Here is a 72,089-nt window from a genome sequence, read left to right as displayed (position 1 = left end):
CCTATTCAACGGATATTTTATTTATTTTATTTAACCAGGTAGGCTAGTTGAGAACAAGTTCTCATTTACAACTGCGACCTGGCCAAGATAAAGCATAGCAGTGTGAACAGACAACACAGAGTTACACATGGAGTAAACAATTAACAAGTCAATAACACAGTAGAAAATATATAGTCTATATACATTGTGTGCAAAAGGCATGAGGTAGGCGAATAATTACAATTTTGCAGATTAACACTGGAGTGATAAATGATCAGAAGGTCAAGTACAGGTAGAGATACTGGCGTGCAAAAGAGCAGAAAAGTAAATAAATATAAACAGTATGGAGATGAGGTAGGTCAATTGGGTGGGCTATTTACCGATAGACTATGTACAGCTGCAGCGATCGGTTAGCTGCTCAGATAGCAGATGTTTGAAGTTGGTGAGGGAGATAAGTCTCCAACTTCAGCGATTTTTGCAATTCGTTCCAGTCACAGGCAGCAGAGAACTGGAACGAAAGGTAGCCAAATGAGGTGTTGGCTTTAGGGATGATCAGTGAGATACACCTGCTGGAGCAGGTTGATCAATATGATTTTATCATCACGAGCCATAAACTACAGGTCTACATTCTTCTCCAGAGAAGTGAGACTCAAGACAATCGGTTTAGGCTACTTTATTTCCCACAAAATGTAGACAAAGATAATCTGATCAAAGAACACCTTTATTTCCATCCTAAACAGCATTCAGTATTGTACAGTTCAGTAACTTTCATCACCCTTAGCCAATTCATATTTACAACTCAGTCATCAGAATATACTCTTACAGCAAGGGGAATATACAGACAGGGGATCAAATTTTGCATGTGATGAACAAGCATTTTCTGGTTCTCAGAGAAGCATGGCAGATGGCTTTGTTACTTTACCACCTTCTGATCAACACAATCATGTTAATTTTCTAAAGCTATGTCAAAATAACACATTGATATAAGTAAGAAGGAAATATGACATGGTGGAAAAGGGGGAAAAGAAACAACCTCTAAAAAGAGACCTAATAACATTCTTTAATATAGACTTTCCAGCTACCAAAATATGATAAAGCAAAATCTTGTCATTGTTGTATTTACAGTATGGATTTCATAGCAGAAGTTAGTTGCATCTCCATATCAAATCTTCCTGAAAAGATAGTATAAAATGGCATTTAAATATATTCCATTGTACTCATGTCTTACTGCATACTATAGTAGTAGGTCTATAGTTAAGTCCTATAACAGCAACGTGTCTCAGTACCAATATCTATCACTTTAAATCACCACTACCTCTGAATAACACACACAGAAAGAAAAGCATTTGCTCCTCCCATCTGTATGAATGGAAATAGTAAATTGTTTATATTTTGAAGAGTGGCATGACCATTATTGCATAGTAAACATTTTCATTTTGGATTCCATCCCTCTGCAGCACAGCAATACATTACTCAACAGAACTTACAAAAGGCATAGGAAATCACACTATTGAAAGAAGCATACGCTGATAGTACTGAATGTGCTGTTATAGTTTACTACGTGGCTCATCACTTTAGTAACATTATATGGGAAGATAATGCAACAGAGCCTAAATGACGTAGTTCAGTAGTTTCTAAAAGAGAAGAGACAGCATATTTGCTTGCCGTAAAGGAAAAACATTCAGGCAAAGAGGTCAGGAAACTGTTCAAAGTGCTTCATGGCTGGTAAGACAAAGGGCAAGGGAACACCCCATCTTTGTTTATAAAAGTACAGTAACTATGGTAGCCTGAGTACCAGTCTGTTTGTGCTATCATGCCAACTCTCGGTCACTGATTGTCATGCCGAACCGGTTTGACTTGACAATGACAGCAATGGAGAAGGCAAGAGCAGAAACAGATCTGGGACATGGCTATAACTACAGTGCTCTTGGCCTCAAAGAAAAGATTTTACTTGTATACTGTATGTGGCCCATCAAATACAGCTTTTGCCATTACTGGTATTGTAACAGTTTAAACTACTGTAGTCGTATCTAGACCTGACTTGAAAACAAACAACAAAAAATGACCATATGTTGAGGCAAATTAAAACATGGACCCAAACCTCAGATTTAAATGTCTCCATTCATATTAAAGATTCTCTTTTATAGCAACATAAAGTAACACTACAATGGGAATCTCAGAGAAAGCCAGTAAGGGCAAATGTTCCCTTTGTAGCCACCAGAATGTTGTGCACTTCCTTTGTTGTTCTGTGGGAGAGTGAGTGTGAACTAGCCTCGTACTACCATCCTGAACTCGCAAGCTTACATAAATATGTTTGCCTTCACTGACATATTTATGTAGGCTCACAAGATGAGGATGGTAGTACGAGGCTAAGCATGAACCATAAATCAGGCACTTCAAAATATCAACACTGTTTGATGGATTATACCAACTCTGTTTACAGTTTATCAATGGATGTTTGATGGATTATATATCAACTCTTGTTTGGCGAGTTATGTGAACTCTATTGGGGTTTTGGTTAGCCCACAAGCCATTTAATCCAGTCATCTTATTATATCAAGACTAGGCAATGGGGTCATTTCTTCAACCTAACGTAAGGAGTTTTGTTGCAGTTATCACCAATGTGACCAATATGCTAAAATATTTGTACAATAATTATGTAGTCCTTTATTTCTGACATAGCCTCTATCTATGAAGGTGCCAACTATAGTGGTAGGTTTTGTAGAAGCATCTGATAAATATACACCAAATAGAGGAAGCTAATAAATACCAGTGATTTCAGTTTTGGGGATCGGTCCAAATTAATGCAACCATAATGAGCACATACCAGCTCAGACAGTAGTCTAGTACTCCCTCATAGTCTAACCCCAGCTCAGACAGTAGTATAGTACTCCCTCATAGTCTAACCCCTTTGCCTATGACAGTGTAAGACTTTTCCTTACTTACCTGGCTTTCTTGAGAACATTTCCCCAAAGTTAGCGTATGCTGTATACACATAGCCAGTGCAGGGCAGGGTAGAAGGGACATCTGTGCAAAAATAATAGTAGACTACCATAGAGTTAAAAGGATAAGTCAGTCTGGGTTTATCTGTCCTTGGTGGTCAGTTTATCAATCAGCTCCTGGAGTGGCACCAGCTCTTTCCTGTCAATCAAGTTAAACTCCTGAAAGAGACAGGAAGACCTGGATTAAAGCAGGCGATTGCTACAGATTGGCGATGGATACACTGTAGATTGTAAAGCACTTTGAACATCTGGAAAAGCGCTACATAAACCCAATCAAGTGCTACCATCTTTATGTCTCAGTCCTGCTGTAAAAAGGGTCATTGCCTCTAGTTCTTGGTCGCATACACTGAGGATAGCCTGGCTGCCACTGTTTGAGTCAACATCAAATGAGCTAGCTGAAGCAGATATAAAAAGACTGGTAACCAGGTATTTCCATCTTTAACTTTTAAATGTAGCCTTGCCAGAACTACACCATTACCAATGTAGCCTACTGCTGAAATAATAGCCTTGGGAACCAGACTACATTGATAGTGGGCTCCGGTCCAGTACCTGAACAAAGAAGATGAAGTGTTTGAAGGAGGTGTTGAGGTGGGCCTCCTCCTGCAGCTGCATTACAGAGTCAAAGTGTTGGTGGTAGATGTGGGCGTAGACCCTGAACAGGCGTTTCAGGATTGTCTTGGCCACAGACATAAAGTTCCGTCTGAACGGGACACCTTGAGTGCAAAGGTACAAAGTATATAGATTTACAGTGCCTTGCGAAAGTATTCGGCCCCCTTGAACTTTGCGACCTTTTGCCACATTTCAGGCTTCAAACATAAAGATATAAAACTGTATTTTTTTGTGAAGAATCAACAACAAGTGGGACACAATCATGAAGTGGAACGACATTTATTGGATATTCCAAACTTTTTTAACAAATCAAAAACTGAAAAATTGGGCGTGCAAAATTATTCAGCCCCCTTAAATTAATACTTTGTAGCGCCACCTTTTGCTGCGATTACAGCTGTAAGTCGCTTGGGGTATGTCTCTATCAGTTTTGCACATCGAGAGACTGAAATTTTTTCCCATTCCTCCTTGCAAAACAGCTCGAGCTCAGTGAGGTTGGATGGAGAGCATTTGTGAACAGCAGTTTTCAGTTCTTTCCACAGACTCTCGATTGGATTCAGGTCTGGACTTTGACTTTGGCCATTCTAACACCTGGATATGTTTATTTTTGAACCATTCCATTGTAGATTTTGCTTTATGTTTTGGATCATTGTCTTGTTGGAAGACAAATCTCCGTCCCAGTCTCAGGTCTTTTGCAGACTCCATCAGGTTTTCTTCCAGAATGGTCCTGTATTTGGCTCCATCCATCTTCCCATCAATTTTAACCATCTTCCCTGTCCCTGCTGAAGAAAAGCAGGCCCAAACCATGATGCTGCCACCACCATGTTTGACAGTGGGGATGGTGTGTTCAGGGTGATAAACTGTGTTGCTTTTACACCAAACATAACATTTTGCATTGTTGCCAAAAAGTTCAATTTTGGTTTCATCTGACCAGAGCACCTTCTTCCACATGTTTGGTGTGTCTCCCAGGTGGCTTGTTGCAAACTTTAAACAACACTTTTTATGGATATCTTTAAGAAATGTCTTTCTTCTTGCCACTTCCATAAAAGGCCAGATTTGTGCAATATACGACTGATTGTTGTCCTATGGACAGAGTCTCCCACCTCAGCTGTAGATCTCTGCAGTTAATCTAGAGTGATCATGGGCCTCTTGGCTGCATCTCTGATCAGTCTTCTCCTTGTATGAGCTGAAAGTTTAGAGGGACGGCCAGGTCTTGGTAGATTTGCAGTGGTCTGATACTCCTTCCATTTCAATATTATCGCTTGCACAGTGCTCCTTGGGATGTTTAAAGCTTGGGAAATCTTTTTGTATCCAAATCCGGCTTTAAACTTCTTCACAACAGTATCTCGGACCTGCCTGGTGTGTTCCTTGTTCTTCATGATGCTCTCTGCGCTTTTAACGGACCTCTGAGACTATCACAGTGCAGGTGCATTTATACGTAGACTTGATTGTATTTATCATTAGTCATTTAGGTCAACATTGGATCATTCAGAGATCCTCACTGAACTTCTGGAGAGAGTTTGCTGCACTGAAAGTAAAGGGGCTGAATAATTTTGCACGCCCAATTTTTCCATTTTTGACTTGTTAAAAAAGTTTGAAATATCCAATAAATGTCGTTCCACTTCATGATTGTGTCCCACTTGTTGTTGATTCTTCACAAAAAAATACAGTTTTATATCTTAATGTTTGAAGCCTGAAATGTGGCAAAAGGTCGCAAAGTTCAAGGGGGCCGAATACTTTCGCAAGGCACTGTATCAGGGTATAAAACAACTAAAGATAAATGGTGTCGCTTCACTGGAAATGCAATAAAGACATGGTTATGGCGAAACATGATGGACATGAACTCATACCTATCTTAGATGGAAAGAGTGTCTCATCATCGAGCTGGTCCTGCACCCAGGTCATTAGGTAATCAATGTACTTGGGAGCTGAGCATTTGATCGGTTTCTTGATGTTGGTTCCATCTGCCCAATGATACTCATATCTACACACAAAAAAAGTTACATGAATGGCAATGTATTATTATGACATAGGCAGAAAGGCAAGCAAGTCCACACACCCACACTTACTTAGGCCCAGCAGACATGACAGGACAGCTCTCTTCAGTGCAGAAGTCTGTTATGGTGCCATAAAGCATGTTGATCTGGTTGAAGAAATCTACAGCTGTGGACGTAAAGAAATAACAAGGATATGTGGCATTTTGAGGAGCATGTGAGCTGAGATCCAGAGCATTTATATCCTCCAGACAACATTCATATAGAAGAAAATAAAAGTTAGTGTTGGATCTCAGATCTAGTGTATTGGCAGACATAGGGGACACAATAGCCCTCTCACACAATCATTCAGCCCTCCAGAGTCGCCTCTCCGATAAGCAGACTACTAGAAATTAAATCTTGCTCAGTGCCCCTGATTAGCTTGAGACGACCATGCATCCCTCTCTCAAACACATATGACCTACGATGCACATTGAAGTCAGTAGAAGAGCAAAGCTCTGAAAGTTCCACCTGTCAAACCATCATTGCCTACTATACTGAGACATGAGAAATAGCAAATTGGACGTCCTTTTGCTAATCTCACAGCAGAAACTCAGACAGCTTGTCCGCTGAATGACTGGGTTAGGTCATCAGTGTGTGCCAGAGGAAGTGAGACATCCGCTGGATGAGTCATCCGTCTTGGTGGAAAACCAGAGACAGCAAAGAAAGCACCGACAGGGGTGGACAATCATCTCTGTTCAACATTCAATGTAGTTTCTGGTCTGGAGTTTGTTAAAATTCTTCCCAGATACTAGGCCCAATTCTTCACTGGAAATTAACTCCTCAGCCTTGCAGACTGCTATTGAAAATGAGTAGAGACTTAGAAGGGGATCAAGATTTGACACTATGTTAGTGGTGTTAAGGGGATAGAGAAGTGGATGTGTTCCTTACTGTTAACTGCCACCCACTCGTTTAAGTCTTCCCCATCGGGTAGCATGACAGCCATGCGCAAGTTCCCACTGCCCAGTGTCGCCTCGGCATGTTTCAGCAGCTCATACTGATGAGATCCCTCCGGGATGTTCTTCTTGGGCTTGAAGGTCTTGGACGACCGATTGCCACTGTGGGAGAAATTAGAATGGAAAGACAATGAACTGGACTAAGTGTGTGTTTCAAGTTATAAATGTCACATGCACACAAGCACAGTGAAATGCCTTTCTTGCTAGCTCCAACCCCAACAATACAGTAGTCAATAACAATGTAATACTAAAATTAACATAAGGTAGAACAAAAATATAACACAATATATAAAAAATAAGAACAAGATATAGTAAGCAAGCATTCTATATACAGGGTCAGTTCAAATACCATATTTAAAATGTCTAGGGATACTGAATCGATAGAGGTAGATATATATATAGGGATAAGGTGACTAGGCATCAGGATATGATGTTTGTATGTGAGTGGGTGTGCATGTGTGTAAAGTCAGTATAAATGTATGTGCATATTATGTATGTATGAGCAAATGGTTGAGTTGGTGTTTGTATGTGTGTTGGTGTGTCAGTGTGCAGCCCTGTGAGTGTTCATAGAGACTGCAAAATAAGAATAAAATACAAGGGTCAACTCAGATAGTCCGTGTAGCTATTTTGTTAGCTAACGTTACTTGTGTGTGTCAGGCAGGGAGATAAGGGAAGTGAAGTAGGGAGTGATACAGTAGGCTACTCATTTCTTTAAAATAAAGAAATTGTTACACAATAGAAGAGCATATAATATGTTGTTCAACAAAAGCTGACCTCACACACCCTCTGATTTTTTTTTTTACCGCCAAAGTACTCTTTGATAGTCAGCTAGTAACGTTAACAATTTGATTAAGAATTGAACTTACTCCAGTGTTTGACAATGTTATGTCAAAGAAAAAGCACTGATTGCAAAACGTATCTTTTCAGTCATAGCAAACTAGATAAGCTACGTAGCTGGCTAACAACTAAGGCCCATTTGCTTACATGTACTGTATGTAACGTTAGTTCGCCGGTTACCGTGATGATGTCACACATTTGCTAATTATTTAGAGAGACAGTCATAGCAAATTTAGCCAACTTTATTGCAATATACAATAATAGCTAGCTATTTGTTATAACGTTAGCTAGCTAGCTGAACTAGTTAGATATCGTGGCATTTAACAGTACAATTCAGCGTTCGGCTACAGACCTAGCTAAGTAGATAACTACCTAGCTAGCTAACTATCTATCCAACTAACTAACGTTACTGTACACTCCACATACACTCAGCTAGCTAGCATTTCCATGTTGTAGTTAGCCTAGCTATATGTGTTAGCCTATAACATTTTCACGGCTGGCTATGTTAATGTTAACACGTTAACCTGAAAAGGTAGGCACATTGAACAAAATAATACGTGGGAGACGAATACTCACAATAGAAAGCTCATGTTTCTCTTCTTTATAACGTTAAAGTAAAGCCTTCGTAAGACCGCGGTGTAGAGAGAGTGAAGTCAAAACAAATGCTTCCAGTGCAGTGTCAGGCTTGTCAAACTGGTCCAAATTACGGACTGTTTAAGCGGACCCTGAACTAAAACTTCGTCCTACGACTAAAATGTAGCTTTGTATCAGCGAGCTCTGCAACATCTAGCTACCTAGCCAAGCTATAAAGTCGACCGCCCAAAACGTTTGCTTATCTGGATGACTGACTAGCATTACTATGAGATCTGCTAAACTGCACAGCACATTTGATTACAGCAAACTTCAACGATCCCTACTTGGAAATTAATTCTCGCGATAGAATCCCATTCACGTTTCATAGTACTCTACTGTCACCAGCAGAGAGCAGTGTGGAATCATTTTTCTCTGGACATGATAGCGCCAACAGACACAGTTGCTCTGTTTCTTGCCATATACTTTGCAGTATTTAATTTTTTTGTACTTTTTACCCTCAATTGGTAGTTACAGTCTAATCCCATCACTGCAACTCCTGTACGGACTCAGGAGAAGCAAAGGTCGAGAGCCATGAATCCTCCGAAACACAACCCTGCCAAGCCACACTGCTACTAGATACAGTGCTCACTTAACCTGGAAGCCAGCAGCACCAATGTATGGGAGGAAACACGACTGAAGTCATCATGCATGCGCCCAACCCGCCACAAGGAGTCACTAGCACAATGGGACAAGGATATCCCGGCTGGCCAAACCCTCCCCTAACCCAGATGACGCTTGGCCAATTGTGCACCGATTGTGCTGGTCGCAAACCCAGGTCTGTAGTGACGCCTCAAGCACTGCGATGCATTGCCTTAGACTGCTGCGCCACTCGGGAAGCGTTACAATTTTTTCTTGTTCTAGACTTTTTTCTGTCATCGACATGAGGACCTTTTGAATGTTGCGTGCACGCACCACTCGGATCAACCAATCTGCGCTTCGCAGCTGTTCTGAAACCAAGAAATCCCGGACTCCCTCATCTTGTTAAGAGAAGCCGGATATATTGTCCCTGTCCATTCAGCCAGCAGGGTGTTCCGTCCATCGCACAGGAAGAAAGAACTCCCCGGGAGTTAAGCTAGTGGGTGTAGGTAGCCTAGTGATTAAGAGCATTAGGTCAGTAACTGAAAGGTCGCTGGTTTGAGTCCCCAAGCTGACTAGATGAAAATCTGTTGATGTTCCCTTGAGCAAGGCACTCTGGATAAGAGTGTCTCTGCTAAATGACAAAAATGTCAAAAGAAAGGGAGAAGGGTTTGTTTCATGATTAACAAAACATGGTGTGATAACATACATGAACTCAGGTCCTTTTGTTCTGGAATTCCTCTCCATCAAATGCCCAACCGCATTACCTCCAGAGAGAATTTTCTTCAGTCATCATCACTGCCGTGTATATCTCCCCAAAGCCGACACCACACAGAGCTCAAGGTACTACACTGGACTATGTGCAAACTGGAAACCGCATATTCTGAGGCCACATTTATTGTAGCTGGGGACTTTAATAAAGGAAATCGGAGGAAAACTCTACCAAAATTCTATCAACACATTTCCTGTGCTACATGCACATCAATAACTTTGGATCATTGCTACTCTCCCTTCCGGAATGGCTACAATGCCCTCCCCCGCCCTCCCTTTGGCAAGTCAGATCACACTTCAATTCTGCTCCTCCCCACCTATAGGCAGAAAATTAAGAAGGAAGCTCTTGTGGTAAGGACTGTTCAATGTTAGTCTGACCAATCAGAATATATGCTTCAAGATTGTTTTGATCACACGGACTCTGAAATGTTCCGTGCCGCCTCTGAGAAAAGTGTCGACGTTTACACTGACTCAGTGACTGGGTTCATCGGGAAGTACATAGAGGATGTTGTTCCTACTGTGATGGTAAGAACTTATCCAAACCCAAAAACGTAGATAGATCGCAGCATTCGCAACCACCGCATTTAACCATGGCAAGGCGACTGGGAACATGGACATGTACAAACTGACCAGCTATGACCTCCATAAGGCAATCACAGGTAAAACGACAGTACAAGGTGGAGTCACAATTCAACAGCTCAGACACGAGACGCACACTGAATAAAAATATAAAAGCAACATGCAACAATTTCAGTTCATATAAAGACATCAGTCAATTGAAATCAATGCATTAGGCCCTAATCTATGGATTTCACATAGGCCCACCCACTTGGGAGCCAGATCCACCCATTGGGGAGCCAGGCCCAGCCAATCAGAATTAGTTCTTCCCCCACAAAACGTGTTTATTACAGACAGAAATACTCCTCAGCAACCCCATCCCCCTCCTCAGACGATCCCATAGGTGAAGAAGCCGGATGTGGAGGTACTGGGCTGGTGTGGTTACACGTGGTCATTGGTTGTGAGGCCAGTTGGATGTACTGCCAAATTCTCTAAAAATACATCGGAGGCGGCTTATGGTAGAGAAATTAACATTCAATTCTCCTGCAACAGCTCTGGTGGACATGCCTGCAGTCAGCATGCCAATTGCATGCTCCCTGTAAACTTGAGACATCTGTGGTATTGTGTTGTGTGACAAAACTGCACATTTTAGTGTTGCCTTATATTGTCCTCAGCACAAGGTGCACCTGTGTAAAGATCATGCTGTTTAATCAGCTTCTTGATATACCACACCTGTCCGGTGGATGAATTATCTTGGCAAAAGAGAAATGCTCGCTAACAGGGATGTAAACATTTTAGAGAAATAAGCTTTTTGTGCAGATGGAATGTTTCTGGGAACTTTTATTTCAGCACATGAAAAATAGGACCAACACTTACTTGTTGCATTTATATTGTTGTTCAGTTTATGTGGCAGGGAACCCAGACAATCACAGATGATAAATGGAAAGTCAGTCACTTCGCGGACACCGAAGCCTCTCTCCCGGTCAAGCTAAACACCTTCTTTGACCGCTTTGAGGAAAACAATATAGAACCGCCAACGCAGGCCTCCGCCGTTCACAAGAACAGTGTGCTCTCATTTTCCATGGCTGACCTGAGTAACCCTCAGGTAACCCTTGCAAGGCTGCCGGCCCAGACGGCATCCCAAGCTGCATCCTCAGAGCATGTGCAGACCAGCTCGCTGGAGTGTTTACAGACATATTCAATCTCTACATATCCCAGTCTGTTGTCCCCACTTACTTCAAGATGTCTACCATTGTTCCTGTAACTAGAAAAACGAAGGTATCTGAACTAAATGACGATTGCCCCGTAGCACTAACTTCTGTCATGAAGTGCTTGAGAGGCAAGTTAAGGACCATGACACCTCCTTATTAACTGGCACCCTAGACCCACTAGAATTTGCCAATCTGGTCTCAGAGCATTTGGTATTGTTCTGTACGTAAATCCGAAATATTCCATTTAGTATGATGTGTTTAGTTTTGTATGGTATGTTTTAATTTCTGTGTGACCATCACCAATTTCGTATGATATGTTTCGAATTACAATTTGTTTTATATGTTATGAAATTTCAAAATGTACAATATGTTATGAATTTGCAAATGTACAATGTTACGAATTTGCTGGACATATGATACATAGCTATTTTGCAAAACGTTTGATATGTTACGAATTCTAACTAGGTGGCTAACTCTAGCTAGGCTAGGGGTTAGGAGTAAGATTAGGAGTTAGGTTAAGGTTAGGGGAAGGGTAAGCTAACATGTTAAGTAGTTGTAAAGTAGCTAAAAAAAGTTGAAAAGTTACTAAAATGCTATAGTTGTCCATGATGAGATTTGAACTCGCTTACACATCCAACCCGACCAACCACCCTACTTTAATTTTTTAGTAACAATCTCTCTCATGTAACCATTCAAAATGTAACATATCATACTAAATGGAGTAACTCAGATTCACGTACAGAATAATACGAAATGCTCTGAGACCAGGTTGAATTTGCATATCGGCCCCAACTGATCCACGGACGATGCAATCGCCATTGCACTGCACGCTGCCCTATCCTACCTGAACAAGGAATACCTATGTAAGAATGCTGTTTATCGATTACAGCTCAGCCTTGAACACCAGAATGCCCTCCAAGCTCATCACTAAGCTCAGGGTCTGTATCCGTCCCTGCGCAACTGGTTACTTGAGTTCCTGGCGGGCTGACCCCAAGGGGTGAAGGTAGGCAACAACACATCCACCATGCTGATCCTCAACATGGGGGACCCACAGGGGTGCGTGCACAGCCCCCTCCAGTACTTCTTGTTCTCCCATGACTTTGTGGCCAAGCAGGTCTTCAACTCAATCATCCAATTTGCTGATGACACAACAGTGGTATGCCTGATTACCAACAACGAGACAGTGTAACGGTTTTCTTGAGTTGATGGAGAGGCGGACCAATACGCAGCGTGGTTACTATTCATGGTTCTTTAATAAAGCAACTACACATGAACAAACTAACAAAACAAGAACCGTGAAAAACCAAAACAGCCTTATCTGGTGCAAACACAGAGACAGGAACAATCACCCACAAACACACAGTGAAACCCAGGCTACCTAAGTATGATTCTCAATCAGAGACAACTAATGACACCTGCCTCTGATTGAGAACCATACTAGGCCGAAACATAGAAATACCCAAATCATAGACTGCCCAACCCAACTCACGCCCTGACCATACTAAATAATGACAAAACAAAGGAAATAAAGGTCAGAACGTGACAGACAGCCTACAGGTAGGAGGTGAGAGCCCTGGTGGAGTGGTGCCAGGAAAAAACCTCTCCCTCAAGGTCAACTAAACAAAGGATCTGATCGTAGACAACAGGAGACAGCAGAGAGAGCATGCCCCCATCCACATTGATGGGGCTACAGTGGAGAGAGTCAAAAAGTGATGACGTGCAGGAGCTTGCAGGGATTTTTAGTCTTGCATGATGTCTACTTTGATGCCAATTAGCATTTTTAAATCTGTGAGTAAATAGAGCCGAATGTATTTATAAAAGTCACTTTGTCCGAGAGAGATTTACATGGTTATCAAAATATCATGCCGATGTAAGTCTACACGAAACACAGCCCTTATTTGAAGTGGGGAAAATGAATGGTGGAAAAACCATTGGAACCATTTCCCTGTTTGATCGGTAGGTTTTATGGATATTATGACACCTCCAATGTGGGGCTCTATAAGGGATCATAGCTATCACCTGGATTCACATGGGCTGCATTCCAAACACTTAAAAGACACCCTATCCCCTTTTTAAATGGACCCTTGCCCGGAAATTCGTCACTCGTTCATCCCGCGATGATTGTGTTTTCAGCCACCAGTGACTTGTGGGTGCTTTATATGCGCTACAGTCAATTATGATTGCATGTCTAATTATACTAACTATATAATTATTAATAGACGCCTACTGTATGATAGCTAGCAAATTCATTAGCTAACTAACGTTAGCCTGCCTAGCTACTTCTGAAGAAGGAAAATGTTTTCTTTCAACAATTTCCAAAAGCTAACCCAACAAAAACATAATTACTTTAAGGAGACGTGTTTGTGCATTGGTAACACAATTTTTTACTTTTTACATTTTTTTTTAACTTACACTTGTATGTTGACTCCATATTGAGGTTTTTAGTTTTGGCGGACTTTTCTTAGCGGATGTACAATCATTGCGTATTGAGTTATGGGGCGGTTCAGGCCCCAAAGTGAACATAATTGTACACTCGCAAACTCCATTAAAAACGAGGGCTGAGGGGCTTACGTTGCAAACTTCCCTTGCTTGGCTAATCATTTGGACCGACGACAAATATGGCCGCGGGGATTCCCCCAAGGGTATAGGGCTGAGGGTTTAGGGCCGAGGGCTGTCTACTTTGAGTTTGAAACGCAGCCCTGGTCAGTCTATGTCATGGAAAGAGCAGGTGTTTATAAAGTTCTATATACTCAGTATAGATGTTATCGCAGTGCAGCGAAACGCTTGTGTTTCTAGCTCTAAGAGTGCAGTAATACCTAGCAATATAAAATAATACACTCATAATCCAAAAAGTTAAAAGAAAGGCATTAAGAAATAACAGAACAAGCAATGTCAGAGTATAGAATATAAATATATATATATTTATATTTATACTGTATATAGAATAGTAGTGAAGACATCAAAACTATGAAATAACACATATGGAATCATGTAGTAACCAAAAATGTGTTAAACAAATCAAAATATATTTTATATTTGAGATTCTTTAAAGTAGCCACCCTTTGCCTTGATGACAGCTTTGCACACTCAAGCATTTCGGGGCACCTACGATAACATCTGCAAATCCATGTACGCGACCAATAAACTCTGATTTGATAACATTTTCAGTGACACTTCTTTAACATGTCCATCATCCTAATCATAACCATGATGACATCACAGATAGAACAAAGAGCCAGATGCTTCAAATACGGTGAGGAGAGGAAGCCCAGTGGCCGGCAGTGGCGAGTATGGAGCGAGATGGGACTGGGCCAACATTCTTCTGACGTTTTCATCAAAGAAAAGCCTGATCTCAATACATTTTTCTGTTCCCAAAACTAAAATCTGTTGCAATCAGAGTACACTAAGTTTTGTAGATGTGACCCTTTGCCAAAGTTTTAAAAATTGCATTGTTTAGAAGGAGTGCAAGGGCAAATTGACTTATTGCACATGCGTACATCATAGAGAAGGTATTCCCTAATGGAAATATGCAAATACATGCAAACCGATTGGTGTCACCTCGTTACCTTTTCAAATGTATTAGCAATTATTGTGACATAAACACAATGTTGTTTTCATCTGACTGTCAAACAATGACTTCAAAGGGCTCCTTTACTAGGCTCACCTGTTCATCCACTCACAACATATAATCCACTCTAAACATATGTAGTGATGTAGTGCCCCATGAGTGACGCTACGTCAATCATGGGGGCACTACGTCACCGCCAAGTCTCAGGGTAGACCTCTAAATTCTAGCCCTTTGGGTGCTGCCATTGAGTTACATTAGAAGTGCCCATCCAAGAAAGCTGGCTCAAGGTCATTGGCCACAGATAAAATTATGCCAAATCACGTTATATGTACAGTAGCTTTGATTGGACTGATCATCGTACTTTCAAAATCTCAGCAAGCAGTCATCATCATGAATCAAGTCGACAAACTACTGGGAAATCCTTTTTAATACTTGTCATATGAAGAGAAATAATGAAGAGAAATTATAGATAAAATGTATTGGTGTTCATCGGCCATTGGACATAAACATTACACAACAAGCAGGAAATCACAAATTCAACAATGAGTGGTTTGGAAGGAATCAGTGATAGTGCCTGTGTGGTCCCAAATCAGGGATTAAGGGGCTCTTTTTCAAGTTAAAAATGATAAACATTCAATATTGGCCATGCTGTTAATGAAGCATGATTTGTGCAGTGCATAAAAACAACTGTTAACTTGGAACTGCGAAAACTTGACTTCAGTGAGTTCAAGACAACTGGGAAGTTGGGAATAAACGAGGTCCGACTAGGAAAATACGTTTTGAAAGGTCATCCAACTCGGAATTGTAAATCCGGCCTCTTTCTAACGCTAAGACCTGAAGATCAATGACATCATAATGATTCAACATGGCTTTTTTCAGAGTTCCCAGTTGTTTTGAAGGCACCATAAATCCAGAGAATAGCAGACTTTGATGACAAAATTTACACACGAAGGACCACCGCGCCATCTTCCTGTTCAAGTCAGCACAGAATAACAAGGTCAGTCCAAAAATGTATTGTATGCTGCTGCATAAATTATGTAATATGTGAAACCACATTTGTTTAGCAAGTCAGCTATATCTGCTATGTTTTTTAAAAGGCAGTAAATGAGGCTGAATGAAGTGTTTCGCTGCCAGACAAGGCTCCGCTGATAGCCAGGTGTAGCAGTGGTAAGATGTTGGGACAGCTTTATTTAGGCCCTAACCATTTTTGGTGACCGTTATAGTGCAATGAATGTGTTGTTTAGTGTTGTGTTGTGTAGTGGCTTTGCTGGCATGCATTCCACTTTTAGTATGTTTTACCCCACCAAGATTTACATGCTAAAATCGCCATTGGCAGTAGCAAGGATCAGGGCAGTCAAGCAGGTGTACTATGTGGAGGCAGTGAGATGAGGAATATGGTAGTGGATGCCTCGAAGTCTGCTGAGAATGTAGTTCAGCAGCTGAGAGATCCTGAAACTCTGATTGTGAAGAAGGTAGATTTTGTTGTGCAGGTGATAAACTGTACTGGCCAAACTAACAAGAAGTCAGAGAAACTGAACATTTTTGTATATGTGCCTAAAAGGTACTTGGATCTACACGACCAAGGCATTGCAGGAAATTCTGTCTGAAGATTTCCCCCCTCCCTGGCCCCTGAGCCTGTGTAGGGATGTGATTGGTATTGGACTGTGACTGTGACTGTGACTGAAAGAGTGGGATGGGGTTTGATGTAACATACACTACACGACCAAAAGTATATGGATACCTGCTCGTCAAACATCTCATTCCAAAATCATGAGCATTAATATGGAGTTGGTCTCCCCTTTGCTGCTATAACAGCATCCACTCTTCTGGGAAGGCTTTCCACTGTTGAAACATTGCTGCGGGGACTTGCTTCCATTCAGCCACTAGAGCATTAGTGTGGTCGGGCACTGATGTTGGGCGATTAGGCCTTGCTCGCAGTCGGCGTTCCAATTAATCCCAAAGGTGTTCGATGGGGTTAAGGTCAGGGCTCTGTGCAGGCCAGTCAAGTCCTTCCATACCGATCTCGACAAACCATTTCTGTATGGACCTTGCTTTGTGCACGGGGGCATTGTCATGCTGAAACAGGAAAGGGCCTTCCCCAAACTGTTGCCACAAAGTTGGAAGCACAGAATTGCCTACAATGTCATTGTATGCTTCAGCACTAAGATATCCCTTCACTGGAACTAAGGGGCCCAGCCCAAACCATGAAAAACAGCCCCGGACCATTAGTCCTCCTCCACCAAACTTTACAGTTGCCACTATGCATTGGGGCAGGTAGTGTTCTCCTGGCAACTGCCAAACCAAGATTTGTCCGTCGGACTGCCAGATGGTGAAGTGTGATTCATCACTCCAGAGAACCCCTTTCCACTGATCCAGAGTGCAATGTCTGAGCTCTACATCACACCAGCCAATGCTTGACATTGCGCATGGTGATCTTAGGCTTGTGTGCGGCTGCTCGGCCATTGAAACCCATTTCATGAAGCTCCTGACGAACAGTTATTTTGCTGATGTTGCTTCCCGAGTCAGTTTGTAACTCGGTAGTGAGTGTTGCAACTAAGGACAGACCATTTTTACAATTGTTTTTGGGTTTTGTGATGTAGTTTTCCACCTTTTCTGCAATTATTTTTTTATTGTTGTTGTAGTACAATAGGTGGCGACATGCACATTAAATGTATGCGAACACAGGAGAAGAAGAAGAAGGAACTGAGTGGGATAGAGTGGAATGAAATTGACGAGCACAAGGACCATGCAGACGTCACAGCACAGTTGGGTCTTGTAAATGCGCCATGAATCTGTAAGAGTAGCTTGTTGTAAAAACGGAATGTCTCTGTGCTGACAGGCCCAAGTCTAAACGTTATAAATTCAACACAGTAGCATTTGAGGAAGAAAGACTACGATATATCGGGTAGGTGACACAATAATATATGCAATTTACACTGCTTAGAAAATCTAATGGCGTCTCTTCAACTGGAAAGAGGAAAACGTTAATTTACAGTGTGTGTTGACAATTGCATTATCCGTTTCATCTCATTGCAGCAAACCAAGATGGAGTGCGAGTGGAAACCAGATGAGCAAGGACTTCAGCAAATTCTACAGCTTTTGAAAGAGTCCCAGTCTCCCGATACGTCCACTCAAAGATCCGTCCAGCAAGTATCCTTTGCTCTCGGCTAAATGTAAAAGTGGTAGATTTGAGGTGTTTCTGTGGTAGCTTTTCGGTTAGCTTAGCTAACATTACACGCGGGCAGGGCTCGCACTACAATATAGTTAGCCAGCTAGCTACTTAATGTACAATGTCACAAATATGACCACAGTACATTTTCTATTGAATCAGTCACAGTATGATGGAAAAGTCATAAGTGACAGCTGTTGCATGACACCACAATCTTTACCTAATCCATAAATAATTTCAACAAATGTATTCCCTATGACAGTTTCGTATAATCTAAAATCCTTTGATTTCCTAGTAGTGTTGTTGAAATAATGTAATGTTAGCGGGTACAGTGTAACTAGCTTACTGGGGATGTTGCTGACCCTTGGGGGCTTAAATGCCACAAAGAAACTGCAAGCCCTGTGTTTAGAGAGTCACCCAAGCCCCCTTTCAGCCCCAGTCTGATTTCCATCTCTCCCGTTATACAATGTGATGTTAAAAATAATGCTCAAAACAACGTTGTCATTTTGTTGTCTTGACATCTTGTTGAACCTGAGTGTAGGAAGGTGACTTTGTAGCCAGCCACACACGCTTGTAATGGGATAATAAATCTGATCCTCATTGTCATCAACACAGGTGTTACAGTATCAAGGCACAATCAGATCATGAATGTTGGTGTGCATTGAAGACCTTGTTCGTTAATAATGTGTTATAACGTCTTTATAGTCGACCTACCATGTGTAGTGTTTGAGTGATGCAATATTGTCCATGTATGTCATACAGATTATAGTTCCGTCTGTCTGGTCAAGGCTTAGCACCACTAGTCAATGTTGTTGAAATGCCAAGTGCTTCTATTTGGATATGTGCGCAAACTGCACAGCATCAGCCTGTTGGGCACCCTATGATAACTGTGACTGATTTCTGATAATCACTTATTCATGGTGTCCATTGATGGTCTCTAAAAAAACAACATTTTAATAAAAAGCATGAGCGGGCGCACACCCCCAAAAAGTTTGGAGAGGTGCTGACTAACGGCGTGTAAACTGTATACTATAAGAATAGAGTCGCACATTCTGTGTACAAGCTCCCAGTAATTCATTGGGTAAACCAGCAACGTTTCGGCATCACTGTGCCGTCTTCATGTGGCAAGTGTTTGCAGGCCGTTTAACACTTATGGCTGGTCAACATCGACCTTTACAAACAAATTGTTATTGTGAATACAGCACACACACACACACAGCATATCTACTTCTATGGTTTTGCACCCAATGTAGAATTGCACCTTAACCAATGTCCTCTTCAGAGATTGGAACAGCTCAACCAATACCCAGACTTCAACAACTACTTGATATTCGTGCTGACGAAGTTGAAATCAGAAGGTAGGACATTTACCCCTCCACCCTCATTCTCCATGTCATATTTACACCAATGCCCTGAAGCTATGTTTAATTTCAATGCATATTAGTACACAACACTACTGCAGGTTACAGTATGGCCACTGGCAGTCAGACAGGCTAATCACGTCCACTAGCCAGCTCTCTCTGGGGGTGAGATTACACACAGGTTGACTTTCTGATCATCTAGTGACAGGGGCAACGTGACTGTCTGTTCTAGGAGTGGAGAACCCTGGCGACGAACCCCACGGCTGGTGTCTTCTGTCTTGTCACTGATGATATGGCACCACACCGCACCACTAGAATATGGGTCACTCTAATTTTAAAGTCTTATGCCTGGCGGGGCGCCACTCAAATCCTGACCTGCCTGACAGCCTGTTACTGTACACTAGAAGTAGATGACCCAATGGTTTGGGCTGATGAGCCATTGCCTTTTAGGATGGCATTTGTTACCCTGCTCTGGGTCAAGAGAGGAGCAGCGGAAATCGAATTTGAGTGTAATTTCAATCAGAACAGAGGGAGACATTGGATCAGACAGCCATGCCCATGAAGGAGAATTATCAGACAGTAAGATATCACTGGGGTGATGGGTAATGCCCATAGTTTCCTTCAGGCTAAACAATCTCTCACTACCTAACACAATAATTTGCTGATTTGACCTTTGACCAAACGGAAACACTGAGTACGTTTAAATGTACAGTAATTATTATACCGATTATGACACTAGGCAGATTATGAAATAGTCATGTAAACACCTTCTGCTTATCATAATTGGCATAAGTTCAAAATCAAAGTAAGCATCCCCTGATTAAAACACCAGATTTTCTGCGCTATCTTTCACAGTTCCAGCTGTGTATTTGATCTGTGCATGTGCTAGAAGCAGCCAAACGAGCCTCCCTCCTTTAGCGCCAGTGAAGTGAGTTCGGGAAACCGCTAAATGAATGCGTACTTATCACATACAAACGTTATATGTCCGTGCTCAAAATCAAATATTGCTTCCCAAAAATAACGTTGTTGTAGAAAATTAATTTTGATTGGTGACTTTTTCCATTTATCAGAGTGCCATCAGGTAGCCTGATTTCAGATGGGTCCATGTAAACAGGATTATTAGGGAAATCATTCTTCTTGCAAAGCATGCAAAATGTTTTAATCAGATTATTATATTAATCTGTCTGTCCACAATAATTATGTTATTGTGTGCATGTAACCGTACTCAATGACTCTGAGGCCATGACTTTGATTGTAGGCCTGGCATTACACAGCTGATTGCAAATCATCAAAGCTTGATGATGAGTTGGTTATTTGAATCAGCAGTGTAGTGCTAAGGAAAAAAACGAAACGTGCGCCCAGGGGAGGCCCCAGGACCGAGTTTGGGAAACTCTGAAATAGAGCAATGTTTTGTAAGGGGAATGTTTAAATTTTCTTCAGCTTTGATTCAAAGTCAGTGAAAGCAATAATTTGCCATTGTCTGATTTGCTGTTGCTATCCAGCTTTGCTAATGCCTTCTCAGCCTTCTGCTATGAGATCACACTCCTACTTTTTCCTTAGCATCAACAGGAATCTAGCTACATGCTTCTCTTATTTTGGTTTAGCTGGCTGAGTGCCTCGTACTGGGTAGAAAGTATGGGAGTTTGTATGTTTTGGTTTTCTAGTAGTGTTGCAATATGACACATGGCTATACACCAACCCCTTTCACACTTTAGTAGTATAACCTGTTTGTCTCTAATGTACTTAATAGTGTATTCAAGTAGAGGTCTGTGCAGGACTGATTTCTTCATCCCGCTCCCGCCTGCAACTGCAGCTTTTCATACTGCACCTTGCCTGCACTTTCAGTCCGATTCCAACCCACTCTACCGCAGTCTCGCAATGTTTATTTTAGGCGTATGTGACCCAGCTCACTTGCCAGCCATGGACCCAGAAATGTTGCACCCTATAGGCAATATGAAATGCGCAATAACTTAAGAAATAGGTTAAATGATCAGAGATTCTCACGTGCCCATTTCATATTAGGCTATATCAGCCAATATGTTAGGTGTAGTTTGAAGAGAGCAGAGTTGGAGAGACTTTCTCTTGAGCTATTTTTAGAGCCTATCTTATAGGAGTGGGAAGATTTTCAGACGGAGAAATATAGGTGATCAATATTTATTTCTAGGCAATGTAAACTATAACCTAATCATATTTCGGAAGTACATTTTCTTGGATAGGTAACTGCCCCATGCTTCTCTGCCCATGCATAGGCTATAGCCTACTCTATTAAATTGAGACCACACGCCCACCTGATCTCGCAGGTATGACTACTGAACTTAAAGCATAATGACCTGCGTCGGAATGATCTGTGTCGTCCTGCGGGCCCTCTATTCAAGCTCCCCTGTATTTATACGCTATTCAAAAACATGTAGAAGGTAGGCCAAGTTGTAGTAGATAATTCTACTTAAAACTCAATTTTGGAGACATTGGAATTCGGTGTCAATTGGGAAAACTCTTCATTGGATGTTTAGGCCTAATTCAGTTATGCATTTCAGCTTAGAGCAATCATTTACTTAATTGAAATGGAATTGATCCCTAAAATCTATCACCCATTTCTCATTTTACCCCCCCAATCTCACGCTCTCTGCAGATGAGGCGACCCGCTCTCTTAGTGGTCTGATCTTAAAGAACAATGTGAAGGCCCACTACCAGAACTTCCCCAATGGAGTGTCTGACTTCATTAAGAGCGAGTGTCTACAGAACATTGGAGACTCCTCGCCCCTCATCCGGGCCACCGCGGGTAAGTGAAGTAGCCTGCATTTGTAACAGAGTATGTTGTCTTCATTCAATTACAGCGCACTCCTCTTCTAGTGATCACATCCGCGCTGGATAATTTGATCATGATAACCACATTCAGTAAGCAGAGTGTACTGTATATCTTGTTGAATAAGCCATACGGGGTCAGGTGTAGCATGGTTCCAGATCTGTTTGTGCTGTATCCTACTAGTGTATATGTTTGGCATGACAATAGGAGTGGGCAACACAGCAGAAACAGATCTGTGATGAGGCTAGGTCAAGAGGCAGACCAGACTAGATCAGACCAGATCAAGACAGTCTTGGTTGTTTAAATTCTACACGGTTTGCTCCTTCAATGATGCATGACAAAATCCCTTTTTCACAAGCACTTAATAATGTGATTATATCATGTTTGTATGGCTTGCCCACCTTTGATCAGGTTAGTTGAACAGGAAATGAATTGCATTGCATTTTAATTGCATTAATTGCGTGTCAGTCATCTGTACCACAAGGAAAGCTGCTACAGTGGATTAGTTGAATTGCTGTCCATCAGGCTTTAGCGTGGGGTTAATTTTAAAATGTACCCTAGCATGACATATTCTGGTTATTTTTCTCCACCTTCGTAATTGACCTGAAGCCTTGTTAGTCGTTCTCGCTAGTGTCTGGCTGCATGTTTTTTCTGAAGCTTTTGATTGGCCAGCTGGCCTGTTGAGAGAGCCAATGGGTTTTGCATGGTGTCTTCCTTATCAGAGCCAACAGGCAGCAGATGATGCCAGGGCTCTGTTGCCACAGTTACCAAACATCTGACAGGAACGAATAGGAATGTGTGAATCACATTTTATAAACTGACTCAGTGCAGGATATTGGCTCTGTCAATACTGATGATGACACAGTGGACTTCATTGGAAAGCCTCAAACAGAGTGATGGTTTCCAAGCCAAGCTTGTAGTTTTGTTATAAGGAAGGATTGATTGGTTGTAGAATTGCTTCGAGGAGACCCGTCTCATCTCTCGCTCCTGTCCTAGGTATCCTCATCACCACCATTGCCTCCAAAGGGGAGCTGCAGAACTGGCCCGAGCTGTTGCCCAAACTCTGCCTCCTGCTGGACTCTGAGGACTACAACACCTGTGAGGTGAGGAATTAGACAAGACTAGGACAGGAGCTGCTGCGTCTGAGCTCAGCTATACATCTATACTCTGTACAGCTATACTTTATACATCTATACTCTCTATCCCTCAAACGCAACTCTGGACCTCGAAGCCTGTTCCACTGCATTTTTAAATTGTTCCCTTATAATCAGGGACTGTTTTAGACATCGGACACCAGGTGTGTGCAATTAATTATCAGGTAGAACAGAACCAGCAGGCTCCAGACCTTGTAGGATAAGCGTTGAGTATCCCTACTCTATATACAGCTATACTCTATATACAGCTATACTCTATATAGCTACAGTGCATTTGGAAAGTATTCAGACCCCTTGACTTTTTCCACATTTTGTTACGTTACAGCCTTATTCTAAAATTGAGAATTGTTTTTTTCCCCTCCTCAATCTACACACAATACCCAATAATGACAACGCAAAAACAGGTTTTTAGAAATATCACATTGACATGACCTTTCAGACACTTTACCCAGTACTTTGTTGAAGCACCTTTGGCATCGATTACAGCCTCGAGTCTTCTTGGGTATGACGCTACAAGCTTGGCACACCTGTGTTTGGGGAGTTCCTCCCATTCTTCTCTGCAGATCCTCTCAAGCTCTGTCAGGTTGGATGGGAAGAGTCGCTGCACTGCTATTTTCAGATCTCCAGAGATGTTCTATCGGGTTCTGGCTGGGCCACTCAAGGACATTGAGACTTGTCTTGAAGCTATTCCTGCGTTGTCTTGGCTGTGTAATTGGGGTCCTTGTCCTGTTGGAAGGTGAACCTTTGCCCCAGTCTGAGGTTCTGAGCGCTCTTGGAGCAGGTTTTCATCAAGGATCTCTCTGTACTTTGCTCCGTTCATCTTCCCCTTGCTGAAAAACATCTCCACAGCATGATGCTGCCACCACCATGCTTCACCATAGGGATATTGCCTGGTTTCCTCTAGACGTGACGTTTGGCATTCGTACCAAGGAGTTCTATCTTGGTTTCCTCAGACCAGAGAATCTTGTTTCTGAGAGTCCTTAAGGTGCAAACTCCAAGCGGGCTGTCGTGTGCCTTTTACTGAGGAGTGGCTTCTGTCTGACAACTCTACCATAAAGGCCTGATTTGGTGGTGTGCTGCAGAGATGGTTGTCCTTCTGGAAGGTTCTCCCATCTCCACAGAGGAATTCTGGAGCTATGTCAGAGTAGCCATCGGGTTCTTGGTCACCTACCTGACCAAGGCCCTTCTCACCCGATTGCTCAGTTTGGCCGGGCGGCCTCCTCTAGGAAGTCTTGGTGGTTCCAAACTTCTCCCATTTAAGAATTATGGAGGCCACTGTGTTCTTGGGGACCTTCAATGCTGTAGACATTTTTTGGTACCCTTCCCCAGATCTGTGCTTCGACCCCATCCTGTCTCAGAGCTCTACGGACAATTCATTCAACCTCCTGGCATGGTTTTCGCCCTACATGCACTGTCAACTGTGGGACCTTATATAGACAGGTGTGTGCCTTTCCAAATCATGTCCAATCAATAGAATTTACCACAGATGTACTCCAAGTTGTTGAAACATCTCAAGAATGATCAACAGAAACAGAATGCACCAGTTTAATTTCGAGTCTCATAGCAAAGGGTCTGAATGCTTATGTAAAAAAAAAGTAATTTCTGTTTTTTATTTTGAATACATTTACAAAAATGTCAAAAGCTATTTTCGCTTCGACATTATGGGGTATTGTGTATAGATTGAATATTCTTTTGAAAATATATATTTTAGAATAAGGATTTCCGTTAGCCGGTAAATGCCTGCTTTTGTCCCTCCCCCAAAAAATGAAAAGGTGATTTTAAACAAAATTGTTCACAGGCAAATTGTCTGGAAGGAAGAAAAAATCCATTGCAAAATAAAGCTTTTTAATCGTTGATGGAAATTGCAATCGATGTGCTCCAACTTCGAAGGCAAATATAGGCTATTTCATAGGTTAATAAATCCTCAAGCTGCTTGGAAATTAGTGTTGTGTGTGTGTGTGTGTTTCTCTTTTTACTCATGCAAAGGACGTGAGTTCTTCATTAGGGACCTTAGCTAAGTGTATCCCGACTGGGCAAACTTGGCGAGGATTGTGTTGATTATTCCAGTTTCCAGCGTACCTGCAGAGAGGGGATTCTTTCTCCAAAATGTAAAGACTGCCTTAAGTTCGTCCTTGAGGAAAAAGTAAGGAGGCTGATTCGATTTGGACAGTTTTAACTTCCCAACAGCAGCGGCTCCATTTGAGCAGGTCAAGGTTCAAGTAAATTAGAGGCAAATTATTGTGTTCGTCAGGCCCAATCCCAGCAGTTCTGCTGCCGCCCAAGGCAGGATCAACATACTTCTGTACATATAGTGTATGTCGACACCCTTTCAATTTCTGTACTATATTTCTGCCCTGCTAGAGTTGCCCTGGTCAACTGTAAGTGCTGTTATTGTGAAGTTGAAATGTCTAGGAGCAACAACGGCTCAGTCACGAAGCGGTAGGCCACACAAGCTCACAGAACGGGGCCACCGAGTGCTGAAGTGCGTCTGTCCACGGTTGCAACACTCACTACCGAGTTCCAAACATGCCACTGGAAGCAACGTCAGCACAAGAACTGTTCGTCGGGAGCTTCATGAAATGGGTTTCCATGCCGAGCAGCCGCACACAAGCCTACGATCACCATGCGCAATGCCAAGCATCGGCTGGAGTGGTGTAAAGCTTGCCACCATTGGACTCTGGAGCAGTGGAAATGCATTCTCTGGAGTGATGAATCACGCTTCACCATCTGGCAGTCCGACGAACTAATCTGCGTTTGGCTGATGCCAGGTGAACCCTACCTGCCCCAATGCATAGTGCCAACTGTAAAGTTTGGTGGAGGAGGAATAATGTTCTGGGATTGTTTTTTGTGGTTTGGGCTAGGCCCCTTAGTTACAGTAAAGGGAAATCTTAACCCTACAGCATACAATGACATTGTAGACATGTCTGTGGTTTGTTGAGATCGATGTGGAAGAACTTGACTGGCCTGCACAGAGCCCTGACCTTAACACCATCGAACACCTTTGGGATGAATTGGAACGCCGACTGCAAGCCAGGCCTAATCGCCAAACATCAGTGGCCGACCTCACTTGTGGCTGAATGGAGGCAAGTCCCCACAGCAATGTTCCAACATCTAGTGGAAAGCCTTCACTTTTAGCAAGGAACCAGCCTTAACTCATTTCTTTTATTTACATATTAGTTATATAATTTCTTAATTTTTTGGCTGCCTAGAGTGTCCTCGTTCCTCTGCTGTGGTGCTGAATCGCAGAGGGAATGTGGAGTGTGGCGGGCCTGCACGGTCATGGCTAGAAGGGATCCAGCTTTTGTTAAATTAACTGATGTAGCACTCCATCACTCTCCTTGGTAAAATAGCCCTTACACAGCCTGGAGGTGTCTTGGGTCATTGTCCTGTTGAAAAACAAATGACAGTCTCACTAAGCCAAAACCAAAATGCTGTGGTAGCCATGCTAGTTGTGTGCCTTGAATTCTAAATAAATCAGTGTCACCAGGAAAGCACCCCCACACCATAGCACCACCACCTCCATGCTATACGGTGAGAAATACACATGCGGAGATCATCCGTTCAGCCACACCGCGTCTCACAAAGACACGGTGGTTGGAACCAAAAATACAATTTGGACTCCAGGCCAAAGGACACATTTCCACCAGTCTAATGTCCATTGCTCGTGTTTAGTGGCCCAAGCAAGTCTCTTCTTATCTCTTCTTCGTGTCCTTTAGTAGTGGGTTCTTTGCAGCAATTCGACCATGAAGGCCTTATTCATGCAGTCTCCACTGAACAGTTGATGTTGATGTGTCTGTTACTTGAACTCTGGAGCATTTGTTTGGCCTGTAATTTCTGAGGGTGGTAACTCTAATGAACTAATACTCTGCAGCAGAGGTAACTCTGGGTCTTCCATGCCTGTGGCAGTCCTCATGAGAGCCAGTTTCAACATATCGCTTGATGGTTTTTGCGACTGTACTTGAAGAAATGTTTAAAGTTGTTGAAATCTTCTGTATTTACTGACCTTCATGTCTTGAAGAAATGATTGACAGTCGTTTCTCTTTGCTTATTTGAGCTTGCCATAATATGCACTTGGTCTTTTACCAAATAGGGCTATGTTCTGTATATCACCCCTACCTTGTCACAACCCAAGTGATTTACTCAAATCCATTAAGAAGGAAAGAAATTCTATAAATTCACTTTTAAGAAGACACACCTGTTAATTTAAATGCATTCCAGGTGACTACCTCATTAAGCTGGTTGAGAGAATGCCAACAGTGTGCAAAGGGTGGCTATTTGAAGAATCTCAAATATAAAATGTATTTTGATTTGTTTAACACTTTTGGTTACTACATCATTCCATGTGTTATTCTATAATGTGGAAACAAGTTAAAATAAAGAAAAACCCTTGCATGAGTATGTGTTATAAAACTTTTGACCCGGTAATGTATTCCTCGTAAGAAGTAATGTGGTATATTGTTTGCTATAGGATTCATAGTTCTTTAACTTTTCGCAATTCATTTACCAGCTGTGAAACAAAACCGCAGAAATCTTTAAACAGCTACTGCAGCATTTATTTTACCATAAATGTGATCGTACTTGCAAGTGAAATGCTCACACTTTGGAGACCTGACCATCTTACAACGTGGCTGGTGAAATAGACATTTTACCCACCAATGCCAGAATCTACCTGCATTTGGCAGGTTGGGTGTTCCTTTTAGGCCCTGATCCCTTTTTAGCCGGCCCTGGTGTTCTTAGACAGCCATGTTTTGTTATTTGCTAGGCCTAATTAAAAGTTAAGTTAAATTAGAGAGGCCTAGATTGTATTTGAAACAGCTGTGATTAGATATTTTATTATACTGAACAAAAATATGTTACATGTAAAGTGTTGGTTTCATGAGCTGAAAAAGTTTTGATGGCGCGTGCAATTGGCATCGTGACTGCTGAAATGTCAACCAGATCTGTTGCCAGAGAATTGAATGTTAATTTCTCTACCTTAAGCCGCATCGTCTACCACATCGTTTTAGAGAATTTGGCAGTATGTTCAACCGGCTTCACAACCACAGACCACTTGTAACCACTCCAACACATGGACCTCCACATCTGGCTTCTTCACCTGCGGGATCGTTTTGAAACCAGCGCCTCGGACTGCTGATGAAATCGCTCATAGATTAACCGTCTCAGAGAAGCTCATCTGTGTGCTCGTTGTCCTCACCAGGGTCTTGACTTGACTGCAGTTCGGCTTCGTAATGGTCTTCAGTCTGTAGATTCTCACCTTCGATGTCCGCTAGCTCGCTGGAGAAGTGTGCTCTTCACAGAGGAATTGATTTAAATTGACTGATTTCCTTATGAACTGTGACTCAGTAAGACCTTAAGTTGTTGTGTTTTTGATTTTTGTTCATACAAATACTTTTTACACATTTTGTTACCTTGCAGCCTTACTCTAAAATCTATTTATGACATTTTTCCCCTCATCAATCTACACACAATACCCCATAACGACAAAGCGAAAACAAGTTTATTCATTTTTGTACATTTTTTTTTTAAACGGATACCTTCTTTACATAAGTATTCAGACCTTTTGCTATGCTACTAGAAATTGAGCACAGGTGGATCCTGTTTCCAGTGATTATCCTTAAGATGTTTCTACAAATTGATTGGAGTCCACCTGTAGGAAATTTGATTGGACATGATTTGGAAAAGCACAAATCAAGCCAGGAGGTCAAAGGGTACCAAAACATGTCTGCCGCATTGAAGGTCCCCAAGAACACAGTGGCCTCCATTCTTAAATGGGAGAAGTTTGGAACCACCAAGACACTTCCTAAAGCTGGCCAAACTGAGCAATCAGGGGAGAAGGGCCTTGGTCAGAGAGGTGACCAAGAAGCTGATAGTCATTCTGACATAGCTCCAGAGTTCCTCTGTGGAGATGGGAGAACCTTCCAGAAGTAGAACCATCTGCAGCACTCCACCAATCAGGCCTTTCTGGTGGAGTTACCAGACGGACGCCACTTCTCAGTAAAGGCCACATGACAGTTTGCTTGAAGCTTGCCAAAAGGCACCTAAAGACTCTCAGACCACGAGAAACAAGATTCTCTGAACTCTTTGAATGCCAAGCGTCTGGAAGAAACCTAACACCATCCCTAAGTTGAAGCATGATAGTGGCAGCATCATGCTGTGGGGATGTTTTTCAGCAACAGGAACTGGGAGACTAGTCAGGCTCGAGGGAAAGATAAATGGAGCAAAGTACAGAGAGATCCTTGATGAAAACCTGCTCCAGAATGCTCAGGACCTCAGACTGGGGTGAAGGTTCAACTTCCAACAGGACAACACTAAGCACACAGTCAAGACAACGCAGGAGTGGATTCGGGACAAGTCTCGGAATGTCGTTGAGTGGCCCAGCCAGAGCCTGGACTTGAACACTGATCGAACATCTCTTGAGAGGCCTGAAACTAGCTGTGCAACAACGCTCCCCATCCAACCCGACAGAGCTTGAGAGGATCTGCAGAAAGGAATGGGAGACACTCCCTAAATACAGGTGTGCCAAGCTTGTAGCGTTATACCGAAGAAGACACGAGGCTGTAATCGCTGCCAAAGGTGCTTCAACAAAGTACTGTGTAAAGGGTCTGAAAACTTATGTAAATGTGATATTTCAGTTTATTTTTTAAATAAATTTGCAATCATTTCCAAGAGTCTATTTTGCTTTGTCATTATGGGGTATTGTGTGTAGATTGAGGAAGGAAAAAACTATTTATTCAATTTTAGAAGGGCTGTAACAAAATGTGGAAAAAGTCAAGGTGTCTGCATTCTTTCCGTGTGTGTGTGTGTGTGTGTGTGTGTGTGTGTGTGTGTGTGTGTGTACATAAACCAGTGAACATCATCTGACCTTGTTTCCTGACTGGCTCACACCATTTCCCAGGATACTGGCTTTCGTAACGAGCAAGACAACGCATCATCAGAGTGGTGTTCTTAAGCTTTTTTAGTATTTTTAGTATTCTTTTCTTTTTTAATATTCTTAGCACTTAGTCATAACTCAGTGTTGGGTGGTTGCCCTGCTATTAGCAGTACTAACATAACACAGCTTCCTCTCAATCATTTTTAGGAGATGTCTTCTCCTAGTTGACACAGCACATCTGTGCTTAATCAATTCATCAGTCAGTCAGATTTGTGATCTTAATCAATTCGGTTGATGTGTCATGATGCCATGTTTGATGGACATTTTTAAGACCAAGTCTTACTCTTTTTGCTCTTGGTCGGTCAGCCAGCCCTCTCAGCCCTGTCTCTACACCACGGCGGCCCAATTCTGGTCCTGGAGGGCCGAAACACTTCTGTTTTTTGTTTCCACCTGTTAGTTAATTACACTCACCTGGAGTCCAAGGTTTGAGTTAGTCCCTTATTACAAGGAGAGGATGAAAACCAGAAGTGTTTCTGCCCTCCAGGACCGGAATTGGGCAGCCCTGCTCTACACTGACAAGCCTGGAGTTATGGGTGTGTCCTAACCGAGTTATAGCCCTCTCTCTGCAGAACAGAACACACCAGGGACATCCATCATGTGGCCCTGCTGAACATGTGTGTTACATTCATAGATATTCAAGTCCGGTGAAGGGTGGGCATGTGGCTGGTGTGGAGGGGGTAAGAAATCTCCATGAAGGAATAAATGGATTGTGTTTGCATGGAGGATTGCCTATTTAAATCATATTTTTGATGGGAGTGTCATACTTTGCATGAAGCCTGGTGCTGCTCATGCAGAGTTGCATTGTGGGTAAACGCTCCCTTGTAACAGCTCCTAAAATAGCCATCCCAGAATTCTTTGGGGTGGCCCCTGACGGCTTGCCAGCAGCACTAAATACGAAGCCGCACCACAAATGAGCTGATTGATGGTGACACACACGCATACAATTATTTTGCACATACACACGGGACAGCAGTAGAGCTGGGATGATAAACTGAAAATGACCTACACCGACATTCATTTTCTGTGATTTGTTCTAAAACCATTATTTGGTCAACAGTAATAGCCTATGCGTTATGTTGATTCCTGCTATAAAAGTATCAGCCTGTCTTCGTTCCGCTGCTGTGTGAGCGAGCCACTCTCACTCCCTCTCCCCACTGTGCGCATCGAGGAGGGGGAGATGCATTCTGAGAAGCACAAGCATATGACCGTTCCCTGAAATGCAATTGTGGGAAAAATACACTTTTACAAAGCAATTACTCTTAGACTTGGGCAGTATCCAGATTTTCATATTGTCATACTGTCCTCTCATACCAGGATTTCGCTAGCAGGAAGAGCAGAGAAAAAATGGCATCTGTACAGAACTCATCCAGAGATCTCTGACTTTTGGCAGAAAGCCATTATTAGATATCTGATGGCAAACATTTTAGTAGTGAATTGCATACAAGTGTAACTTCATCTCCTTGTGCGCCGCACACCAGAGACTCGCCGATAGATATAGAACGCTATGGACTCACCAGCTCGCTTTCTTCCGTTGTGCTATTTACAAACAGACACGTGACTGACTCAACTGTTCTGGGGGAAAACGGGAAGCTTCGTCATTTAAAATGTGACGGGTAAATTGCAGAACGCAGGTTGACTGCAGAAGTTGCACAAGGTGACTGAAGGTAACTTAAAGTAGCTACAAATATGACAATTTATTGAAGAACTTCTAATAAATAATTTTGACGGTATTGTAAAAACCATCCTGTGGCTTTTTCCAAATAACCTGGTATACGATATTTACGGTATACCACCCAAGCCTAATTAGTTTTTCTAGTTACAGAGGCGAGCCACAGCTTTCTGTGAGAATATCATTCATTTTTCACCTATTTAATATTGAGTTTATGGCACCACTTTACAACCAGAGTAGGCTGTAATATGGCTTTGATGCACGAGTAGCGCAGAGTGCGCCATTCGCAGTGAGTAAGCCTGTGCATCAAGTAGCCCAGGCTAGTGTTGTCACGATACCAGAATTTTGACTTCGATACCATGTTTAATAATAATACATGGAACTTATATATGGCTTTCAAGGACCCAAGGTCACGTTACATTTGAGGGGGGGTGCTTCAGGGTAAGGACTTTTCAAAGAGGTGGGGCTTTAGGAGGGACTGAAAGATGGTGATGGACTCTGAGTCACGGATGCCTGGAGGGAGGGTGTTCCAGAGGGTGGCCGACACTCTGGAGCTTGGACCTGGGGATGACAAGGTGGCCTGGTGTGGTGGGTTGGTAGAGCAGAAGATCTGGCAGGTAAGATGTTGAAGGGCTCTGTAGATCAGGGGGAGGATCTTGTAATCCATGCATTGGGAGACAGGGAGCAGGGATGATGTGCTGCCAGGACTTGGTGTGGGTGAGAAGTAGTGCTGCAGAGTTTTGAACCATTTAGAGCTGATGGGGGAGCTTGAGTTGATACCGGAGACTAGTGAGTTGCAGTAGTCAAGACTGGAGGAGATCAATGCTTGTATGAGGATTTCAGCGGCAGGATGGGAGAGGAAGGACCGGACTTTTGCAATGTTGCAGTGGTGGAAGAATGAGGATTTGACAGTCTTATGTTGTGGTCAAATGAGAGGGTGGTGTCCAGGATGACATCAAGGTTGTGTGTTTGGGGGGAGGGAGAGACAGTGGTGTCGTCTTTAGTGAGGGTAGATTTGGTGCCTATGAGGAGGATTTCCGTTTTATCACTGTTGAGCTTGAGGACGTTTTGTTGCATCCACATTTTTATTGCAGAGGCTTGATTCAATGTGGGTCAGAGGTGGTTGAGGAGGGATTTGGTGCTGAGGTAGATCTGGGTGTCATCGGCATAGCAGTGGACGTCAAGGTTGAAGTGATGGAAGATGCGACCAAGTGGGAGGATGTATATGATTAAGAGTAAGGGATCCAGCACAGAGCCCTAGGGGACACCCTGTGTAACTGCAGCTGAGTCTGAGGTGTGTCCACTGAGGGAAATGTAGTGGGTCCGGTTTGTGAGGTATGATTGTAGCCAAGAGAGTGCGGTACCCTCAAGCCTGGTGACGAGGATCTGATGGCTCACTGCGTCAAAAGGTTTAGTATCACGGTACTCAATACCATCACGATACTCCATACCAAAACTATACCACAGCTACTGCTCTGTTCAATTGTTGGGCATCTTGAGTTCAATATTATAACATTTAATAAAAAACATTACATCAACATTTTCCAGAGACAGCCATGTATGCATTAATGAACCAATTATGCAAATCATATAATCAATTTGACTTTATTACCAAACTAACTACTTAACAACAATTGTAATAATTTTATTTGAATGGTAAATCTCTATAAACTGGGTAAATCAAGATGTAGCCTAGGCCTATTCACAGTACAGGTGAATGCATATTCATTAAGTGTGTGGATGCATTAAGATACTGCACTCGTTTTGGCTGATTTCATGACAATCTGTTTACCTTCCATTTGTGACTTGTACTGATCAACAACATTTGCATAGAAGCACAATTTTAATGTCTTTAACCAGTATGAAGTAATTGACGAGGCAAGAGGGGTGCTGCCCGTCTGCCCTATTCACAACACAGTGATTCACACACTGAATATTCGCTGAGCCAATAGATCATATTTGGCTGATGGCGAGACGTGACGAAGAGAATGAATAACGTTTTTAGTTTGAAATAGATTATTATCACAAACAATGTACTTGAGTAGAAACGTAATGTTATCTTCAGCTGTAAGATGACAAGGAATGTTAGCCTACAAAGCTGGACGCTACTGGTATCTCCTTGCATTGTAACGTGTTGTAGCCTGTATGGACATTTGAAACATTTCTACATGCCGTGCCACATTATTCAAGTGTGTTAACCTGTGTGCACCGTGAATGGGGAGCTATCGTGATACTGCGCAGACTCCCAGTGCAGGCTAGCAACATGAAAAAACAAACCTTTTTTCCACGTTCTAGTATCGGAAAAGTACTGATGTTTCGGTATACCATGCAACACGAGCCTGGGTCTAGCATTGGAAAGTTTTTGTTGGTCATTTAGTCTACATTTAATGATAGATTAATCTATTCGCCTACATGGCTATAGCAACTATCATATTTAGAGTTAGCAATCTAGCAAAGTGGTTTGAGTTTCCACTTCTTCAGGTGGTCCGTAATGGACTATAGCGCAGGCCAATATGCACAAAGATGTTGGCAAATTCTCTGAAGAGCCAAAAATAAATCTGATCATTCTGGATCCTATTTTGACAGGTTGCACATGCAAATATCATTCATGCATTCCCTGGATATGTTAGATGAAATAGGTAACTTTTTAAAATCATAGGCTACCGTCTCTGTTGTCTAGAGCACTGCCTGCTAATGAAAAGTTATTGTCCATTCAAATATTTTGTTTATGGGTCTATTTCATTGTTATCGAGCAAAATATTTTACCCTATGTCCGGATCGTCCAGTTCTTTTTATTAATTTCTTTGCTTGTTCATTGTTATAGCAGTAAATGGGCCAATTAATCGCAAAATGGATTTTGGTCTTTATCACCCAGCTCTAGACACTAGCCTCCATATAGATGTGTGGCTTAGAATCACTGTGTTCTGAAGGAAACGCACAGGGGAGCTCACACACCTACATGCATTCACATACAGTAAAGCCTAGACATACGTTATCCTCTCATTTCCTTGTTACTTTAATATCCCTCATTTACTGAAGTGTTTCCATTTATTATGGCAGTTGCATGTGTTTTTCTGTACTGTTCTCTCTCTGTCACCCCTTTTTCTCCCCATTTCTCCTCTCCCCCCTCTCTCTCTTCGGTCACCCCTTTGTATTCTCTCTTTTCCCTCTGCACCCCTCGCTCTATAAAAAGACAGAATCAGGTGTGTGTGTGAAGTTGCGTAACGCTTGTAGGAAGTTGGTCGATGGCTTTATGTAGCTTTTTGCTGGAGAGCAGTTTTAACAATGGTGACTGGGCAGTTGGAAGGTGCTTGTGCGTGTACCGACCGGCTCCAGTTCTGGCTGGTGCGTGCTCATTCTGACACTGCTGTAAACTCTACAGTGTCGTGTCTGAACATGGCGTTCAAACAGAGTAAGGATGGAAGAGGAAAATTAAAAGGAATTGTTTATTTAACCCCTTTTTCTCTCAGCAGACTTGCATTCTTTTGCATAATTGTCATTCTTGCACCTCCCATTTTGACAGCAAGGCTCCTACATGGACTGTCCAGCTTCATTGGTATGCAGTGCCTTGACTACTCTCTCTCACGCACACACTCCTGTCCCAGTCACCAGTCTATATATTTAAAGTTGTCCTCCAGCGATTAAAAATAAAAAAAATAAATGTACTGTTAAAAAGCAATATCCCAGGGCCTCCCGAGTGGTGCAGTGGTCTAAGACACTGCAACGCAGTGCTAGCTGTGCCACTAGAGATTCTAGGTTCGAGTCCAGTCTGTTGCAGCCGGCCACGACCGGGAGACCCAATGGGCTGTGCACAATTGGCCCAGCGTCGTCCGGATTAGGGAAGTGTGTGGCCTGCTCGGATGTCCTTGTCCCATTGCGCACTTGCGACTCCTGTGGGGGGCCAGGCGCAGTGCACGCTGACACAGTCGCCAGGTGTACTGTGTTTCCCCCGACACATTAGTGCGGCTGGCTTCCGGGTTAAGTGGGCATTGTGTCAAGAAGCAGTGCGACTTGGTTGGGTTGTGTTTCAGAGGACGCATGGCTCTCGACATTCGCCTCTCCCGACTCCGTAAGGGAGTTGCAGCGATGAGACAAGACTGTAACTACCAATTGGATATCACGAAATTGGGGAGAAAAAGGGCCTTTACACAAAAAAACACACAAAAATACACAAAAATATCCCAAGTATAAATACTTTTTCTCCCCAAAGGGTAAAAAAGATATGTTTTGAGCAAAATTGTGTTTTTTTTAGACACAAACTTCATGCCGTTGGTCTGATGGGGATTGTGATGTCATCGGCCTCCCCCCTTGCTTGGGGAACAATAGAGGTCAAAAGAGGAAAGGCTTGACCTCTATTGCTTGTGGAGGATCCCTGGACCACCTATTGAGATGGGCATGTTAAGGAAATCCGGTGATAAATGAGCTGAGAAGGAGACTGGAGAAAGACGTTAACCCTTGTCCTACAGTCTCCATAACATTTGTCCTACACAGTCTCCATAACCTTTGTCCTACACAGTCCCCATAACCTTTGTCCTACACAGTCTCCATAACCTTTGTCCTACACAGTCCCCATAACCTTTGTCCTACAGTCTCCATAACCTTTGTCCTACACAGTCTCCATAACCTTTGTCCTACAGTCTCCATAACATTTGTCCTACACAGTCTCCATAACCTTTGTCCTACACAGTCCCCATAACCTTTGTCCTACACAGTCCCCATAACCTTTGTCCTACACAGTCTCCATAACCTTTGTCCTACACAGTCTCCATAACCTTTGTCCTACACAGTCTCCATAACCTTTGTCCTACACAGTCTCCATAACCTTTGTCCTACACAGTCTCCATAACCTTTGTCCTACACAGTCTCCATAACCTTTGTCCTACACAGTCTCCATAACATTTGTCCTACACAGTCCACATAACCTTTGTCCTACAGTCTCCATAACCTTTGCCCTACAGTCTCCATAACCTTTGTCCTACAGTCTCCATAACCTTTGTCCTACAGTCTCCATAACCTTTGTCCTACACAGTCTCCATCCCAATTGGATGTGTCCACTTCCTTGTAAGCTATTGCTGACCTTGGTTTAACCTTGGTTGGAATGCTCCTCGATTGGCTCTCTCATAATGACAGAAACCTTGTATTTTCTTTAACCACGCAGTCTCGTTCTCCAAGCATTCTGGCTGGAAGGTAACAGCTCCCGCCCTGGAAACTGTTTCCATGGAAACGGCCTTCAGACAGCACCACTGTCGCCGCGCTCTTTGTTGCATCTGATCAGATTCATCTGTATGTGTGTGTGTGTGTGATGTACGTGTGGCGGCATATTAAATGTGTGTCAGCCATCAACTCAATCTATATTTCCCTGGGAAGAGACGTTCCAAGGCTGCTGCATCATTTGCCCATATAGACATATTAACTACACATCATCAATGTCCTCTTCAGGTTTAGATAATAGCTTTTCAAGGGGCTTGTGTTTTTATGTATATAATTCATAGCTGTGATGTTTGCTGGTTGTGGATGTAAGGTCATTGTGAAGTGGTAATACCTACCTTACAAGTGGAAGATTAGACACTCCTGTGGAGTAGATTTCAGTTGTCTTGCTGAGACACATGATCATATGTGACACACAGATACTTCTATCCTCTCTACTTTGGGTGTTTTGTGTGTGTTGGTTGTGTGACTGTGTGCGTGTCACACGGTGTATTACTTTTACAGAGGAAGCTTTCTTTAATGTAGTCGTTCTAGAATTCCATCACACACACTGACAGCCTCACATGAATAAGCCTGTACTCTAGCTGTTTTCACTGTCAAATTCACAATTTTGTCCTGCTGTTCATTTCCTAGGTGGCCAGCCTGGCCAGGTTGTGTTTCTCCTTGTGGTGTGTTAGGTACAGTATGTGGTGTGTTAGGTACAGTATGTGGTGATGAAGGCTTCTCATACCTGACATTTTTATAGGTTGACTCAGGGTTGATGAAGTCTGACATCTTTACTGTCCATAAGGTCTCCTGTCTTTGAGGCTGGCTGATAAATGGATGTTAAAACACCTGGGGGGGCTTTCTGGCCCTGAAACATATTGGTTAACCCCCCCCACATCTCCCTCTCTCTCTCTCCCCTCTTTCTCTCAGGGGGCGTTTGGCGCTCTTCAGAAGATCTGTGAGGACTCAGCAGAGATCTTGGACAGTGACGTGTTGGACCGTCCGCTCAACGTTATGATCCCAAAGTTCCTGCAGTTCTTCAAACACAGCAGCCCCAAGATAAGGTACTCAATCCAAATGTATTTATAAAGCCTTTTTTTTTTACATCAGCAGTTGTCAGAAAGTGCCTTACAGTAACCCGGCCTAGACCCCAAAAGGCAAGCAGAAACACCGTGGTAAGCAAAAGTCCCTAGAGTATGAGTGTACTGGGCCTCCCTCCCTCTCCCTGCTCACAGCCTTGCCTCTTTCGCTCACTCCCGGTGGAGCCAACACCTTGCCTCGCCTCTAATTGGTTCCAAAACAACCCCTAGCCAGGGGTTGTTTTCAGATCTAGCTATATTTACAGGCACTTTGATCCAAAATGTTCTCTCAGATCCCTCTTTCCTCAGTCTTACAGATGACTGTCTCTCTCTCTCTCTGTGTGTCTGTCTTTAGGCGTTATCAGTGTCTGAGATGCCAGATTGGAGACTGGGGGGTGGAAAGGGGATAGAAAGGGGAGGAACACAGACAGAGGCAGCATTGATAAGGGGGAACACATGAGTTTGGGTGGTGTGAGGTTGAGCTCTGTTGTCTTGTTGTGGTGTTGCAGGTCTCATGCCATCGCCTGCGTCAACCAGTTCATCATCAGTAGGACTCAGGCCCTAATGCTGCACATCGACGACTTCATCGAGGCAAGTCTGACCCTGCCGTGACCGCTGCAGTCTGACCTCCCATAATCCCCAGACAGCCCTGTGACTATCTAATATGCTCACAAAGTCAGACATGCCATGAACCTTCTGCAATCAAGTCATGCACACACACAGCCCACCCAACTAGCCTCCGCTCTCAGTGCAGCCAGCCAGGCAGGCAGGTATATGGCCTCAGCTCTCAGTACAGTGTGTCAGTAGGTTAGGTCTGAGCCTCTACGCAGCACTACACTGCACTACCAAGAGCCAGCCCTAGCTGCAGTTCAGTACACCAACCCCAATTCCACCGATTGGATCAGGGCTGATAATCCGTTAGGACTAGATCACATTAACCACTGATGAGCTTAACTTCCAGCCAGCTGGGCCCTGGATGAGGACGGATACATCCAGCAACCGCACAGTGACAATGACAATACAGCAAGCGGATAGGAGATAAAGAGCTATTGTTTAAAGTCCCTCTGTCACGTCTTCAGTTGTGGGGGTGAGAGAGAGGGCACTCTGCGCAGAAGGGGCACAGGTCACATGAAATCCAATTTGCATACTCTAAATAAAGTGTCCGTTTATTTCTGTAGGGCTTTTTAGAGCTATTTTCAATGTTGAGTTGTTTGTGATAAAGGGCAGAAGGCCAGAGTTGATAGCAGGCTCTGAGATGGTCAGTAGATGACCAGAGGCTTATAGTATTCTAATTGGTACAGAAAGTGATCTGAAAGGCTAAACTGATCCGAGATCAGCAATCCTACTCTTGAGATGCAGGGTAGGACCTAGGGCTTCAGAGGGACCAACATTCTTGCAATACATTGCATCAAACTCAAAAATCAAGACAATAACAGAAAACAGCATCACTTAATGTGCCTGACATATCTTCTGTAGTCGGACTGTTTTAGTGAAGGAGGAGCAATGCTTTTTGATTACATTATGAATAAATCTAACAGTCCTGGACACGCTTTGGGCTGCCGCACACACAGAGACCAAACTGGCACGGACACCACATGACACAGAGCATAAAATAATGAGACCAGTAAAACAGAAAACACAATTTACACATCCATGGTAGCCTGACACCACTATTACACTCTGACCAATAGCGACAAGTGTCACATCAAAGGTGACAGGCTTGTGGTGCTGAAAGGACAGCGACCGTAATACCTGTGCACTCCATGGTGCTGAAGGAGAGACCGTTTTGGTCAAACACACAGACGTGGCTGATACACATTAGCAGTCACACACAGCGTATGTTATTTAATAATGTTAAGGAATCAGCAGCCCATTCACTTCAGTAGACCCCATGAAATCAGAACAATACAAAAGCACAACCATTTCATATCCAAAAAGAAATTAACAATCCAGCTATTACTTCCCTTTACAAATATATTTTATCACATTCATCACACTAATGGGTGATGTAAGGTTTTTAAATGCAACAAATGTTTCACAGTCATTATTTTCAAGAGATAGCTAACCGCAAGCGAGCTGCAACAAAATATTGAAAAGGGTGATGCTAATAAATTAGCAACAACATCCACCTTGAAGTTGATAACTGCTGCTCCAGCTGTCGTCGCCGTTGTCAGACTACAGACTACTACAACACAAGCTAGCTAATGTTACTAGTTTTACGCCCCGATCACACCGACAGCATCGTTGTATTTTGTTACACCAGAGGTACATTCTTTTCCAATGGAACGCTGTGCAGCATTGCGTTGCAGAGGCAGTTGGAGTGCGTTTTGTTTTCTGTGTGGCGCATACGTTGGATTTATCTAACATATGCATAAACTTGACAGAAATAATAGCAAAAGGTGAATGTTGAAGTTTTGTTGCAGATATTCAGTAAGTGTTGGATTACATAATGGAACAAGTTTGACTGCAGAATTTATTATGCATCATTAATGCAATGATGCTGTCGGTCTGATCGAGGCGTTAGCGTGGGAAAATAACTACTGCTTACACCACTGATTATTTGCTTTTGTGCTGGTGAAGAAGCCGGATGTGGAGGTCCTGGGCTGGCGTGGTTACACGTGGTTGAGAGGCCGGTTGGACACACTACCAAATTGACTACAATGACGTTGCAGGTGGCTTATGGTAGTGAAATGAACATTCAATTCTCTGGCAACAGCTCTGGTGGACATTCCTGCAGTCAGCATGCCAATTGCACGCTCCCTCAACTTGACACATCTGTGGCATTGTGTTGTGTGACAAAACTGCACATTTTAGAGGCCTTCTATTGTTAAATCAAATTTTATTTGTCACATGCGCCAAATACAACCTTACCATGAAATGCTTACATACAAACCCTTAACCAACAACCAACCAACAGTTGAAGAATAGAGTTAAGAAAATATTTACTAAATAAAATAACGGGGTACCGGTACCGAGTCAATGTGGTGGCTATATACGGGGTACCGGTAGAGAGTCAATGTGGTGGCTATATACGGGGTACCGGTAGAGAGTCAATGTGGTGGCTATATACGGGGTACCGGTAGAGAGTCAATGTGGTGGCTATATACGGGGTACCGGTAGAGAGTCAATGTGGTGGCTATATACGGGGTACCGGTAGAGAGTCAATGTGGTGGCTATATACGGGGTACCGGTAGAGAGTCAATGTGGTGGCTATATACGGGGTACCGGTACAGAGTCAATGTGGTGGCTATATACGGGGTACCGGTACAGAGTCAATGTGGTGGCTATATACGGGGTACCGGTACAGAGTCAGTGTGGTGGCTATATACGGGGTACCGGTACAGAGTCAATGTGGTGGCTATATACGGGGTACCGGTACAGAGTCAATGTGGTGGCTATATACGGGGTACCGGTACAGAGTCAATGTGGTGGCTATATACGGGGTACCGGTACAGAGTCAATGTGGTGGCTATATACGGGGTACCGGTACAGAGTCAATGTGGAGGCTATATATGGGGTACCGGTGTGGAAGCTATGTACGGGGTACCGGTACAGTCAATGTGGAGGCTATATACGGGGTACCGGTAGAGAGTCAATGTGGAGGCTATATACGGGGTACCGGTACCGAGTCAATGTGGAGGCTATATACGGGTTACTGGTACTGAGTCAATGTGTGGGGGTACAGGTTAGTCGAGGTAATTTGTGCATGTAGGTAGGGGGTAAAGTGACTATGCATAGATCAACAGCGTTTCCAGCACAAGTTGCGCCTGTGTAATGATCATGCTGTTTAATCAGCTTCTTGATATTCCACACCAGACAGATGGATCAACTATCTTGGCAAAGGAGAACAAATGTTTGTACAAAATTTAAGAGAAATAAGCTTTTTGTGCATATGGAACATTTCTGGGATCTTTTATTTCAGCTCATGAAACATGGGACCAACATGTTACATGTTGCATTTATATTTTTGTTCAGTATAGATCATTTAATAATAAAGAAAAACATGTTTTTATTGGTTCTAAGTATTGAGGCATATAATGTGAAATAGGCCTCATATGAAATCATTGTCAAAGGCACAAGAGATACTGTTGCATGTAGATCTAGATTATATAGAAATATCAAAACATTATTTGAACTCCAAAGCAATTGCATGTGGTGCAGGAACCACTGACTCGCTACGTTTTTCTATTATCAGGACACCTGCTGGTAAAGCTTAACTGATTAGAACAGCTCATGAGGTGTCTTAAATATCTGTCCACGAGGTGGGACTCTTATGACTAAAGAGTCTTCATGCAAAGCTTTTATTTTTACCCTTAAGAGTAGGAGTAAAATGTCTGTATTCTCACCACTTATGAACAATTTTATATTCCGAGACCCTCTATGGTTACAGGTCCTGGTCAGAACTCATGACATATGAAGACATTGTGGTCTCCTTTCCTTGTCTTTGTGTCAAATACTTACAAAAAAAGCCAATGTCTGCTATCCTTCATTAGTAATGCAATGTCAAAAAACACAGGATGCATCTTCAAGTCATGAAAGTTGGGACTAGTATGTGTGCTTGTGTTTTGATGTTTGACCTTCCTCCCTCCCTGTAGAACCTGTTTGCCCTGGCGACTGATGAGGAGCCAGAGGTGAGGAAGAACGTTTGCAGAGCTCTGGTCATGCTGCTGGAAGTCCGCATGGACCGTCTCCTACCGCACATGCACAACATCATAGAGGTGAGAATGGGACTGGGGTACTGGGGCGGGGGGTAGGACTTGGGCTTGTATTCTGTAATGCCTGGTGTACACTACAGGACTTTCAAAATCCTAACACCACTGAGCCTCTCACATTGAACAACTGTCTTTCCTGTAGTTGTTTTGTGTTGCCAACATAGTGTTGCGCAAGCTAACCATCTGGCACAGACGTGTCACACATAATACGATTCTTCACTTGGTCGTGAGGATTCTCTATACCAAACAATGATGTGATACGATTTAACGTAGCTACGAGCTGTGGCTCAAAGCAGCCTCATAAAGGTTCAGTTAGACATGCACGCTTGCCATACAGAGTTGAAAGATCTAGCCAACATTTTGAATTGAATAACATTGCTTGTGAACTTCAGAGCTGTAACGATTTGACACTTTGTTTAAAGGCATGTACAATACACATACTAGTAGTAGTCATAGCTCCTGCTCCAGAGTCTACACATTCTGGGTGATGTGATACAACGTCAGCATCTCACTGGCTTCTTCTCTGGCCAGCTCTCATTGGCTATTGATGATCACGTTCTGAAAACTTGTCATTGCACATCTCACACAAGAGCATTGCCGATTTTGTGCTGATAAAATCAAACATACTTGAAAATATCGTGACGTCTGGGACTGTTCAAAGATGGAGCGGTAGCCCTTAGATTGCATCTCTGACCCGCTCACATTAAAAAAGTGTCGGTAACCGCAACGACATGGGTATTTTGTCTACGATCTCATAAACTTGTTTGGGACAGCTAAACCACTGCCAAAATGGTGTAGTGTACACACAGTTTTAATTCTCCAGACAGGTTCATCTGAAAGCTTTTATTCTCCAGACAGGTTCATCTGAAAGCTTTTATTCTCCAGACAGGTTCATCTGAAAGCTTTTATTCTCCAGACAGGTTCATCTGAAAGCTTTTATTCTCCAGACAGGTTCATCTGAAAGCTTTTATTCTCCAGACAGGTTCATCTGAAAGCTTTTATTCTCCAGACAGGTTCATCTGAAAGCTTTAATTCTCCAGACAGGTTCATCTGAAAGCTTTTATTCTCCAGACAGGTTCATCTGAAAGCTTTTATTCTCCAGACAGGTTCATCTGAAAGCTTTTATTCTCCAGACAGGTTCATCTGAAAGCTTTTATTCTCCAGACAGGTTCATCTGAAAGCTTTTATTCTCCAGACAGGTTCATCTGAAAGCTTTAATTCTCCAGACAGGTTCATCCATAATCTGTCATGTGATTGTGGCTGCCCAGCTCCTGGCCTTGAAATTAATCCTGAATATTGATTGAGGTAGTGAATTACAAATATAATGCTAATAGTACTACATTTCCCATGGTCCTCTCCTCAGTACATGCTGCAGAGGACTCAGGACCAGGATGAGAACGTGGCTCTGGAGGCCTGTGAGTTCTGGCTGACACTGGCTGAACAGCCTGTCTGTAAGGATGTGCTGTGTAACCACCTCTCCAAGTGAGTAACACACATACATACAAAAGCTGTCATTCTAGGCCTCCCCCGGTGTACTGTCCTCATCCTGTCACCCTGGCTGTTGATCAGGGCCATAGCTGTTAGAGCTCATCTGTGACACAATGGTGACACTGCTGACATTAATGTTGCCTGTCCCCTCTCCTCTCCCTCTCTACCAACCCCCTCCATGCTCCCTCTCCCCCATCCCCTCCATGCTCCCTCCCCCCCATCCCCCACCTGTCGATCCCTGTCTGTTCCAGGCTGATTCCGGTGCTCGTCAACGGGATGAAGTACTCCGAGATCGACATCATTCTGCTCAAGGTCAGTCTGCTCTGAGTGTGAGCCAGGAAATTGATCTATGGCTTGCTGCTGGACTGCACCTTGTGGTTATGTACTGGACACATCACACCTTAGCCCTGGGTCTCAACCCTGGATGTGTGTATGTCCTGTCATGGGCCTGTCACTATGGTTACAATGAAATTCATATTTCTACATACATAAATATGTGTGTGTCTCTGTCTGCTGTTAAGATAGTCTGATAGGTGAACTGACGGCTACCTAGCTACAGGCCTGAAGGCAGCTCACTGTCTTAAAGTAGTAACAATAGTTAGAATTGCATACTTTTGTGTGTGTACCCTTACAAGTGTGGAACTGTGTGTTTAACTGTGTGTGTGGTCAGGGTGATGTGGACGAGGATGATGATGAGGCCATCCCTGACAACGAGCAGGACATCAGGCCCAGGTTCCACCGCTCCCGTACCGTTGCCCAGCAGCACGAGGGCGACCGCGATGGTATCGAGGACGATGACGACGATGATGATGATGATGACCTGGACGATGATGACACCATCTCTGACTGGAACCTCCGTGAGTGGACCTCTGATTATCTGGTTTTCTCTTCTGGTTTTCTTGCTTTGTCTCGCTTACTCTTTTTTCTCTGTCTTGCTCCCTCTCGTGCTTGCTCCCTCTCATGCCATCGGTATCGTTGACCTTTTTGTGTGCGTGTCTGTGTACCTCTGTTTATTAACGCGTCCCCTCTCACTGTCTCCAGGTAAGTGTTCAGCAGCAGCGTTGGACGTGTTGGCAAACGTGTTCAGAGACGACCTGCTCCTCCCCATCCTGCCTCTCCTCAAAGAGCTCCTCTTCCACCCAGAGTGGGTCATCAAGGAGTCTGGTATACTGGTCCTGGGGGCCATCGCTGAGGGTAAGGACTAGCAGAGACTGGTATACTGGTCCTGGGGGCCATCGCTGAGGGTAAGGACTAGCAGAGACCGGTATACTGGTCCTGGGGGCTATCGCTGAGGGTAAGGACTAGCAGAGACTGGTATACTGGTCCTGGGGGCTATCGCTGAGGGTAAGGACTAGCAGAGACTGGTATACTGGTCCTGGGGGCTATCGCTGAGGGTAAGGACTAGCAGAGACTGGTATACTGGTCCTGGGGGCCATCGCTGAGGGTAAGGACTAGCAGAGACTGGTATACTGGTCCTGGGGGCCATCGCTGAGGGTAAGGACTAGCAGAGACTGGTATACTGGTCCTGGGGGCCATCGCTGAGGGTAAGGACTAGCAGAGACTGGTATACTGGTCCTGGGGGCTATCGCTGAGGGTAAGGACTAGCAGAGACTGGTCCTGGGGGCCATCGCTGAGGGTAAGGACTAGCAGAGACTGGTATACTGGTCCTGGGGGCTATCGCTGAGGGTAAGGACTAGCAGAGACTGGTATACTGGTCCTGGGGGCCATCGCTGAGGGTAAGGACTAGCAGTGACTGGTATACTGGTCCTGGGGGCCATCGCTGAGGGTAAGGACTAGCAGAGACTGGTATACTGATCCTGGGGGCCATTGCTGAGGGTAAGGACTAGCAGAGACTGGGAGGGGGAGGAAGTGATAGACTATACAGTGGTGAAAGAGAATGTACAGTGTGTTTATCCACTTGTGTGGGTCAGGAAGTTGCATAATTCTAGCTATCAGGGGTATTCTACCATTCGGCCTGAACGAAGGACTAAACAAGACTATCTCTCCACCATTTTCACCGCTGATCTTAAAGCCAGTGGAACCCAATAGTCTAACCCCATGTCATTTTCCCAGGTTGTATGCAGGGTATGATCCCCTACCTGCCAGAGCTCATCCCCCACCTGGTGCAGTGTCTGAGTGATGAGAAGGCCCTGGTGCGCTCCATCACCTGCTGGACCCTGAGTCGATATGCCCACTGGGTGGTCAGCCAGCCTCCTGACACCTATCTGAAGCCACTGATGACTGAGCTCCTCAAACGCATCCTGGACTCCAACAAGAGGGTGCAGGAGGCTGCCTGCAGGTGAGTCAGCATGTGGTCAGCTGTTGGTAGCTGTGGTTATGTTTGACCAGATGTCTGAATTATTTGTAAATGATCAGTAATAAGTGGCTCTGGGTTTTAAAGCTGGGGACGACAGTCCTGGGAGTTGATGATGATCATTGTGACGATCAGTTGATACAATCAAAAGTTTTTGAACCACAGTTCAAAAAGAACAGCTTGACTGCGAAGTGGTGTTCTAAACAACCTTTTATTTCTCTCACCCCTCTCTCTCCTGCCTTATCCCCCTCCTCTCTCCCCCTCTCTGTCTCTCTCCCCTCTACCTCCCTCACCCCTCTCTCTCCCTGCCTTATCCCCCTCCTCTCTCCCCCTCTCTGTCTCTCTCCCCTCTACCTCCCTCACCCCTCTCTCTCCTGCCTTATCCCCCTCCTCTCTCCCCCTCTCTGTCTCTCTCCCCTCTACCTCCCTCACCCCTCTCTCTCCTGCCTTATCCCCCTCCTCTCTCCCCCTCTCTGTCTCTCTCCCCTCTACCTCCCTCACCCCTCTCTCTCCTGCCTTATCCCCCTCCTCTCTCCCCCTCTCTGTCTCTCTCCCCTCTACCTCCCTCACCCCTCTCTCTCCTGCCTTATCCCCCTCCTCTCTCCCCCCCCTCTTTCTCTCTCCCCTCTACCTCCCTCACCCCTCTCTCTCCTGCCTTATCCCCCTCCTCTCTCCCCCTCTCTTTCTCTCTCTCCCCTCTACCTCCCTCACCCCTCTCTCTCCTGCCTTATCCCCCTCCTCTCTCCCCCTCTCTTTCTCTCTCCCCTCTACCTCCCTCACCCCTCTCTCTCCTGCCTTATCCCCCTCCTCTCTCCCCCTCTCTTTCTCTCTCCCCTCTACCTCCCTCACCCTTCTCTCTCCTTTCTCTGTTTCCACTATCTCTCCCCCCAGTGCCTTTGCCACTCTGGAAGAGGAGGCGTGTACAGAGTTGGTTCCCTACCTGGCCTACATCCTGGACACTCTGGTGTTTGCCTTCAACAAGTACCAACACAAGAACCTGCTTATACTGTACGATGCTATAGGGACGCTCGCTGACTCCGTTGGACACCACCTCAACAAGCCGGTACACACGCACACACACACACACACATACCTTTCAGCTGTGTGTTTAGTTGTTGTCGTCTAATGTGGACTTTACTGTATGTGTTGAGTTGTGATGTCTAATGTAGGCTTTACTGTATGTGTTTAGTTGTTATGTCTAATGTAGGTTTACTGTATGTGTTGAGTTGTGATGTCTAATGTAGGTTTACTGTATGTGTTGAGTTGTGATGTCTAATGTAGGTTTACTGTATGTGTTTAGTTGTTATGTCTAATGTGGGCTTTACTGTATGGTTTAGTTGTTATGTCTAATGTGGGCTTTACTGTATGGTTTAGTTATGTCTAATGTAGGCTTTACTGTATGTGTTGAGTTGTTATGTCTAATGTAGGCTTTACTGTATGTGTTGAGTTGTGATGTCTAATGTAGGTTTACTGTATGTGTTGAGTTGTGATGTCTAATGTAGGCTTTACTGTATGTGTTGAGTTGTGATGTCTAATGTAGGTTTACTGTATGTGTTGAGTTGTGATGTCTAATGTAGGTTTACTGTATGTGTTGAGTTGTGATGTCTAATGTAGGTTTACTGTATGTGTTGAGTTGTGATGTCTAATGTAGGTTTACTGTATGTGTTTAGTTGTGATGTCTAATGTAGGCTTTACTGTATGGTTTAGTTGTGATGTCTAATGTAGGCTTTACTGTATGTGTTGAGTTGTTATGTCTAATGTGGGCTTTACTGTATGGTTTAGTTGTTATGTCTAATGTGGGCTTTACTGTATGGTTTAGTTGTTATGTCTAATGTGGGCTTTACTGTATGGTTTAGTTGTTATGTCTAATGTGGGCTTTACTGTATGGTTTAGTTGTTATGTCTAATGTGGGCTTTACTGTATGGTTTAGTTATGTCTAATGTAGGCTTTACTGTATGTGTTGAGTTGTGATGTCTAATGTGGGCTTTACTGTATGTGTTTAGTTGTTATGTCTAATGTGGGCTTTACTGTATGTGTTTAGTTGTTATGTCTAATGTGGGCTTTACTGTATGTGTTTAGGAGTACATTCAGATGCTGATGCCTCCACTGATAGCAAAGTGGAACCAGCTGAAGGACGAAGACAAGGATCTGTTCCCTTTACTAGAGGTGAGCCTCACTGTCCTCTAATAATGTTCCCTTTACTAGAGGTGAGCCTCACTGTCCTCTAATAATGTTCCCTTTACTAGAGGTGAGCCTCACTGTCTAATAATGTTCCCTTTACTAGAGGTGAGCGTCACTGTCCTCTAATAATGTTCCCTTTACTAGAGGTGAGCCTCACTGTTCTCTAATAATGTTCCCTTTACTAGAGTTGAGCCTCACTGTCTAATAATGTTCCCTTTACTAGAGGTGAGCCTCACTGTCTAATAATGTTCCCTTTACTAGAGGTGAGCCTCACTGTTCTCTAATAATGTTCCCTTTACTAGAGGTGAGCCTCACTGTCCTCTAATAATGTTCCCTTTACTAGAGGTGAGCCTCACTGACCTCTAATAATGTTCCCTTTACTAGAGGTGAGCCTCACTGTTCTCTAATAATGTTCCCTTTACTAGAGGTGAGCCTCACTGTCCTCTAATAATGTTCCCTTTACTAGAGGTGAGCCTCACTGTCCTCTAATAATGTTCCCTTTACTAGAGGTGAGCCTCACTGTTCTCTAATAATGTTCCCTTTACTAGAGGTGAGCCTCACTGTCCTCTAATAATGTTCCCTTTACTAGAGGTGAGCCTCACTGTCCTCACTGTCCTCTAATAATGTTCCCTTTACTAGTTCCTTTTACTAGGCATCATTTTCGTCAGCAACCGCCGAATAGCATAGCGCCACAGTCAAATAATATTACAAAAAAATATTCATATTCATGAAATCACAAGTGCAATATTGCAAAACACAGCTTAGCCTTTTGTTAATCCACCTGTTGGCTCAGATTTAGAAATTATGCTTTTCAGCGAAAGCAATCCAAGCGTTTAAGTTTATCGACTGCATAACATTATGTACACTAAGCATTAAGTAACTAGGTCACGAAAATAAGAAAAGCAATCAAATTAATCGTTTACCTTTGATCTTTGGATGTTTTCACTCACGAGACTCCCAGCTACACAACAAATGTTCCTTTTGTTCCATAAAGATTATTTTTATACACAAAATATCTCAGTTTGTTTGTCACGTTATGTTCAGAAATCCACAGGAAAGAGCGGTCACGACAACGCAGGTGTATATTCCAAATAATATCCATAATGTCCACAGAAACATGTCAAACATTTTTTATAATCAATCCTCAGGTTATTTAAAAAAAAATATTCGCTAATATATCAACCCGGGTGTATAGGTTTTTCAGTTACACCAGGAGAAACTCTGTAGCGCAAAACTCACTCTGAGAGCCCCCACCTATACACTTACGCAACGTGATCTTTCACTCTCATTTTTCTAAATAAAAGCCTGAAACTATGTCTAACGACTTAGGGAAGCCATAAAAAAAGGAATCTGGTTGATATCCCTTTAAATGGAGGATAGGCATGCATAGGAACAGAGAGGTTTCAAAATAAGAGGCACTTCCTGATTGGATTTTCCTCGGGTTTTCACCTGCAATATCAGTTCTGTTATACTCACAGACAATATTTTTACAGTTTTGGAAACTTTAGAGTGTTTTCTATCCTAATCTGATGATATGCATATTCTAGTTTCTGGGGCTGAACAATAGGCAGTTTCACATGGGTACGATTTTTAGCCAACAATGAAAATACTGCCCCCTACACGCAAAAGGTTAAACAATTTACTAAAATGTAAAAGTTACTACCTTTAACCTCTCCTGGCCAACATCCAGTGAGATTGCAGAGCGCCAAATTCAAATACAGAAATACTCATTATAAAAATTCAGAAAAGATACAACTAATTTACATAGGTTTAAAGATTAATTTCTTGTGAATCCAACCACTGTGTCAGATTTCAAAAATGCTTTACGGCGAAAGCATACCTTACGATTATTTGAGGACATAGCCCAGAAGACAAATCATTTACAAACAGTAACCAGCCAAGTAGAAGAGTTACTCAAGTCAGAAATAGAGATAAAAATTAATCACTTACCTTTGATGATCTTCATATGTTTGCACTCAGAAGACATTAGACATTAGACAGAAGGCATCGCAGCGCTAGCTGCGCCACCAGAGTCTCTGGGTTCGCGCCCAGGCTCTGTCGCACCCGGCCGCGTCCGGTAGGTCCGTGGGGCGACGCACAATTGGCCTAGCGTCGTCCGGGTTAGGGAGGGTTTGGCCGGTAAGGATATCCTTGTCTAATCGCGCACCAGCGACTCCTGTGGCGGGCCAGGCGCTGTGCGCGCTAGCCAAGGTGTCCAGTTGCACTGTGTTTCCTCCGACACATTGGTGCGGCTGGCTTCCGGGTTGGAGGCGCTCTGTGTTAAGAAGCAGTGCGGCTTGGTTGGGTTGTGTATCGGAGGATGCATGGCTTTCAACCTTCGTGGCATTGAATAGAAAACTACTTCCTGAATGGAAGGTTTTCGCCTGCCAAATCAGTTCTGTTATACTCAGATATTATTTTAACAGTTTTGGAAACTTTAGAGTGTTTTCTATCCAAATCTACTAATTATATGCATATCCTATCTTCTGGGCCTGAGTAGAAGGCAGGTTAATTTGGGCATGCTTTTCATCCCCCCCATCTCTTTCTCTCCCTCCATCTCTCAGTGCCTGTCGTCAGTAGCCACATCTCTCCAGAGTGGTTTCCTGCCCTACTGTGAGCCTGTGTACCAGCGCTGTGTCAACCTGGTGCAGAAGACCCTCGCTCAGGCCATGGTGAGACACACACGTCCATTGTTGTGTGAGGGGCACGGGGGGGTGTGAGACACTGTTGCGTGAGGGACACGGGGGGTGTGAGACACTGTTGTGTGAGGGACATGGGTGTGTGTGAGTGACACGGGGGGGTGAGAGACTGTTGCGTAGGGACACAGGGGTGTGAGACACTGTTGCGTGAGTGACACGGGGGTGTGAGACACTGTGGTGTGAGACACCTGTTGTGTGAGGGACACGGGGGTGTGAGACACTGTTGTGTGAGGGACACGGGGGTGTGAGACACTGTTGTGTGAGGGAGACGGGGGTGTGAGACACTGTTGCGTGAGGGACACAAGGGTGTGTGAGACACTGTTGCGTGAGGGACACAAGGGTGTGTGAGACACTGTTGCGTGAGGGACACAAGGGTGTGTGAGACACTGTTGCGTGAGGGAGCATTTGTTTAGTGCTTGCTTTCTTGCCTGTAAACATCATCTTGTTTGTGCCAGCTGGCTGTGTGAGTTGGCACTGAACACACCATAGAGAAGGGTTTTGGCACAGATAGTGTGTGTATGAGAACATTTGGGGATTATCTTCTCGCGGTTGGATTTCGGGTTTGCGGAATGTGGAATCTAATTATTTCAAATAACTATTTTCCCAAATCTAATCCACACTCTCCTCTTTCCATCACCCTCTGTCACACTACCTCCCCTCTCTCTCTTCCTCTACCATATATTCTATCGTCTGTCTCCCTTGCTTACTGCCCCCTTTTCCTGTCTCCCTCCCCTCTGTCTCTCCATCCAGCTCCACCAGTCCCAGCCAGACCAGTACGAGGCTCCTGATAAGGACTTTATGATTGTGGCTCTGGACCTGCTCAGTGGACTGGCTGAGGGGTTGGGCGGCAACATCGAGCAGCTGGTTGCCCGTAGCAACATCCTCACGCTCATGTACCAGTGCATGCAGGTAAACAACCAGTGACCTCAGTGTTACAGATCAACCAACCAACCAGTGACCTTGCAGTGTTACAGATCAACCAACCAACAAGTGATCTTGCAGTGTTACAGATCAATCAACCAACCAGTGATCTCAGTGTTACAGATCAACCAACCAACCAGTGACCTCAGTGTTACAGATCAACCAACCAACCAGTGATCTTGCAGTGTTACAGATCAATCAACCAACCAGTGATCTCAGTGTTACAGTTCAACCAGTGACCTCAGTGTTACAGATCAACCAACCCTGACATAGTTAATCTCTCAGGTCTGTGAGTCATGACTAATCTCTCACTCTCTCTGTCTCCCTATCGCTCTCTCTGTCTCTGTCCGCTCTATCTCTTTTAGGACAAAATGCCGGAGGTGCGGCAGAGCTCCTTTGCTCTGCTGGGTGACCTGACTAAAGCTTGTTTCCAGCATGTAAAGCCATGCATCGGTACGTACTCTATTCTCTTACACCAGACTGGCAGTAACACACAGCCTGATACTCTATTCTCTTACACCAGACTGGCAGTAACACACAGCCTGATACTCTGTTCTCTTACACCAGACTGGCAGTAACACATAGCCTGATATTCTATTCTCTTACACCAGACTGGCAGTAACACACAGCCTGATATTCTATTCTCTTACCCCAGACTGGCAGTAACACACAGCCTGATACTCTATTCTCTTACACCAGACTGGCAGTAACACACAGCCTGATACTCTGTTCTCTTACACCAGACTGGCAGTAACACATAGCCTGATATTCTATTCTCTTACACCAGACTGGCAGTAACACACAGCCTGATATTCTATTCTCTTACCCCAGACTGGCAGTAACACACAGCCTGATACTCTATTCTCTTACACCAGACTGGCAGTAACACACAGCCTGATACTCTGTTCTCTTACCCCAGACTGGCAGTAACACACAGCCTGATACTCTGTTCTCTTACCCCAGACTGGCAGTAACACATAGCCTGATACTCTATTCTCTTACACCAGACTGGCAGTAACAAACCGGCTGATATACAAGATGTGTGTAGTAGTCTGAATGTCAGGTTATCAGTTACCAATGATTTAAGCTTCTATCTCTTTCTCTTCTGTGCAGCTGATTTCATGCCTATACTAGGCACTAATCTGAACCCAGAGTTGATATCAGTGTGCAACAATGCAACGTGGGCAATTGGAGAGATATCTATACAAATGGGTGAGTGTCTGGAAATTGTCAGAAAGAGGTCACACATACCAGCTTGGATACATTCTCATGAATGTGTGTGTTACACCTCCCTGACCTCCCTTCTCCTTCCCCTCTCCTCAGGGGCTGAGATGCAGCCCTATGTGACCATGGTGCTGCACCAGCTGGTTGAGATCATCAACAGGCCCAACACCCCAAAGACCCTGCTGGAGAACACAGGTACCACCACAAGGTGGCGCTGCAGGCTGTGCTGAACCTGCCATCCACACAGGGAGATGTTACACAGCACAGTCAGTCAGGGCCACTCTGGGTGCGCCCCAATGAAATCTCCTTTCTCCCGAAGTGTGCACTCGTTCAATTCCCTTCATGGATTTGAAGGGAAATTACTGGTATATGAAAACTCCTCGTTGCCCATGCCAACACCAATCCAATGCTTTTAAATATCTGGGGAGTAGTGAACGAGTGCAGACTTCAGGAAGAAGGAGAGGTTATTGGGACACCCTCTGACTGGAGCGGAGGCCATTAATCTCCATCTGAAAACCTCCCCATGCTCTGGGCCTTACAGGTTTTGCCGGTTTCAACCAAACATCCCAACTATTTGGACCCAATGATCTATGGCTTAGAGGCTGTGTTTATGGGCTGTTGGATCCCTGCTGAAAGAAATGAAATGTGGCTGAGGTGGAAAGAGGGAAAGAAAGGAGGGGAGAAAGAGTGACAGATTAAGTATTTGTTCCTCATGGAGTAAGAATCTGGGGAAATGCCAAAACCGAGCAAACCCTGTAAGTGTACAGTCTTGGCATTATTAACTGAAATGGATTGATTCTGTTGCACCGTTGGTTGTCAGATTTTTCTAGCTTTATTTCCCTTGAAGTGAAGTTGAAGTGTTGAGCAGCATCAATAGGTGACCATAAGGTCTTAACTGAGACAGTGGAGTGTATAGCTAAATGCTTCAAGAGTTTTCATACGTTTAATTTGACAAACTGAATGTTTACTGAACACTCTGATGATGATGATCATCAATAATAATAATAATAACTAGTTGTCTTTGCTGACTGAGGAAAGAGCTAATCCCATCCTAAACATTTTTTGGGGTGTTGAGAGAAATGTTATAGCGCCTATACTTATCAAACAAACCTTCGGTTACACTCTGCTTTTATTTAGATGCTCTAGTCGAATTGGAAACCGTGTTTGGGTGATCCACAATGGCCGCCGACTTGAAACTAGAACCCAAACTGAGCCAAAATGAGGGTGAAGTGTAACCTGCTTAACTAACCCCCCTATACCCCCCCACCCCCCCCAGTAAAACTAGGGAATTTGTAGATGTTGTTCCTGTTTGTTTGTCAGTTTATTTGTTGTTTTTAGTTAGTGTTTCTTTTAAATGTGAATGCATATCTGCCAATATATGTTGAATGTTTAGTTAAAGGATGGCAAACGTTTAATGCAGGATAGGTGATGGATTGATGGAGCCATAGGGCTATGCTGTTCAGCTCAGTCCACTACCATTCTATTTTAGTATGATAAATCAAAACATAATCAACTTGGTTTCCTTTGGGTTGTTTCATACAAGAACTCTCCTAATCTTCATTTTCAGCTAACCTCAAAACATTCAGAAAATGTATTCATTTTGATTCTCTTATAGCTCACCAATTTGATCCTTCAAAGCACTTTAAAACACACATACAGTATAAAGTCACATCAACACTATTGAGGTGGATGGGGTTTGAGGCTATATACAGTGCCTTCAGAAAGTATTCACACCCCTTGAGTTTTCCACATTTTGTTGTGTTACAGCCTGCATTTAAAATAGATGTTTTTGGTCACTGGTCTACATGCAATTACCCCTTAGTTATGTTTTTCGAAATGTTTACAAATGAATTACAAATGTTAAGCTGAAATGTCTTGATTCAATAACTAATAAACCCCTTTGTTATGGCAAGCCTAAGTTCAGGAGTAAAAATGTGCTTAACAAGTCACATAATAAGTTGCAATAATAGTGTTTAACATGGCTTTTGAATGACTACCTCATCTCTGTACCACACACATACAATTATCAGTAAGGTCTCTCAGTTGAGCAGTGATTTTCAAACACAGATTCAACCATAAAGATCAGGGAGGTTTTCCAATGGCTCGCAAAGAAGGGCACCCATTAGTTGATGGGTAAAAAAAAAAGCTGATATTGAATATCCATTTGAGCATGGTCAAGTTATTCATTACACTTTGGATGGTGTGTCAATAAACCAAGTCACTACAAAGATGCAGGCATCCTTCCCAACTCAGTTGCCGGAGAGGAAGGACACTGCTCATGGATTTCACCATGAGGTCAATGGTGACTTTAAAACATTTACAGAATGTAATGGCTGTGATGGGAGAAAACAGATGATGCCTCAACAACATTGTAGTTATTCCACAATACTAACCTAATTGACAGTGAAAATAATACAAATATTCCAAAACATGCATCCTGTTTTCAACAAGGCACTAAATTAATACTGCTACAAATGTGGAAAAGCAATTAACTTTTTGTCCTGAGTACCACGTGCAAATCCAATACAACACATTACTTAATATCACTCTCCATATTTTCAAGCATAGTTGCTGCATCGTGTTATGGGTATGCTTGTAATTGTTAGGGACTGGGGAGTTTTTCAGGATAAAAAATTAGTGGAATGAAGCTAAGCACAGGTGGAAATCCTGGAGTAAATCTGGTTCAGTCTGCTTTCCACCAGACACTGGGAGATGAATTCACCTTTCAGCAGGACAAGAACCTAAAACACAATTCCAAATCTACACTGGAGTTGCTTATCAAGAAGACACTGAATGTTCCTGAGTGGCCGAGTTAGTTTTGACTTTGAAAAATCTATGGCAAGACCTACAAATGTTTGTCAAGCAATGATCAACAACCAACTTGATAAAGCTTGACACATTTTTTAAAGGATAATGGGCAAATGTTGCACAATCCAGGTGTGGAAAGCTCTTAGAGACTTACCCAGAAAGACTCACAGCTGTAATCGCTGCCAAAGATGCTTCTAGTATTGACTCAGGAGTGTGAATTCTTATGTAAATTCAATATTTCTGTATTTAATTTTCAATACATTTGCAAACATAAAAATAAATAACTTTTTAATTTTGTCGTTATGAGGTATTGTGTGTAGATGGGTGAGGAAAAACAAACAATTGAATACATTTTGAATACAGGCTGTAACACAACAAATGTGAAAGTCAAAGGGTATGAGTACTTTCTGAAAGCACTGTATAGCTATAACCCCTCCCCTCCATCCTCATTTGCAGCCAATCAGCCTATCCTGCACTGAACTTTATTTCTAATGAGCCTATCATCTGCTTTCTGCATGTCTCATTGGACTGTTCATAAATGCCTGTTTCTTAATGAGAATGTTGCATAGTTTTGTGTCTCTTAAACGTAGGTCCTCCTCTCTGTCTCCTCATAAGAACCTGCTGTACTGGATACTAGTCTCCTCCCATGTAGTTGGTCATTTCTTTACAACCAAAAAAAGAAGAAACGTTTTTCTGTTTCTTATGGAAAGATTAACCTTTTTGTGAGTTTAAGGGAGAAACCTCTGAAAGCTCAATTCCCAGCTGCCAACTTTGAGAAGAATAAGAACCTTGTAAACATTCCATACGGGCATTTGGCTAACTAATGATTTACACTTTAAAGTTAGACGAAGAACATTTAATTGAACATTTTGGAAAGAGGAGTTTGTCGTAAGAGAACAGAGGCCATTTCAACATTGATATTTCTGACGTCCGAGCAGGCATGTTGCTGTTTGATTGATATTGTGTTGTCAAAGTGTTCTCCCTTAAACGAGATGTTTGTTTTTAGTGCCATACTAGCCTACACGTGGCAGTAATAATCAACACTAGTGAATTCTTCTGTTTATTATCATACATGGATTCTGTTGATTTATGTTTCTGAGTTGTTTGTTTTTTCTTTATTTTTTCTCCTCATTGCTCATGTCTTGGTTGGCGTTTGGTGGTGTATAACCGTGATTGCGTTACCTTAGCAATAACAATTGGTCGTCTTGGTTACGTTTGTCCTCAAGAGGTGGCACCCATGCTACAGCAGTTTATAAGACCCTGGTGTGTATTATTCAATCTTTTATTTAATTCATATTCCTATCCTCTTTCCTCTTTCTCCATGTCTGTCTCTTCCTGTCTCTCTCTTCTTTCCTGTCTCTGTCTTTCTCTCTTCCTCCCTCTCTTTCTTTCTGAAATAAGTATTTTCTGTTTCTCCTGAATCAGTCCGTAATCATTGCCAACCATGTGACTAATCCAGTCCTCTTTTAGGTCCTCTGTCTGTGATGTATTTTGCTTCAGTAGCACCTTCATGTATTTTATACATTACTGGTTTATTTATTTTACAGTTTGTCATTGTTAATTGTCGCTAACTACTAATTAGTGCATGGGATTCGACTGTCACATGCCTGCTGGTTCAGAAAGGGAAAACAAAAGGCTTCCCTAAATTTCCCAAAGCATTCTCAGAGCACCCCCCCCGTCCACTAGTCATCCAGCTGCATGTTCCTATCCCAGAATTCCTCAACTTCCTTTAAGAAAAAAGTTCATATAAAAAGATTTAGCATTTATAATGTGCTATAGTAAAGGTTAACCTAAATGCCATATGGGCCAAAGTGAAGTTATTTTAAAAGTGATAAAACCGTTTTTAGTGACTTACTCGTAAGTGTATAGTTAATTGCTTTAACACAACGTTTCAGAAGGACCGGTTTGTTTGATGTGCATGCACCAGTCTGATACTGTTTTAAATTATCTGAGAGAAATAATTTTCTCCCCACGAGAATATTTTGTACCTTCCGAAGTAGTCTTTGGTGAAAGTAGTTCTGATAATATCAAATCTTCTAAAGGTCTAAAATAAATGATTGTAGATTGAATTCACAAGTATGAATTAAAAATGGCAAGTTGTCTTTTTTTAATATACTATAGGTTATTTTTCTTTTTTTAGTGGCCATACATACAATCAACAAACCTTGAGGCAATAGATGTAGTATTGTTATATTTTGGAAGGTATTCTATTTATCCATAGTGGAATTTATTGTGTTAACAGGTAATATGATATACCTATGCAAGTTCAATTACATTATTGAATACAGTCAATGGTCATTTCAGAGTGCTGTAAGGGTATTGAATTGTAATGCTATGCAGTGCTTTAAGGCAGCCCCTCTGGCCTGGTGTAAAACGTGGCTGTTCCTGTTGACAGGTGCACCTCTCTAAGGAACATAAGAGACAATGAGGAAAAAGACTCAGCGTTCCGAGGCATCTGCACTATGATCAGTGTCAACCCTGGAGGAGTGGTACAGGTGAGGCCCCCAGGCATTGCTGCCCTCTAGAGTACAACATAGGAACTGCACTTCTTTTCTTCTCATGGCCCCATCAGTTGAGGACTAAGAAAAATACAGGAACTGCATTACTGGTTATATGGCCCCATGAGTGAGTGATGTTTGCAGAGAAACTCTTGTTGTCTCAAGGCAGACCTTTACTCTCATTTTCTCCAGGACTTTATATTTTTCTGTGATGCAGTGGCCTCGTGGGTAAATCCAAAGGATGATCTGCGAGACATGTTCGGCAAGGTAAAAACTGCTAACTCTGCCACGTCTTGTAGACTCTAGGCCCGATCTGTGTAAGGGGAAGGAGTGAATATCCTGACCTACAGTGTGTGCATGCGTGGCTTTGTGCTAATTGTTGTTTGATATTTTCAGATCCTCCATGGGTTCAAGAACCAGGTGGGCGAGGATAACTGGAGGCGTTTCTCAGACCAGTTCCCACTGCCTCTGAAGGAACGGCTGGCGGCCTTCTACGGGGTGTAATGCTTTCCATAGGAACATACCTGTTCAAGGGGGTACTTTGCACATTCATGGTCAAATCTAATTATAGAGCCGAGAGATCCTATCCAAGGCACTTTAGTGTCTGTTTGTTAGCCACCTTATTTGAGCAAAATGATAAGCAAGCAAAATTAGGAAGGTTTATTCCTAATTTTGCTTACTTAATAATATTGGTCTCACTCTGTGTTTCCAGGTCATTCACTATGGGAGACGACTGACGGGGAACCTCTTATACCCAGGGAACATGTTACCCTTTACTGGGGGTAGGGTCTGCCAGCTGGGGAGGGAGGGGGGTGCGGACCGGGACCCTCCTCAACCTTCTTGACGGGCGGGGTGGGAGGGAGGTGTTAGCCAGCAGAGGCATTCAACGCCCCCCAAGCAACAGGCGAGGGGGACACGGGGGAACCAGCAGGCTAACTTAATCAAGGGAGGAAACATTTATTTAATCATTTCAACATCTCTTTCAGAAATGAAAAGACATTGTCAGCGTAGCCATTTTTGTTTTCTTTTTTTATTTAATTTTTCATTCGAGCTCTCCAGCGACTCTACTGAGTGGACATTTGAATCAAAATGCAGGAAAAAAAACAATGCAAAACTTTGTAAATGCTTCTGTCGTTTAATTGTGGTAAAATCATGGCTTTATACTTACCGGGGGATAGTGCTGATTGAGAGTCCGATTTCAGTTAAGAGATTTTAAATCTATTCGTATCGACCGGAAAGTGCCACTCAGAGATAAGTGTAGGGGGAGGGAGTGTAGAACTAGAGAGAATGATACCGACCATAGAATTGATATGGGGGTGGTTCTAAAATAGCGTAGTGGGCATAGAAATGACATTAAAATTCTCAAAGAAAACAACATAGCAGCTGTCCTCAACTGCCAGGACAGCTGCTAGCCAAGCAACCACAACAGAGGTAATAGAGTAAAGATATTATCATATGATATTATCATATTTATCTAACCAGCTATTTTTTTGGGGGGGGGGACAGACACTGCCTTTGCATATCTTCGAATAACAATAGCCTGTCTTTTATTGTAGTCATCAATCAAAGCAATTGCGTTGAGTTAATGAAAGAAAAATTGGTAGTGGCATATTTAAAGTAATAGAGTAATAAACAGTATTTTTATGGCAGGTCAGAAGCTGTGTTGAATAAACCATTCAGTCAAACACGTCAGACAGAAAGAGTGCATATGATTCTATATTTGTTGTGGTTGAAAGTGACTTGTCTTAAAAACAGGAACATAACTAAGTAGCATGCTTACATCAAAGTGGGAAGTGGGTAAGGAGGGTGTATATCAGTAGAGTGATCTGTGTGTTGCATCATCAGATAGTTGTGGTATTTCTTGCATAGCCTTGTGATAAGGTTTCTTAAACAAACATGTAGTTTGTCCTTTTTCAGTTTTCTGTCCGCCCACCACCCCCTATGTTTACCAGAGGTTTTCCAGTCAGTGTCTAGCATGAACTGGGTTTACATACATACAATATAGAAACATACAAGTCTGATATTGATATTCTCATCTAGTTGAATCCATATACTGTAGCAGGGTTTTGGTTGTGATTCTAAAAAGAGACCTTGAACACTGCTACATACATGTTAAAACTCTGAGGTAAACTCTCAGGCTGCCTCTGTCCTGTGGTGTGGAAGTGACGTGTTCTGTGTGCATGGATGTTTTACTAGCTGCCATAATATCAGCTTTCCTGACCCCATATTGTTTTAAATATCAAATTCTGTCTTTCTCACATTTGTGAAAACAGTACTTGGGCTCGATTGTGGCAACGTAAGACTATATTGTTTAACAGTGTCAAAGGGAGGGGGGTATGGAAACCGCATACAGGGATTTAGCTGAAAATGTTCACCCTTTTGTTATTAGGACTGTAACACAAGTCCTCCTGTCTTGATAGTGTGTCTGTCTGTGACCTTTGTTGGTTGTCAATCCAAAACTCAACAGTAAGCAATTGTAAAAAAAAAAAAAAAAAAGAAAAAAAAAAGTTTTATGTACTGTGGTTTTTTTATTATTGTTGTTGGTTTGCTTTTTTTGTGAAAAGCATGATCTTTGAGGATGATTGTAATGACTGTTTTGAATGCAAGGTATTCGAATGCTTGATTCCTTGCATGTTGGTGGTCCTTTTACATCCCAAACTAGACAGGGGAGGTGCATTTCAATTGAACTAAAAAGTTAAGGAAATTCTTATTTCTTCACTACCCCATTTCGCTGACATACAATATCAGACTTTTATTTTGAAAGTTCAACTTTTATCTCATACATACCTGCAGGACGATTTTCCCCTTAACCTATAACCCACGTGCACATGTATTGTTTGTTTTCTTGTTAAATACTGTGAAGTTAGAACTTAAAGAAAAAATATGTTTTTTGTTCCTTTTTGTTTTGGTGTGTTATTCTTTTGGCTCCGTAAAGTGCAAAAGTCTTGAGGTAGTTGATTGCCTGAATGTATCCCATGGTGGGTGGGAATACAGTTTTATGCCCAGCCAACCAATCAGATTCACTCTGCAGGTCAGAGTAATTGTTGCAGTATTTTGTCTGCCTAGCAGGGCATATTAAAAGCACTTGTTCAGACAGAAAATGTATTCTGCACACTGTAGTAGACTCACACAATCACGTACTGATATAGTATTTGTTTACAGGAGATTTATACCACGAAACACCTCATGTAGTATTACTTCACTGAGTATTCAATATTGTGTAGTCCTTTTCTTTGTGTGTGTGTATGTATGTATATGTGTGTATATATATGTGTATATACATATGTATATACATATGTGTATATATATGTAAATACATGTGTGTATATATATGTAAATACATGTGTGTGTATGTGTATATACATATGTATATACATATGTATACATATATATATACGTGTGTGTGTGTGTACGTGTGTGTGTGTGTATATATATATATATACACACACGTGTGTGTGTGTGTATATATGTATTTACATATATATATGTATGTATATATGTATTTACATATATATATGTATGTATATATATATGTATTTATACATATATATACACGTGTGTATATATATGTGTATACATATGTATACATACGTGTGTGTGTGTGTGTATGTATATGTATTTACATATGTATATATATATATACACGTGTGTGTGTGTGTATATATATATGTGTGTGTATATATATGTATTTACATATATGTGTATGTATATATGTTTTTACATATGTATATATGAATGTATGTGTCAGTGTATGTACACAGTATATGTATATATATTTTATTTTACCTTTATTTAACTAGGCAAGTCAGTTAAGAACAAATTCTTATTTTCAATGACGGCCTAGGAACAGTGGGTTAACTGCCTGTTCAGGGGCTGAACGACAGATTTGTACCTTGTCAGCTCGTGGGTTTGAACTTGCAACCTTCCGGTTACTAGTCCAACGCTCTAACCACTAGGCTACCCTGCCGCCCCATACATACACATAGGTGTGTATACGTATGTATGTATATATACGTATGTATGTATATATACGTGTGTATGTATATATACGTGTGTATGTATGTATGTATGTATGTATGTATGTATGTATGTATGTATGTATGTATGTATGTATGTATGTGTACATACACCTACACAGTTGAAGTCGGAAGTTTACATACACCTTAGCCAAATACATTTAAATTCAGTTTTTCACAATTCTTGACATTTAATCCGAGTAAAAATTCCCTGTCTTAAGTTAGGTAGGATCACCATTTTATTTTAATAAAGTGAAATGTCAGAATAATAATAGAGTGATTTATTTCAGCTTTTATTTCTTTCATCACATTCCCAGTTTGTCAGAAGTTTACATACACTCAATTAGTATTTGGTAAAATTGCCTTTAAATTGTTTAACTTGGGTCAAACTTTTAGGGTAGCCTTCCACAAGCTTCCCACAATAAGTTGGGTGAATTTTGTCCCATTCCTCCTGACAGAGCTGGTGTAACTAAGTCAGGTTTGTAGGCCTCCATGCTCACACACGCTTTTTCAGTTCTGCCCATACATTTTCTTTTGGATTGAGGTCAGGGCTTTGTGATGGCCACTCCAATACCTTGACTTTGTTGTCCTTAAGCCATTTTACCACAACTTTGGAAGTACGCTTGTGGTCATTGTCCATTTGGAAGACCCATTTGCGACCAAGCTTTGACTTTCTGACTGATTTGAGATGTTGCTTCAATATATCCACATAATTTTCCTCCTCATGATGCCATTTATTTTGTGAAGTGCACCAGTCCCTCCTGCAGCATTGCACCCCCACAACATGATGCTGCCACCCCCATGCTTCACGGTTGGGATGGTATTCTTTGGCTTGCAAGCCTCCCCCTTTTTCCTCCAAACATGATGATGGTCATTATGGCCAAAAAGTTCTATTTTTGTTTGATCAAACCAGAGGACATTTCTCCAAAAAGTATGATCTTTGTCCCCATGTGCAGTTCAAACTCTAGTCCGGCTTTTTTATGGCAGTTTTGGAGCATTTGCTTCTTCCTTGCTGAGCGGCCATTCAGGTTATGTCGTTATAGGACTCGTTTTTACTGTGGATTTACATTTTTGCACCCGTTTCCTCCAGCATCTTCACAAGGTCCTTTGCTGCTGTCTGGGATTGATTTGCACTTATCGCACCAAAGTACGATCACTTCTAGGAGACAGAACGTGTCTCCTTCCTGAGCGGTATGATGGCTGCGTGGTCCCACGCAGCCATCATACGCAGGTGTTTATACTTGCGTACTATTGTTTGTACAGATGAGCGTGGAACCTTCAGGCGTTTGGAAATTGCTCCCAAGGATGAACCAGACTTGTGGAGGTCTGATTGGCTGATTTCTTTTGATTTTTTTCTTTTGATTTTCCCATGATGTCAAGCAAAGAGGCACTGAGTTTGAAGGTAGGCCTTGAAATACATCCACAGGTACACCTCCAATTGAATCAAATTATGTCAATTAGCCTATCAGATGCTTCTGAAGCCATGATGTTTTCTGGAATTTTCCAAGCTGTTTAAAGGCACAATCAACTTAGTGTATGTAAACTTCTGACCCACTGGAATTGTGATACAATGAATTATAAGTGAAATAATCTGTCTGTAAACAATTGTTGGAAAAATTACTTGTCATGCACAAAGTAGGTGTCCTAACCGACTTGCCAAAACTAGTTTGTGAACAAGAAATTTGTGGAGTGGTTGAAAAACAATTTTTAATGACTCCAACCTAAGTGTATGGAAACTTCCAGTGTGTGTGTTTGACCTGTTTTTAAAGATAAGATTCCCAATATCTTAAATTCTCTAAAAGATAATTGGCGTGAACTAAGCCTGGAGATGAAATACTGCAGACGCTCATGTATTGCCACAAAACCTTTCCAAAGCCAACAATCTTTAACTTAGATGAATAGGTAATTAAAATAAAATATATTTAAGTCTCCTTGAATCTTTATTATACGGTGTATTTATTTTTAAAAATTAATTGGATGGTTGTGTTGAACATAATTAGACATTTTAACACTTGTAACAACAAAAACATGGGTATTTCAAGTTAGCCTGGATCCAAACTGAATTGCTCTTTTTTTCACCAGGCTAATATCAAGTAGCACAAAAAGACGGAATGGGATATATGGAGGCGCTTGTTTCTGTAGTTCTTGTTTTTGTGCCACACCTTTGTCCTGGAGTGGACATTACTTTGTCTTTGTCACATTCCAGCTGTTTGGCATGTCAAAAATTGGAGGACGCATGGCTTGATTGGTTCTGTCCTTATCACACTGAATTAAAAACAACAAAAACATTTAGGGCCTGTTTCCCAGACACATTTTAAACGTAGTGCTAAGCTTAATTTGTGTCCAGGAAACCGTCCCAAGAAAATATGAAAAGAAAAATACATAGAACAATCACTGTTTGTGTGCCGTCTTAATGACATAGCCGCTCCATTATAGCCGCTGCTATAATGTGTAGCTTCTGTACTTGAATATTTGTTTGTAGTATCCTCAGGAGGTCTGTGTTTACCGTTATTGTTTCCAAATGTATGCCTTTTTCCATCTCCCTTTACCGATAAGAGGTTATTAAGCCTGCGCTAACCCTAAACTACAGAGGATGTTCCTGTCTATGGGTGTTCAGTTCACTAATGTTTGATATGTGTGCTAACTCACAATAAGGCACTGAGATGTACACACATCCAGGGTCAGTGTGAAATAATAATTGTAACTAGGTAAGCTCATGCATTCAAATTTAGCTATAATTTGGAGGAATAAGAATATACAATTGGGAAGAGTTAACTTGCACATAATGAATGCAACTGTGGCAAAGTGATTGTAAGACATGTCTAGATAGTTAATGTAATATGTACATGATGCCTTGATGATAACTGAATGATTTAGCTGGGGATTCGTAATGGCTGGTCATTTTCAATAATGAAAAAAGACCTTGCACATTAGGCCAAACGCAAATATGCTCATGGCGTCTTACAGCTATGTTTGCGTTTTTGAAGTCTTTAATTTTGAAGAACGGGGGGAAATCTTTTAAAAATCATAGTCTATTAGAATATCTCCTCTAAAGAGTGACTGCCCCTAAAAGCAAATTCTTGTTTTGAAAACAGCTATTTTGGCATCTATGAGTCAAACATTTATTCTAATCAAAATTGACTACAAGGTGTAAATAGGATAATTTTGGTCATAAAGTCAGTCTCATCCATAACAGATTTGCGAGATGACGGTGAAAAACGTGTCATGGATTGAAGGGTCCCATAAATTCATTAGGTTTGGGTTTTTTCAATCCTGCAGCAGACAGCATCCAAGTAATCATCATTTCGTAGCACAGCTGCACTGACCCTATCGTAATGCGCATGGTCCATTTGGTTTGACATTCGATATCCCTATGAGGCTAGTTAGGGTACATCAGTAAATTACACAATGTAAATCAGAAAATATTTTAAAAGGTCAATAGCTTCACATCTCAATTACTTAACCTCAAATGACTATAAATGGTAGAAATTCTAATACAAATATAAAAAAACATTTAATGAGACAACTAAAAATGTGGAACAATAAAATATTTTCCCATTTACATTGTAATTTATTGGTGGTCACTAAATAGCCCCAGAGATGGGCTATCCATTGTCAAACCAACTTTGCCAGGGTCACACACTAGCCTGCTGAAGCTAATTGGAGAAAGAAGTTGGCTAGTGCTAGCTAGCCTAGGTGACTTCAAGACACACGACCTGGTTAGGCTGTTTCAAGTTATCTAACAGAGTGAATGTACAAACGCTTGCCGCATGCGAACACCCACGAGACATCCACATTAAACCACCCCCTCCAAGACTACTCTTTTGGCTTCAGTCATGGCCGCTGCATTTCTTAATGACCAAAACAAAAAATTAGGCCAAATCAGGAATTTCAGCCCCCCTTTAAAGAACACCTGTAACAATAGCCTGTGACTTTCATTTAGCCATAAGAAAAAAACTTTACAAGAATTTCTCCAAGTCTGCCTTCACCCGTTTTTGCTGAATAATGTGAGAGAAACTTCTTCTTTTTGGAATAGTGAATATGGTTTAAGTTGTTTTTATAAACTGCTGAATTTTAAGGTTAAATAATAAGAATAATTTAGGGGGCCACCAAATATTTTGGATCATGTGAAGAATCTTTATTGTACTGTAGTGATTTTGTAATGATATTTGTATAAAGATGTGATGGATGTGAATGGTAGTCACTGCTTGGATCTGTACATTGTTGAGAATAAATTGTTTACAAAAATCTGGGACTGCTGTTTTCTGTTACTGTGTGTTACATTTTTAAATGCACTTTAAATAAAGTTTGATGTGATCCATCTAATGGTTTTTAGCCTGATAATATCAGGTCGGATAGACCAGAGTTAATGACCCCCATTGGCCCCATACTTTCATCCACCACTCACAACATATTTAGTAGTGACAAATATGGCCAAGGTGGCTGTGTAGATGACTGAGTCATGATTTTAGTGTAATGTCCCTGTGTAAGTTCATTTTGCAACCTTGAAGTGTTTACATGGCGGTGTTCGTCTTAGCAATCTCCCTAGGATAAAGACCTCCATTCCTGCCATTATTGAAAGAGATCGTGATACCTCTCATCTCAAAATAGGGCTACTTAATGTTACATCCCTCACTTCAAAGGCAGTTATAGTCAATGAACAATCTTGATGTGATTGGCCTGACTGAAACATGGCTTAACCCTGATGAATTTACTGTGTTAAATGTGGCCTCACCTCCTGGTTACACTAGTGACCATATCCCCCGTGCATTCCGCAAAGGCGGAGGTGTTTCTAACATTTACGATAGCAAATTTCAATTTACAAAAAAAAAATACGTTTTTGTCTTTTGAGCTTCTAGTCATGAAATCTATGCAGCCTACTCAATCGCTTTTTATAGCTACTGTTTACAGGCCTCCTGGGCCATATACAGCGTTCCTCACTGAGTTCCCTCAATACCTATCAGACCTTGTAGTCATGGCAGATAATATTATAATTTTTGGTGATTTTAATATTCACAAGGAAAAGTCCACAGACCCACTCCAAAAGACTTTCGGAGCCATCATCGACTCAGTGGGTTTTGTCCAACATGTCTCTGGACCTACTCAATGTCAAAGTCATACTCTGGACCTAGTTTTGGGGATCTTAATGTTTTCCCTCATAATCCTGGACTTTCGGACCACCATTTTATTACGTTTGCAATCGCAACAAATAATCTGCTCAGACCCCAACCAAGGAGTATCAAAAGTCGTGCTATAAATTCTCAGACAACACAAAGATTCCTTGATGCCCTTCCAGACTCCCTCTGCCTACCCAAGGACGGGTAGGCTGACCATTCCATAAAAATGGAGCTCTATAGGAGAAAGCCCTGCCTCCAGCTGTTTGCTTAGAAATTCTAGGGACAATTAGGAGGCCTGCGTCTTGTGACCGTAGCGTACGTGTAGGTATGTACGGCAGGACCAAATCAGAGAGATAGGTAGGAGCAAGCCCATGTAATGCTTTGTAGGTTAGCAGTAAAACCTTGAAATCAGCCCTTGCCTTGACATGAAGCCAGTGTAGGGAGGCTAGCACTGGAGTAATATGATCACATTTTTTGGTTCTAGTCAGGATTCTAGCAGCCGTATTTAGCACTAACTGAAGTTTATTTAGTGCTTTATCCGGGTAGCCGGAAAGTAGAGCATTGCAGTAGTCTAACCTAGAAGTGACAAAAGCATGGATTAATTTTTCTGCATCATTTTTGGACAGAAGGTTTCTGATTTTTGCAATGTTACGTAGATGGAAAAAAGCTGTCCTTGAAACAGTCTTGATATGTTCTTCAAAAGAGAGATCAGGGTCCAGAGTAACGCCGAGGTCCTTCACAGTTTTATTTGAGACGACTGTACAACCATTAAGAATAATTGTCAGATTCAACAGAAGATCTCTTTGTTTCTTGGGACCTAGAACAAGCATCTCTGTTTTGTCCGAGTTTAAAAGTAGAAAGTTTGCAGCCATCCACTTCCTTATGCCTGAAACACATGCTTCTAGCGAGGGCAATTTTGGGGCTTCACCATGTTTCATTGAAATGTACAGCTGTGTGTCATCCGCATAGCAGTGAAAGTTAATATTATGTTTTCGAATGACATCCCCAAGAGTTAAAATATATAGTGAAAACAATAGTGGTCCTAAAACAGAACCTTGAGGAACACCAACATTTACAGTTGATTTGTCAGAGGACAAACCATTCACAGAGACAAACTGATATCTTTCCGACAGATAAGAACTAAACCAGGCCAGATCTTGTCTGTGTAGACCAATTTGGGTTTCCAATTTCTCCAAAAGAATGTGGTGATCGATGGTATCAAAAGCAGCACTAAGGTCTAGGAGCACGAGGACAGATGCAGAGCCTCGGTCTGATGCCATTAAAAGGTCATTTACCACCTTCACAAGTGCAGTCTCAGTGCTATGATGGGGTCTAAAACCAGACTGAAGCATTTCGTATACATTGTTTGTCTTCAGACGCAGACTCTGTCTCAACCTTTAAGTCTTTACTGAAGACTCATCTCTTCAGTGGGTCATATGATTGAGTGTAGTCTGGCCCAGGAGTGTGAAGGTGAACGGAAAGGCTCTGGAGCAACGAACCACCCTTGCTCTTTCTGCCTGGCCGGTTCCCCTCTATCCACTGGGATTCTCTGCCTCTAACCCTATTACAGGGGCTGAGTCACTGGCTTACTGGTGCTCTTTCATGCCGTCCCTAGAAGGGGTGCGTCACTTGAGTGGGTTGAGTCACTGACGTGATCTTCCTGTCTGGGTTGGCGCCCGCCCTTGGGTTGTGCCGTGGCGGAGATCTTTGTGGGTTATACTCGGCCTTGTCTCAGGATGTTAAGTTGGTGGTTGAAGATATCCCTCTAGTGGTGTGAGGGCTGTGCTTTGGCAGAGTGGGTGGGGTTATATTCTTCCTGTTTGGCCCTGTCCGGGAGTATCATCGGATGGGGCCACAGTGTCTCCTGACCCCTCCTGTCTCAGCCTCCAGTATTTATGCTGCAGTAGTTTATGTGTCGGGGGGCTAGAGTTAGTTTGTTATATCTGGTGTACTTCTACTGTCTTATCTGGTGTCCTGTGTGAATTTAAGTATGCTCTCTCTAATTCTCTCTTTCTCTCTTTCTTTCTCTCTCTCGGAGGATCTGAGCCCTAGGACCATGCCTCAGGACTACCTGGCATGATGACTCCTTGCTGTCCCCAGTCCACCTGGCTGTGCTGCTGCTCCAGTTTCAACTGTTCTGCCTGCAGCTATGGAACCCTGACCTGTTCACCGGACGTGCTACCTGTCCCAGACCTGCTGTTTTCAACTCCCTAGAGACAGCAGGAGCAGTAGATATACTATTAATGATCGGCTATGAAAAGCCAACTGACATTTACTGCTGAGGTGCTGACTTGCTGCACCCTTGACAACTACTGTGATTATTATTATTTGACCATGCTGGTCATTTATGAACATTTGAACTTCTTGGCCATGTTCTGTTATAATCTCCACCCGGCACAGCCAGAAGAGGACTGGCCACCCCTCATAGCCTGGTTCCTCTCTAGGTTTCTTCCTAGGTTTTGGCCTTTCTAGGGAGTTTTTCCTAGCCACCGTGCTTCTACACCTGCATTGCTTGCTGTTTGGGGTTTTAGGCTGGGTTTCTGTACAGCACTTTGAGATATCAGCTGATGTAAGAAGGGCTATATAAATACATTTGATTTGATTTACCCATACCAAGTCAATGTGCAGGGGTTCGAGGTAATTGAGGTAGATACAGAAAATAAAATTAGCCCCATGTGCCGAATACAACAGTGAAATGCTTACTTATGAGTTCCTAACCAACAATGCAATTGAACAAAAATACAGATAAGAAATAAAAGTAACAAGTAATTAAAGAGCAGCAGTAAAATAACAATAGCGAGACTATATACAGGGGGGTACCGGTTAGTTGAAGTAATATGTACATGTAGGTAGAGTTTTTAAAGTGACTATGCATGGATAACAACAAAGAGTAGCAGCAGTGTAAAATAGGGGGGGGGGCAATTGATTAGATGTTCAGGAGTCTTATGGCTTGGGGGTAAAAGCTGTTTAGAAGCCTCTTGGACCTAGACTTGGCGCTCCGGTACGCTTGCCGTGCGGAAAGCAGAGAGAACAATCTATGACTAGGGTGGCTGGAGTCTGACAATTTTTAGGGCCTTCCTCTGACACCGCCTGGTATAGAGGTCCTGGAATGCAGGAAGCTTGGCCTCAGTGATGTACTGGGCCGTTCGCACTACCTTCTGTAATGCCTTGCGGTCGGAGGCAGAGCAGTTGCCATACCAGGCAGTGATGAAACCAGTCAGGAGGCTCTCGATGGTGCAGCTGTAGAACCTTTTGAGGATCTGAGGACCCATACCAAATCTTTTCAGTTTCCTGAGGGGGAATAGGCTTTGTCGTGCCCCCTTTAAGACTGTCTTGGTGTGTTTGGACCACTCTAGTTTGTTGGTGATGTGGACACCAAGGATCTTGAAGCTCTCAACCTGCTCCACTACAGCCCCATCGATGAGAATGGGGGTGTGCTTGGTCCTCCTTTTCCTGTAGTCCACAATCATCTCAGTATGTACATATAACTACGAATAAAGTGACAGATGGTAAATTGTAGCAGCAGCGTATGGGATGAGTCAAAGTTTGTGCAAAAAGGGTCAATTCAGATTGTCCGGGAAGCTATTCAATAAACTATTTAGCATTCTTATGGTTTGGGTGTAGAAGCTGTTTGGCCCCAGTGACGTACTTGGCCATACACACTATCCTCTGCAGCTACTTGCGGTCAGATGCCAGGCAGTTGCCATTCCAAGCAGTCAGCATCAACGTCATTTAGTAGACACACTTATCCAGAGCGACTTAGAGGAGCAATTAGGGTTAATTACCTTGCTCAAGGGCATATTGACAGATTTGTCACCTTTCGTTTACTGGCCCAATGCTCTTAACCACTAGTCTACCTGCCTCTCATAAGATGCTCTCAATGGTGCGGCAGTAGATCTTTTTGAGGGTCTGAGGGCCCATGCCAAATCTTTTCAGCCTCCAGAGATGGAAGAGGTGTGCTCGACCCTCCGTTTCTTTTTCCATGACCAAATCAAATTTTATTTGTCACATGCTCCGAAAAC

The 72,089-nt window shown here is 42.7% G+C and overlaps 2 protein-coding genes across 3 annotated transcripts; one reads left to right on the top strand and one right to left on the bottom strand.

Annotated features, from left to right (window-relative positions):
* Positions 1-682: 682 nt before the first annotated feature.
* LOC112220162 (MOB kinase activator 1B) lies at positions 683-8,283 on the bottom strand. Its single transcript, XM_024381843.2, has 6 exons — positions 7,990-8,283; positions 6,512-6,678; positions 5,657-5,750; positions 5,438-5,571; positions 3,531-3,694; positions 683-3,140 (listed from the first exon to the last, which is right to left on the bottom strand). The coding sequence occupies exons 1-6, from the start codon at positions 8,001-8,003 to the stop codon at positions 3,063-3,065; spliced, it is 651 nt and encodes a 216-aa protein (XP_024237611.1). The 5' UTR covers positions 8,004-8,283; the 3' UTR covers positions 683-3,062.
* Positions 8,284-17,471: 9,188 nt separating this feature from the next.
* Positions 17,472-61,883, top strand: LOC112220163 (transportin-1). 2 transcript variants are annotated; one of them, XM_042302515.1, is made up of 25 exons: positions 17,473-17,635; positions 17,767-17,880; positions 19,182-19,257; positions 21,890-22,039; positions 23,060-23,166; positions 37,941-38,074; positions 38,599-38,680; positions 42,685-42,807; positions 44,165-44,283; positions 44,541-44,601; positions 44,960-45,146; positions 45,331-45,483; positions 46,363-46,588; positions 47,495-47,666; positions 48,683-48,769; positions 51,349-51,456; positions 52,234-52,392; positions 52,770-52,857; positions 53,518-53,616; positions 53,728-53,823; positions 57,624-57,699; positions 58,832-58,931; positions 59,127-59,201; positions 59,331-59,470; positions 59,647-61,883. In XM_042302515.1, exons 2-24 carry the CDS (start codon positions 17,776-17,778, stop codon positions 59,436-59,438), a joined length of 2,691 nt encoding a protein of 896 aa, XP_042158449.1. In that variant the 5' UTR covers positions 17,473-17,635; positions 17,767-17,775; the 3' UTR covers positions 59,439-59,470; positions 59,647-61,883. The 2 variants fall into 2 exon arrangements, 1 of the variants encoding a protein (XP_042158449.1); XR_006079466.1 differs by lacking the exons at positions 57,624-57,699; positions 59,331-59,470; positions 59,647-61,883 and having other exon boundaries at positions 17,472-17,635.
* Positions 61,884-72,089: the final 10,206 nt, after the last annotated feature.

This window comes from Oncorhynchus tshawytscha, linkage group LG20, assembly GCF_018296145.1.
Source record: "Oncorhynchus tshawytscha isolate Ot180627B linkage group LG20, Otsh_v2.0, whole genome shotgun sequence".
In the NCBI taxonomy this organism is placed as follows: domain Eukaryota; kingdom Metazoa; phylum Chordata; class Actinopteri; order Salmoniformes; family Salmonidae; genus Oncorhynchus; species Oncorhynchus tshawytscha.
Note: the sequence above shows the minus strand (reverse complement) of the source record. Positions and strands in the feature narration are given on the sequence as shown.

Coding starts and splice junctions, on each gene's coding strand:
- LOC112220162 (XM_024381843.2), bottom strand. Junction 5,751..6,511: donor CGAGTGGGTGGCAGTTAACA/GTAAGGAACACA, acceptor TTACGTCCACAG/CTGTAGATTTCTTCAACCAG. Junction 3,141..3,530: donor ACTTCATCTTCTTTGTTCAG/GTACTGGACCGG, acceptor TGTCTCTTTCAG/GAGTTTAACTTGATTGACAG.
- LOC112220163 (XM_042302515.1), top strand. CDS start 17,776: ATGGAGTGCGAGTGGAAACCAGATGAGCAAGGACTTCAGCAAATTCTA. Junction 51,457..52,233: donor AGACCCTCGCTCAGGCCATG/GTGAGACACACA, acceptor CTCTCCATCCAG/CTCCACCAGTCCCAGCCAGA. Junction 57,700..58,831: donor CAGCAGTTTATAAGACCCTG/GTGTGTATTATT, acceptor TCCTGTTGACAG/GTGCACCTCTCTAAGGAACA.